We start from the raw sequence: 72,089 nt of genomic DNA on the forward strand, positions 1-72,089 counted from the left end.
TTTTTGTGTGTGATTGAATCGAGAGAAGGTGTGGTTTACGATGGCAATTTGGAAGGCAAACTAGAGGGGAATGAACTCTCTGACTTCGGAACTTTCGGCGACTGAGCAATAATCGATTGCGGGCGCATACAATATTGGATACGGAAATATCCTACTGATGGGGAAGAATAATCTTCTGAAGCTATCCTGTTAATTGCGATTGATTGAAAAACCACAAAACCAAATGTATTTGGTCACAGTGTTACATGGATAGAAAACATTCAATTAAACTCTGTCACATGAATATATTTTGAAAATTCCTAGAGGAACTGGCAGATTAATTTCAGTAACGATTAGATATTTCCACATTTTCCTCGATACTGGAAGCCCACCAGTGGTTAATGCCAACTCGATAACCACCTGTTAATAGCACTTGGTTGAAACATATTTGGTCACAGTGTAACCTGGATAGAAAACATTCAATTAAACTCTTTCACATGAATATATTTTGAAAATTCCCAGAGGAACTGGCAGATTATTTTCAGTAACGATTAGTTATTTCCACATTTTCCTCGATACTGGAAGCCCACCAGTGGTTAATACCAACTCGATAACCACCTGTTAATAGCACTTGATTGAAACATATTTGGTCACAGTGTTACATGGATAGAAAACATTCAATTAAACTCTTTCACATGAATATATTTTGAAAATTCCCAAAGGAACTGGCAGATTATTTTCCAGCAATGATTAGATCTTTCCGGAACTTTCTCGATGCTGAATGGCATCCTAACGGAAAGAGTTCTGCGCGTGTATGTGTCGATCCTTCGCCGTCCACCTCCTCCAGCACGTTAGGCAACGATGTTGTCTTGTCGATGTCCTCACGAAAAATGAATGTGTCTCACCACCAGAATATCGCTTAAGTATGCTTTTTGTGTGTGATTGAATCGAGAGAAGGTGTGGTTTACGATGGCAATTTGGAAGGCAAACTAGAGGGGAATGAACTCTCTTACTTCGGAACTTTCGGCGACTGAGCAATAATCGATTGCGGGCGCATACAATATTGGATACGGAAATATCCTACTGATGGGGAAGAATAATCTTCTGAAGCTATCCTGTTAATTGCGATTGATTGAAAAACCACAAAACCAAATGTATTTGGTCACAGTGTTACATGGATAGAAAACATTCAATTAAACTCTTTCACATGAATATATTTTGAAAATTCCCAGAGGAACTAGCAGATTATTTTCAGTAACGATTAGATATTTCCACATTTTCCTCGATACTGGAAGCCCACCAGTGGTTAATGCCAACTCGATAACCACCTGTTAATAGCACTTGATTGAAACATATTTGGTCACAGTGTTACATGGATAGAAAACATTCAATTAAACTCTTTCACATGAATATATTTTGAAAATTCCCAGAGGAACTGGCAGATTATTTTCAGTAACGATTAGATATTTCCACATTTTCCTCGATACTGGAAGCCCACCAGTGGTTAATGCCAACTCGATAACCACCTGTTAATAGCACTTGATTGAAACATATTTGGTCACAGTGTAACATGGATAGAAAACATTCAATTAAACTCTTTCACATGAATATATTTTGAAAATTCCCAGAGGAACTGGCAGATTATTTTCAGTAACGATTAGTTATTTCCACATTTTCCTCGATACTGGAAGCCCACCAGTGGTTAATGCCAACTCGATAACCACCTGTTAATAGCACTTGATTGAAACATATTTGGTCACAGTGTTACATGGATAGAAAACATTCAATTAAACTCTTTCACATGAATATATTTTGAAAATTCCCAAAGGAACTGGCAGATTATTTTCCAGCAATGATTAGATCTTTCCGGAACTTTCTCGATGCTGAATGGCATCCTAACGGAAAGAGTTCTGCGCGTGTATGTGTCGATCCTTCGCCGTCCACCTCCTCCAGCACGTTAGGCAACGATGTTGTATTGTCGATGTCCTCACGAAAAATGAATGTGTCTCACCACCAGAATATCGCTTAAGTATGCTTTTTGTGTGTGATTGAATCGAGAGAAGGTGTGGTTTACGATGGCAATTTGGAAGGCAAACTAGAGGGGAATGAACTCTCTGACTTCGGAACTTTCGGCGACTGAGCAATAATCGATTGCGGGCGCATACAATATTGGATACGGAAATATCCTACTGATGGGGAAGAATAATCTTCTGAAGCTATCCTGTTAATTGCGATTGATTGAAAAACCACAAAACCAAATGTATTTGGTCACAGTGTTACATGGATAGAAAACATTCAATTAAACTCTGTCACATGAATATATTTTGAAAATTCCTAGAGGAACTAGCAGATTATTTTCAGTAACGATTAGATATTTCCACATTTTCCTCGATACTGGAAGCCCACCATTGGTTAATGCCAACTCGATAACCACCTGTTAATAACACTTGATTGAAACATATTTGGTCACAGTGTAACATGGATAGAAAACATTCAATTAAACTCTTTCACATGAATATATTTTGAAAATTCCCAGAGGAACTGGCAGATTATTTTCAGTAACGATTAGATATTTCCACATTTTTCTCGATACTGGAAGCCCACCAGTGGTTAATGCCAACTCGATAACCACCTGTTAATAGCCGCGCGTGTATGTGTGTGTAGCGATGTCTTCCCAGGGAACCGTTTGTGGCATCACTCTCCTCCTGATAGATTCCCTTCTGGCCTAGGGTGCACAAACAGGCTCTTGGTGACACCTTTCATCCGCGCTTTCATGATAAATAAAGAGCTTCACCGCAACAGCGACAACATGCTCCAATCGCTGTTCAATTAGAACTGAGTGGATTTCCGAGCGCCGCTCGCTTATATACCGATTGGTGATTTCAATAGCCTGTTTTGAAAGCAATTTTAAGACTATTGAAACAAGTTTTTGGATTAAAAAGTAACAAGTATATAACGCGTAGACATTTTATCTTTCGAATGAAGTGTTTATCATACCATTTCGTTCAGTTGTTTAGGAGCTATTAACGCTCAAAATCTCGGTCTCCGGCGTAACGCTTTCGTTTTCGAAACTTTGATTTTACACTCCGGTATAGAAATGAAAGACGTAGTCCTACGTCAAAAAATATATTTGTACATTAATCAAATTATAAAGAAACTACGCCGTTGGTGCAATTGTATGCGAGGGGCTCATGGCTAGCCTCGATTCAATTAATCAAACGAGCGCGCTTGAATTTTTGTTTATTCTACATTATGGTATATATTTTGCGCAAGCGCGAAGCGCACGCTGTTGATTATTTAATTTTTATTTTGTTTTGCTGGCCTTAACCATCGCTGAAGGTCGCGATTTTGTTGGCCCTCATAAAAAAGATATTACGTTTCGTCTTCGGACGATAGGTCTATACAGGTAAACTTCGATATAACGTACATTTCACTTTCAAAATTGTACGTTGTATCGAATTGTACGTTATATCGAAGCATAATAAAGTACCCACAAACGTAGTCTATAATACATTATTGTGTTGCTGTTTTAGTAAAGCTAATGAATAACTTCAATCAGAAGACGAAGCCAGCCTTTCTCATGATGTTTCCCTTCGTACTGTTGATTAAAGTTTGATTCATTTAGAATCCGGAATCACAAAACCATCTGTATTTCGAGATTGATTGGAGGTACAAAACTTGTTTTAGCATCACAATACAGATAATTTATTGTTCTATTAGAAAAAAAATTGTTTTTTTTTCCTTAACACTTTGGAAATGTGTACGTTATATCGAGGTAAAATGTACGTTATATCGAGTGACGTTATATCGAGGGTACGTTATAACGAGGGTAGGTTGTATCGAAGTTTCCCTGTATTGCAATTTCCTACATGATAGCTATTTTTTTTTTCAGTGTTTAGGTGTTTTGGTTGTGTGATTTTTGCATTCCATCGTGTTTAAACTACTGACATGAGTTTGGAAACGTTGAAGTGAACTTTACACAATTTTGTTTTGTTTGGGGGGGGTTTTGTTGACTAAACCGCCCCATCAGTGAAATCTCTTTATTTTTGTTGCGAATCTGTTTATATTCCTAATCTGTTTTATTTTATTTTTTTCAGTGTTCGGGTGACTCACTTCTTGTTGTCCTTCTGTTGACTTCTGGCTGCTCGTTGTTCCGTACCTCTCCGGATCCGCTACCGTGCTGGCGTTCTCCGGCCTCCGGTTTCCTCCGCGACTCATCTCGGGAGTGGAGGGGGGATCTGCTTTCACCAGATCCTTCTTGGAGTGTCCAGTTGGGTCCAAATCGATGACCATTTTTGCAGAATACTGCTTGACTTGTAAATGCTATTTATTCTGGTTGGTCAGGTGGCTACTGTCGGCTTCACGATTTCACTGTGTCTGCGATTCTAATTTTACGTAAACGGCTTCAATAGTTTCCGCTGGGGTCCAATTTCTTCCCCATCTTGGTGATTTCCACTTTCACCATCTTTTCACTGAATGTTTCGTTACTCAATTTATTCACACTCGCACTGCGTCCGGTCGGTTCAAAAGTTCATTTAGCGAATTTTTCTTTGCTTAAATGATTCATATTCACACCGTACCGGGTTGGTTGGGACCTAACACACACAACACAACACCACAGTAGGCTCTAAACTCTGCGTTTAAATTCACTTTAACACGCGATAACAGCATCGGATCTGTCCGTTCACTCGTGACTCGGTGTCACTGGTCGCCAAGTAGCATCTAAAGGAAACTCTGGGTCTGACTGACTGTCAATTGATTCTGTTTATTTCCATGTCTCTGCTTAAATACTAGTTTACACTTATTTTCTTAACTCTACACAAAACGTAACGTAATTTACTGGGCGGAGAAAAGACGACAGCAACAGAAGGAATTAATGGAAAAAGAGTTGGCTCAGGAAAAGGAAATGTTGGAAAAGCGTTTGGCTGATGAACAGGAATTCCAACAGCGACGTCAACAACTTCGTGACCAGTTCAAAGATACGAAATTACCACTACAGTACGAGAGCGATGAAGATGCTGCAAATGGAGCAGAAGGCAATAACGGAGGAGATAATGTAAACAAAGTATATCAATGGATGCAATCTTCTATACCACAAGATCCTCGCGGTGCGTATCCCAAGGTACTGGCGCCTAAAGCGCACAATAAGCTACACGTATCCGATGTAGTAGCAGAAAATGTGGAAAAGGAAAGGAAAATCAATGTTGCATTACCTAAACAGCATTCGTTCGACACACAACTAAAAACCAATCTCTCGTTACTGAAAGAGCATTCGTTCGATAAACAACCGGAAACTATTGCTAGAGCACCGTCTGATCCAACGCTTAATATGAATCACAGAAACCAAACTGTAGAAAATCAAAATCAAGTGAAGTCAGTACCACCAACAGCATCCACGAGAATACTTCGTGAGCTCATAGAGGACCCGGAATACGAAGACGTTAATTTGGATGAAGCGATACGTGAACGAGAATTAACAGAGCAGGAAGCCGCTGTAATCCGAAATGTATTGAGCCGTAGGAGACAATACGGGTCGGGGTTGCCTCGAGATGTTGTATGCCGGGGTCCGACCAGGGAACAGCTAGCTGCGCGACAGGCCGTGTCTAAGAATTTACCCGTATTCAGGGGCGAGCCAGAGGTGTGGCCTCTATTCATCAGTTGTTATGAATATACAACAGCAGCTTGTGGTTTTACTAACACCGATAACCTGAAACGACTTCAAGACAGCTTGCAAGGATTGGCGAAAGAAGCAGTGCAGAGCAGATTACTACTACCCGATTCGGTTCCAGATGTGATCGAGGATCTTCGGAAACTATTCGGCAGTCCGGAGAAACTTCTCAAATCGCTGATAGCGAAAGTACGCAGAACACAATCTCCTCGTTTAGACAGACTGGAAACATTCCTTTATTTTGGGATCACCGTGAAACAGTTGTGTGATCATCTTGAAGCGGCAGGTTTACATGATCACTTAAACAACCCAATGCTAGTCCAGGAGTTAGTTAGAAAGCTTCCTTCAGAATACAAATTAGATTGGGTACGCTTCAAGCGTGGCAAAGTAGGAGCTCCACTAAGAATATTTACAGATTTCATTAGCGAGATAGTGTCTGAAGTATCTGAAGTAGCTGATTTTGAAACTGGTGATAAGATCATTATAGAACGGGGAAATCCCAAAGGAAAAAGGAAAGAGTTTGTCCATACTCACAACACACGTAGCTCTGAAACTAAAAGCGATTATAATCAAAGTCATAAAAGTAAACGACCATGCATTGTCTGTAAAAGAACGGACCATAAGGTGAGATTCTGTGACGATTTCGCCAAGTTGAATCTGCAGGAAAGGTTTAAAATTGATGAAACTAACAAGCTTTGCCAATTGTGCTTGTGTGAGCACGGTAAAAGCAAATGCACTTATAACGTCCGCTGCAATGTGAGGAACTGCAAAGGAGGGCATCATTCATTACTCCATAGAGTAGACGAAGTGGGGCAAGTCACTCGAGTTCAGTTCAACACGCATGTTTGCGCAGGTCGTTCCGTAATTTTTCGAACCATTCCAATCACACTTTATTATGGCAAAACTGCAGTTGATTCCGTTGTATTTTTGGATGAAGGGGCATCCACAACCCTGACCGAGAGTGCTGTCGCAGCTCAGCTTAGTGCAAAAGGTATTCCCGAGCCACTGATAGTCATGTGGACAGCAAATATAAAGCGATATGAAAACGATTCCAGAAGGCTGAATCTTTCTATTTCTGCCAGGAATTCGACAGTTAAATATTCGCTATGCGCAGTTCGGACGGTGAAAGAATTGGTATTACCACAACAATGTCCACGTTTCCAGGAAATCGTTGAGCGCTACGAGCATTTGCATGGCATTCCTGTAGTTGATCACAATAGTGATGTACCGAGAGTTCTTATAGGTCTAGACAATTTACACCTATTCGCGCCTCTTGAATCTCGTATAGGAGCGCCAGGCGAGCCAATCGCTGTACGTTCTTTACTCGGTTGGACGATCTATGGTCCGGAGGATAAACGAATATCATCAAAAGCGTATATTAATCATCATGTTATCCAGGCGATCAGTAATCAAGATATACATGACTTGTTCCAAATACAATATAAACTAGATGAAGGTGGCATTTCTGGCGTAACGCAACCGGAGTCGGGCGAGATAATTCGAGCCCGAGAAATTTTAGAACGTACAACCAAACGCATAGGAGATCGCTTCGAGACGGGATTGATCTGGAAGCATGACAATCCAACCTTCCCAGATAGCTACTTTATGGCATTTAAACGAATGAAGGCGCTAGAGAATAGATTGTCAAAAAACCCTGAATTACAGCAAAATATTTTTGATCAAATCAGGAACTATCAAAAGAAAGGTTACTGTCATAAAGCCTCCAACGATGAGCTGAAAAATACAGACCCTTCCAAAGTATGGTATTTACCACTAAATGTGGTCCTCAATCCCAAAAAGCCTAGTAAGGTGCGCTTAGTTTGGGACGCAGCGGCGGTAGTCGATGGAATGTCGTTAAATACGAATCTATTAAAAGGTCCTGATTTACTCACATCACTTCCTGCCGTTATCAGCAAATTTAGAGAACGTCGAATTGCCGTGGGAGGTGACATAAAGGAAATGTACCATCAAATACGAATCATAGAATCTGATAAACAAGCGCAGCGATTTTTGTTTCGATTCGATACCACGACCATGCCAGATGTTTACATAATGGATGTGGCAACGTTTGGGTCACCTAGCTCCCCCTGTTCAGCACAATTTATAAAAAATAAAAACGCTAAGGAATATGTTTCTCAGTACCCAGACGCAGTGATGGCGATCATCGATCGCCACTACGTCGATGACTATTACGACAGTGTCGACACGGAGGAAGATGCCGTGCAGCGCGCATCTGATGTTCGTTTCATCCTTTCCATGGCGGGTTTCCAAATTAGAAATTGGACGTCGAATTCACGGAAAGTGCTCCGTGCTCTAGGTGAGAACAAAACTGAACACCTGGTTCATTTCCACCTGGATAAAACGGCCGAAAATGAACGAGTACTTGGTATCGCTTGGGATCCAATCAATGATGTTTTGTCGTTTCTGGCTCCCTCCAAGGAGCACTGCAGTTCAAATGCCCATGAAGTAAAGCGTTCTACGAAACGCATTGTGCTTAGCACGGTAATGTCTCTCTTCGATCCGAGGGGTTTGTTGGCACCTGGGAAAAATGTTGTCCTGGGAAAAATGTTGATCCAGGATCTCTGGCGTACAGGGTGTGAATGGGATCAGCCTATAGCCGGGAAAAATTACGAAAAGTGGATCCAGTGGATGTATCTGATCATGGACATAGGCGAAATAAAGATTCCGAGAAGTTATTTCGGTAACGTTCATTCAAACGACTTTGGATCGATCCAACTACATGTTTTTACCGATGCCGGAGAGAGTGCCTACGGATGCGTAGGTTTTTTGAGGATAATAGTTGAGGGAATCGTTAAGTGCTCGCTGATAGTGGCGCGTTCCAAAGTTGCGCCCTTGAAGCAACTTTCAATCCCACGCTTGGAACTGCAAGCCGCAGTATTGGGAGCTAGAATGGCGACGACAATTCGGCAAAATCATTCTCTAAATATTCAACAAATGTTCTACTGGACTGATTCGCAGACAGTATTGTCTTGGATCAAATCCGACCAACGACAATACAAACAATTCGTCGGATTTAGAATTGGAGAGATACTCAGCCGTACAAAAATATCGGAGTGGAACTGGGTACCTACGAAGCAAAACATTGCAGATTTGCTAACGAAGTGGTCTCGATCTCCTGATTTATCACCGGGAAGTTCGTGGTTCCGGGGGCCCAACTTTCTCTATTCGGTCCAGGACAGTTGGCCAAAACAGCGTGAAACGTCTGCTAACGTCAAAACAGAAATGAAGGCGATTCATTTGTTCCACGAAATAATTCTACAAAAAAATTTAATTAATTTCGATAACATATCCAAATGGATCGTCTTAGTACGGACCGTAGCATGTGTATTAAGGTTCATTTCCAATTGCAGAAGAAAATCTCGAAATGAACCGATCGAAAGTTTCAAAGCAACCAAGCAACAAGAGAAAATAATAATCTGCGACTGTCTGCGAGTAAACAACAACAAACCCAACAGTACATCCCTGGCTCTTACTTTGCTATAAAGCGCTGAGTTCCCAGTTGTGAAACAATAACGCGAGAGAAGTACTTGTGAGAGTCAGTTAGAATTTGTTTTGTTTTTTGCTTTGTTTTTTTTTGTCATGTCTGTAAATAGAGAGAGAGGAGAATAAAAAAAAACATTGTTGTTCAGTTTTTGTGCAGTATAAGTAATTGTTGAGACATGTTCCTGAATGTAAAATAAAAAATGTAGTTTGATATTTGTAAGAATAAATGTATTTTGTGCTGTGAAATCTGTGAAGTTTATTCAACCACCAAGTGGAAGCAATCAGGGAACCCCAGAGGAATAGTTGGAATTGCTGTACAATTGCCACCATCAGTGTTGTACCACCCACCACCCGCTGGAATACGGGTTTATAAGGAGGATATTGGTTGGAATACAACATTTTGGTCCTTCGAACCGGATCCAACGAATCAGAACCAAGGATTTGACCATTATAACGTCACCAACAAGTACTCGGACTGGCAATTGAGGACAACCTATTTATCGCAAAAAGAATAATTGATCGGCAGCCATCACTACACAGCACAAATCACAAAAAGGAACAATTGCAATCGTTTGGACACCCACCGGCAGTTATTTTTGTTCAGGTTAGTTAGAGCAAATAATACCTATATGTCCAGCGAAGCTCGCACCATAGTTCGGTACTAACACTGGTTCATTTCCGGAATTCACGTTTTCGAGAACGGGATCGTTAACGAGGATTGAAAATCAACAATCGCAATTGTTGGATTGAGCGCTACATGAACATCCACTTATACATATCTGGAACGCCACGTGAACCAACATTTTGATTGATCCACCACCCACTAAGTTCACCATAAGGAGGCCAGCCACCCTGCATCGCTGTTTTATTGAGTGCTGCATACGAAGAGGAAGTTCATCTGAAATTTTGCCTGGGTGAGTGCATTAGAATAGTATATGCGCCGAAGCTAGGCAAGATTAATACACGTTTTAAAATAAATTTGTATCCTCTTCGATTCATTCATACAACCCACTTCCCTGCACATCAATGAGTGTATTGGTCTACAAGTAAACATATACTGGTTCATTGGTTAATTGTTGCAATTGGGCAATTTCTACTGGTTCATTGATTGGCGCGACGATTAGTTCTCCGGGTGAGTTGGAACTGTATATGTCCACCGAAGTTATTTTACGGAATATTACATAAAATACCCCACCTCTTCGCTAAAACACCTGCCCCATCGGAGTACAAAGTAAAAATTGCTTGGCGATTACAATCTCATCGCTAGACTGTTCGCACATCACATTGGGTGCATCGGTTTACGTTGTAAGGTAAACTACACTAGTATATGCCTAGCGGAGCTAGGACTTCGATAGATATCTACCAACACGTTCAATCCTTTTCAACAACGGTGCCGATAACGTTCCATCAACATGCCGCCAGTAATATCCGCTGCTAAGAAGGCTCCTTCGCTGAAGCTGCTCATAGCGAGGTTGAACGATGTCCAGGCTTCTTTCAACGACATCTGGCGTTTCGTGGAATACTACGAAGAAAATGCAACTGTTACAGATGTTGACATTCGGTTAGAGAAGGTAGATGAGCTATGGGAGAAGTTTTGTGATACATTGGTAGAGATTAGGGCACATGAAGATTATCTCGCGGATGAGGAATCGTACGATAAGGACCGACAGGAATTTAGTGATAGGTATTATCGAGCCAAATCATTCCTCGTAGATAAATCTAAGAAGCTGCAGGGTCCAATGGGGCTGGAACAGTCTGTTCGAATGAACGATTCAGTGGTTTATGGTGTTGATCGCGTGCGTCTCCCTCAAATAAGTTTACCTTCATTCAATGGGGACATAGATGAGTGGCTGAGTTTCCGAGATCTATTCACTTCACTCATCCACCATAAAACGGAGTTACCAGAGGTGGAGAAGTTCCACTACCTCAAGGGTTGTCTTCAGGGGGAACCGAAAAGCCTGATAGATCCGCTGAAAATTACAAGGGCCAATTATCAAATTGCCTGGGATATGTTGTTGAAGCGTTTTGATAACAGTAAACAGTTGAGGAAACGTCAAGTACAATCGCTATTTAAGCTTCCAACATTAACCAAGGAATCAGTCAGCGAACTTCACATCTTGTTAGAGGGATTCGAGAGGGTCGTGAAAAATTTAGATCAAGTCATAGAACCGGAGGACTATAAGGATCTACTGCTTGTCCACATACTTACAGCACGACTTGACCCGGTAACACGCAGAGGCTGGGAGGAATTCTCTACGTCGAAGGAGCAAGATACATTGTCCGACTTAACGGACTTCATTCGGCGACGTGTTCAAATGCTTGAATCTCTTCCCAGCAAATCCGTTGATGTTAAAGGACCAAACCCACTCCAACAGTTTTCGAAACCGAGAACAGCGTTTACGAAAACCAATTATAGCAGCATGCAGAGTTTCGAAGGGCGTTGTGTGGCCTGTAAGGGCGAGCATCTATTGTACCAATGTCAAGTGTTTCATCGGCTAGAGGTAGCGGAAAGAGACGCACTTTTAAGGACCCATTCGCTTTGCCGCAATTGTTTTCGGGTAGGACATCAGGCGAAGGATTGTAAATCCAAGTTTTCCTGTCGAAAATGCCAGGGTCGACACCATACATTGGTATGCTTCAAGACAGAAAGGGAAGGCTTCATGAAGGGTACGGTGGTTGCAAAGGGCAAGGAATCTGGATCAAAGGCATCAACTTCAACCCAAACAGCAAATGTGTCAACCAAAACCGTTTGCACAACGCAGCAGTTCTCTTCTCAGGTGTTACTGGCTACTGCTGTTGTCTTGATGGTGGATGATAGTGGTCAGGTGTTCCCCGCTCGTGCTTTATTGGATTCAGGTTCCGAGAGTAATTTTATATCAGAACGGCTGAGTCAGCGGATGTGTGTCAGCCGAGAAAGAGTGGATATATCGGTTCTAGGAATAGGTGAAGCAGCTACAGAAGTCAAATACCGAATTCGGGCGATGGTACGGTCGCGAGTGTCCGAATACTCGAGGGACATGGATTTTTTAATACTGTCGAAGGTCACAGTGAATCTTCCGACTTTAACGGTTAATACGGAAGGGTGGTCGATTCCAAACGGTGTTGAGCTGGCTGATCCTGCATTCTTCCAATCGAAAGGAGTGGACGTTGTCTTGGGCATCGAAGCATTCTTCGAGTTTTTCGGAACTGGTAGAAAAATTACGTTAGGTGAGAGACTACCAGCGTTGAATGAATCAGTCTTCGGCTGGGTAGTGTGTGGAGGTTTGTTAGTACCGAGTCAATCAATTCAAGTCAACTGCAACATATCTGCATCAGGAAACTTGGAGTCATTGGTCGCAAGATTCTGGGAATATGAAGAGATTGGAGTATCAAACTATTATTCGCCGGAAGAAACTCGCTGTGCAGAACATTTTGAACGAACGGTACAGCGTGGAATAGATGGCCGATTCACGGTGACATTGCCCAAGGATGAGGGTGTCCTTCGTAGATTAGGAAAATCGAAAGAAATCGCACTAAGACGTTTGCAGGGAACCGAACGAAGACTGTTGCGTGATACTCTACTACGTGATCAGTATTTGGCGGTCACATGAGAAGGGTTGATAAGGTTTCTGATGAGGTTCAACGATGTTATCTACCTCATCACCCGGTAGTCAAGGAGACTAGCACTACCACAAAACTACGTGTTGTTTTTGATGCATCTTGTAAAACTTCGACAGGAGTATCATTAAATGACGGATTGCTGGTGGGGCCAGTGATTCAGGAAGATCTACGATCAATAATTCTTCGGTGTCGCACGAAGCAGATCATGCTCGTTGCCGATGTAGAGAAGATGTTCAGGCAAATAAACATCTGTCAAAAGGATAAACCACTGCAATCGATTCTCTGGCGATCTTCTCCCGACGACGAGCCAGAGACCTACGAGCTGGGCACGGTCACGTACGGCACTAAACCTGCACCATTTCTTGCTACTCGTACACTTAAGCAGCTTGCCATGGAAGAAGTCAGTCGTTTTCCTCTGGCAGCCAAGGCAGTTTGTGAGGATACCTACATGGACGATATCATTACCGGAGCGGATGCAGCGGATTTGGCCATCGAGTTGAGGATGCAGCTCGATAAAATGATGAGTGCTGGTGGGTTTCACCTCCGGAAGTGGGCGTCGAGTTCTCAATTAGTTTTAGAAGGAATCAAAGAGGAAAATTTAGCGATTCGAGACTTGTAGGGTATTAATTTGTACCCAGATCCGTCAGTGAAGACACTGGGCCTGACTTGGCTGCCGAAAACAGACACTTTAAAGTTTCAATTCAATATTCCGTTACCGATTACAACCACAGCACTATCTAAGCGACAAATCCTTTCGGTAATAGCTACGCTGTTCGACCCTTTGGGACTCCTGGGAGTTACTATTACAAGAGCCAAGATATTTATGCAAATGTTGTGGACGTTGAAAGATGAAAAGGATGAAAGGATGAATTGGGATACCCCGGTACCTTCGACGGTGGGTGAGATCTGGCGCAGTTATCACCGACAGCTTTCACTACTAAATGAAATCCGGATTGAACGCTGTGTTATAATACCAGATCCAATTCTGGTCGAGATACATTGCTTCTCTGATGCGTCTGAGAAAGCATATGGAGCATGTGTATACATCAAGAGCATGGATTCGAGTGGAAGTATAAGAGTTAGGTTGCTATCGTCCAAATCAAGGGTTGCTCCATTAAAATCGCAGTCTATTCCGAGATTAGAGCTTTGTGGGGCACTTCTTGCGGTATTGTTATTCGAGAAGATTCATGATTCTACGAGGATATCAGCTCAAACATATTTTTGGACGGATTCGACGTGTGTTCTACATTGGATTGCATCTTCACCATCTAATTGGAATGTTTTCGTCGCCAATAGAGTCGCGAAAATTCAAACATTGTCCGAAGGTTGTCATTGGAGACACGTAGCAGGAGTTGACAATCCAGCAGATTTGATTTCTAGGGGGATATCCCCAGAAGACGTCATCGGCAATACAATTTGGTGGCAAGGTCCAGCATGGTTAGAGAAGGGTCCCGATTATTGGCCGACATTCCCGGAAAATTTAGTAGCTGACGAAGGTGATGAGGAAAGGCGCCGAGTCATATCAACCAACGTGGCTTCAGAAAAGTGGACTCAAATGATTGGTATTTCGCGAAGTTTGGAGCTTTCGTCGATTTGATACGACGTACAGCTTATTGGCTACGATTGATAAAATTGCTTCGCGAACCCAAAAACACTCGTAAGGACACTACATTCCTATCCACAAGCGAGCTGAAAGAGGCAGAAAGATTTCTGATTTCGAAGGTTCAACAAGAATGTTTTTATCCGGAATGGAGAACCCTCTCTAAAGGTGAAACGATTCCACGCAAATCTCCGCTGCGCTGGTATAACCCATATATATCTACGGATGGATTGATAAGAGTTGGAGGACGATTAAAGCATTCTAAAGAATCCGAAGATAAGAAGCATCCAATTGTTTTGCCCGCTAGGCACCATTTTACGAGATTGATTATAAGACACTATCATGAGAAGTTGCTTCACGCAGGACCTCAACTGCTACTAGGAGCAATAAGACTCCGATATTGGCCATTAGGTGGAAGGAATCTCGCTCGCTACACTGTGCATCACTGCCAAAAGTGTTATCGATCAAAACCGTCTGCAATCCAGCAGTTCATGGGAGAGCTGCCATCGGCACGGGTCACCGTATCTCGTCCGTTCTCACGAACGGGCGTTGACTACTTCGGACCACTTTATCTAAGATTAGCCCCGCGACGACCAGCAGTGAAGGCCTATGTAGCGATCTTCGTTTGTATGTGTACCAAGGCAGTACACTTAGAGCTGGTGAGTGATTTATCTACCGACCGGTTTCTGCAAGCGCTGCGGAGATTTATCTCAAGGAGAGGGATGTGTACGGATATTTACTCCGACAATGGCACCAACTTCATCGGAGCTCGCAATAAACTTCGGGAAGTATTGAAATTGCTGAGAGATAGCAGCCACCGAAATCAAGTGTACAAGGAGTGTTCCAATCAAGGGATTCAATGGCACTTTAATCCACCTAGCGCGCCACACTTCGGAGGATTGTGGGAGGCAGCCGTACGATCAGCAAAAAACCATTTATTGAAGGTTCTTGGTGAGAGTGTGGCGACTCCCGAGGATATGAGCACATTGCTCGTTCAAGTGGAAGGATGCCTTAATTCAAGACCGTTAACACAAATGTTTGAGGACCCGAATGACTTGGAACCGTTGACACCGGCCCATTTCCTCATAGGAACTTCTTTACAGGCGATTCCGGAAGAAAATGTGGAAACAATGCCCACTAATCGTTTGAATTATTGGCAGTTAATCCAGAAACGGCTACAAGACTTCTGGAAGAGATGGCGTAGAGATTATTTGGCCCAGCTGCAAGGAAGGATGAAGCGATGGAAACCACCTGTTGACATCGTAGTTGGTAGGTTGGTAATCATTCAAGACGACAATCAGCCCCCTATGCGGTGGAAAATGGGAAGAATTATGGAGGTACATCCTGGGGATGATGGAATTGTGCGGGTGGTGACACTTAAAACATCTGCAGGAATATTGAAACGACCGGTGGAAAAATTATGCGTTTTGCCAATCGAAGAACCCAGCAATTAAGCCTTTGGACGTAAATTTGTTGCTCCCAGATTCCTTTCCCGTCGAAGAGGTTTTTTGTGTCATTTCAGAAATATGGTATTTCAGGGTGGGTGAGGATGTCTGCGAGTAAACAACAACAAACCCAACAGTACATCCCTGGCTCTTACTTTGCTATAAAGCGCTGAGTTCCCAGTTGTGAAACAATAACGCGAGAGAAGTACTTGTGAGAGTCAGTTAGAATTTGTTTTGTTTTTTGCTTTGTTTTTTTTGTCATGTCTGTAAATAGAGAGAGAGGAGAGTAAAAAAAAACATTGTTGTTCAGTTTTTGTGCAGTATAAGTAATTGTTGAGACATGTTCCTGAATGTAAAATAAAAAATGTAGTTTGATATTTGTAAGAATAAATGTATTTTGTGCTGTGAAATCTGTGAAGTTTATTCAACCACCAAGTGGAAGCAATCAGGGAACCCCAGAGGAATAGTTGGAATTGCTGTACAATTGCCACCATCAGTGTTGTACCACCCACCACCCGCTGGAATACGGGTTTATAAGGAGGATATTGGTTGGAATACAACAGCGACGTTCCAGCGTTGGTAGTACCGCTGAGGCAACACGAATATCAAGAAGCTGAAAATATATTGTTCAAGAGCGCCCAGAGTGAAGCATTTGGAGATGAAATTAAGGTATTCCTGAGGAATCAACAACGACCTTCAAATGAGTGGGTTAGTATCGATAAATCGAGCCAGCTTTTCAAGCTAACGCCACTCATTGACACGGCTGGTGTACTTCGCATGGAAGGACGAGTTGAAAGAGCAGAATTCTTGCCATTCGACATGAGATTTCCGGTCATACTCCCGAAAGATCACGCTATCACTGAGAAGTTGGTCCGCGGATATCATGAGAAATATGGTCATGCGTTTCGAGGAACGGTTAAGAATGAAATCAGACAACGGTTTTTAATTCCGAAAATCAACTCAGTCCTGTCGAAGGTTGAGAAAACATGCATGTGGTGCAAAATAAGAAAAAATAATCCGCAATTGCCAAGGATGGCGGCTCTTCCAATCGAGAGACTTATTCCTAATCAACGGCCGTTCACATTTGTCGGTGTGGACTATTTGGGGCCAGTCGAAGTGACAATAGGGCGACGTTCAGAGAAACGCTGGATAGTGGTTTTTACTTGCCTCGTAGTGAGAGCAATCCATCTAGAGGTGGCGTATGATTTAAGTGCACAGTCTTGCATCATGGCAATTCGGCGATTTATATGTCGTCGTGGCCCAGCATCGGTATATTTTTTTTAGGTAATGCACCGAACGAGCCTCACGAATTTGTACCGCCAACAAATGCTGCACAATCGCTCCGAGACGCATATAAGCGTTCACAGCAGTTAGCCAACGAAATGTGGAGAAAATGGGTCAAGGAATACGTACCAACAATCAACCAACGTTCCAAGTGGTTCGCAGAATGCAAACCACTAAAAAAGGGTGATCTAGTGTACATCGTTGAAGGTGATCGTCGCAAAGCCTGGATACGCGCAGTCGTCGAAGAACCGATTACATCATGCGACGGAAGGGTTCGTCAGGCACTTGTTAGGACTAACAGAGGTGTGTTCCGAAGACCAACGGCGAAACTTGCGGTTTTGGAAATTGAAGGAGGTAATACTGCTTCTGAAGATACACCTGAACCAGAATTACGGGTCGGGGATATGTTGGACGCAAAACCGCAGGGTAGTGATAATGCCCCTCGTTAGAATCCTATCCTAGTCCTCGTCCTAATTTTGATTGGTCGATTGATGGTCGATAAAGCAGGAGATATAAACCAATGAATAGAAAAAAAGAACAAAGGTGAAATTATAAGATATTAGAAGTTCAAAAGCAAAAGTTATATATTGAAAGTGAGAATAAAACCAGAAATTAAAGAGGCGAAAAGACGAGAAATTATAAAGAAAAGTAAGGTCTATAGGATGTAAAATGTGATTTACAACTAAAATTTGAATTTCGCCAGGATTTGATGCAAAACGATCAGCAAATCAATTGAATAATTTGTCTGCCATAGAATTTGTTAAGGGAAACTACAGTTTGTATGAATTTATAAAGAACTATATTATAGAATTATTGAAAATAAAATTTATTTACAGCTTTAAGCTGCCGCTAAAAAAGGGCTGATATAAAGAGTTTCCATCATTCAGTTATTCCGAACAGTGCGTATGAAATGATCGTTTTCGCACGTTCCCCATCAAGTAATATTAACCAAACTCTAATCGATTACTCACCAGATATTAAATTTTCATCTGCCGTTGCAATGTATAATGAGGAACGTCGGAAAATTCGAGCTAGTGCTCTGAAAGTTAAATTTTCATTTTTCAATTTTCCGTAATGGTTTTGTTTGTATTGGTGAGAACATCATTTTTTCGACACTGATGTCAGACAACATCATCGAAACAGCTATAAAAACTACTCAATAAACTGTTATTGCTGAATCATAGCGTTTCATGTCATGAAAATCAATTAAATAAAATTGTGTTCATATCGATACAATTTTAATTATAGTAATTATTATGTAAGTTTTAGCAACTTTAACATTAAGAAAATTGTATTGCAGAGCTCGGAACACTGCCATGGCTGCCTCTGCTGTCGAAAATAGTAAACGGAAAAGTATTACATTCAATCAAAATGCTTCGGCCAACGAAGAGAAGGGTGAAGGCTCTCCAATGCGAATATGTGAATAAAACACGATCAACGGAGGAAAATATTAAGGAATTATCAACTATAATCAACTGTTAGATGGTCTGATTTGGTCTCCTCAAACACCTTGGTTTTGAATTTACTGATCACAATAAGTAACTTACCGTAACTTCCCGTGGCGTTGCTACAAGGTTAGATCGCAGTTCTTTCCTTGCTATTTTTATGCCCTGGAACATTCTTTTAGTCTCAATGGCCAAAGTATAACTGTAAATACACTTCCAAGAGAGCCTCAATTCGCATGTGTTATAAATTTGCTGATGTTTCGCTCGCGTATAATCAGGATTTTACTTCATATGCAAATACACCTTCTATATATATTTATATTTGCAATTGTTCATCGGAACACATCGTTCATACATTTTACTTCAGTATTGAATTGTAATTTTTTCAAATATATTCTAATACTGTTGTCAGTGAAGCGCCACACAGTCTGATAAGAGAATTAATCTAGTTGTGGAAATGCCTAAAAAAGGACAAGTGAAAGTTTGCTCAAGTACAGGGTTTTCCATTTCGGGCTTCCGAAAGTATACAGCCCTGCGCTGACAACCGTTTGACATAGCTGTCAACCAAAGCGTCATATCGTTAGTTGAATGTCTGCTATTTTACAATATGGATCGTTTTAGCATCGCACAACGTGTTAATTTTGTTAAATTATACTATAAAAATGATGAAAAACCGGCAAATGTTTTTCGAGCATTACGGACGGATTTTGGGTGTCATGGACGGCCTACAGAGCACACAATCGCTAATGTAGTGCATAAATTCGAACAAACTGGATCCGTAGCGGATATTGTGAAACATGTGCATCATCGTAATGTGCGTTCGGCCGAAAATATTGCTGCTGTTGCTGCCAGTGTGGAGGATGGACCCGAATGTTTCGATTCCACTGCGTGCTCAGCAATTGGGCTTGTCAAACACATCATTGTGGCGAATTTTGCATTTGGACTTGCACCTACATCCATATAAAGTCCAACTGGTACAAAAATTAGAGCGTGGTGACCATGGAATGCGTCGAGCATACGTCGATTGGGTGAACGAACAACAGCAGCAAAATGCTGAATTTTCGCATCAAATTTTCTTCAGCGATGAGGCACATTTCGAGCTCGGTGGCTATGTGAACACCCAAAATTTGCGTATATGGGGCTCAGAAAATCCCCACGTAATTTTTGGCATCCGCCAAAAGTCACTGTTTGGTGCGCCTTATGGTCTGGTGGAGTCATCGGACCGTATTTCTTTGAAAATGAGGACGGCGAGACTTTTTTTGTGGGGTTATGCGAAAGACCGTGTCTATGCCAACTCTCCGCAAACTCTTGAACATTTGAAAGACAACATTCGTGAAGTTATGACCGAGATACCGCCCCATATGTGCCGAAAAGTCATCGAAAATTACCTGTTCCGGATCAAGGTGTGCGAGGAAGCCCTAGGTGGACATTTGAATGATGTTGTGTTTCACACATAATGGCATAAACCAAATATTAATTTGAAATAAAAGTTTCATCGAAATTCGAATTCTAAGTGTATTCTATTTCAATTTACTTTCGGAATTTAAAGTTGCAAAACCCTGTATAAGACAAAGTAATAAAAATAATGAAACAAAGATTATTAATAGACTGGGTACGAAAATAAAGGAAAGAATATTAGTTACTAAGAATTATGTCTTTAACTGAAGATAAATATTCCCTTATATTTTCGCAGCAAATTCTTTCCGCCATTGATGATAAATAAATCGAGACGTTGGTCAAGAGTAATGCTCAGTATACTACAAATGAATTAACAAATTCAATACAGATATCAAAATCCACCGTTGAGGAGCATCTGCTTGCTTACGTATTTCGAGACGATATATGGGTTTCACACAATTTGAATGAAATACCTTCAATGGATTGCATTTCAATCTGCCGCTCGCTTTATAAATGTAACGAAAATTCCGTATTGAAGCGAATCGTCTACGTGATAGACGTCAGACCAACTGCATGTCTCGATAAATTACACAATAAATTATTTTGGAGTCATGGTAGGAGATCCTATATCACCAGCTCTCAAACTAACCGGTTATTACACCCTCAGATTATCACAGGTTCAGGTCTTTACAAAATTCATTCAAGAGCAAGAACTTCGATTCAATGGACAGCATAAAATATACCTAGAACAGCTTTCAACAAGAAAGCGAACATGATCTGGTAGGATAGAATTTTAAACCTGTATGAAACATGGCGACAGATTGTGGAACAAAACTGTGCACATAAAATTGAATAAATGTATGTCCGGCCCGTGGTTTATTCTCCGTCTTGATATACGTCGTTAAACCGAGTGTTCGCTCGCTAGATGGAAGAATTCCATCACCTTTCGTTAAATATAGTACATCTTTATGTTAGCAGAGTAAAAGCGCTAGGGACAGGCGGGACGGGCAGCTAAATGAAGACACGACTGTACGGTAGCTAACACAAGAAAGAATGATTTTTATTTTCTCTTTTATTACACAGCGGAAGTAATGATAACTGTCAAAACGGGCAGTGTTGCCTACACGAGACAGACTGAAATAAATGCTGTCAGTCGAACTGGGGGGTTCAACACTCCTCCTCAACAATGGCTGGTTTGACTCCTGTCGCCTCTCTTAACTTCTTCAACTTCAACGCTTGCAACGGTTTAGTCAGTAGATCGGCCTCCATCTGATCAGTAGGACTGTATTGCAGCTACACGACTTGTTCACGATCCAGGTCCTTCACGAAGCTGTACTTCGTGTCGATATGCTTCGACTTCTTCTCGTTTCGATCTGCTTTCGTTAATGCTATGCAGCTTTGGTTGTCTTCCTTTACGACTATAGGTAAACCAAACTTTTCTCCTACATTCTCCATCAGCTTTCGTACCCATTCCAGTTCCTGAAGACACTCCGCTAATGCTACATATTCGGCTTCAGTGCTAGACAATGCAACGCACTTTTGTTTGACAGCCCCGTCCAATTGTTCCGCCACGAAATTTGAACCGATATCCGGAGCTTGATTTGCGATCGGACACATCACCGGCCCAATCCGCGTCCACAAAGCACTCCAGCTGCGCATCGGTACACCAGACAGAGCTCAAGGTCAATAGTTGACTTGGGGTAACGCAATACTCGTTTGGCCTCGTTCCAATCAGCTTCAGTTGGTATCTGGACACGTCGACCCAGGATAGAGATTGCGATTGAAATGTCAGGTCTAGTACTCACGGCAACGTACAACAAAGCGCCAATGAGACTCTGGTACTGTTCCACAGATTCCAGGTTCTTGCTCCTCTCCTCCATTTGTTGAAAGAAGCCGGGATCCATTGGCACTTTCGATGGTTTAACCTCACTCATGCCAAATTTCTCCAGAAGACGACACAAATAAGCCTTCTGGTTGAGCCGACACTGTCTTGCTTCTAAATGGACTTGGATTTCCAAAAAAAAAATCAGGTCTCTAATTACCGTTATTCTGAATTTTCCGGTCAAAACTTTGACGATATCATCAAATTCGCTTCTTGTTGCACAAATGACGATAATGTCGTCAACATAAATTAATAGAAAACAGTACGAACCTGCTGTCTCTCTTATGTACAGACACGGGTCAGCTTTCAAAGGATGGAAACTCACGCCCTTGAGGACCTCGTCAATTCGCTTGTTCCATACACGAGCGGCCTGTTTAAGTCCGTACAAGCCTGCAAACCTCATCCTGATTTCCACTTTGGTAACCAGGAGGCTATCGCATGTAGATTTCCTCCTGAATATGCCCGTAAAGATACGCTGTTTTTATGTCGATGTGTTTGGTTAACATTTTTCTCAAACTGGCCACTGTCAGCAACATCCGGAACGTTATCTGCTTGACGACGGGTGCGAACACTAAATCGTAGTCTGACCCGAATTTTTGGCAAAAACCTTGTGCCAACAAACGAGCCTTATAGCGCACAAGTTTACCATTTTCGTCCACCTTGCATTTATAGATCCACTTGCATCCGATAGTCTTGCGATGCGGTGGAAGTTCTGTAAGCTCCCAGGTTTCGTTCTCTCAATGCGACTGTATCTCCTCGTCCATCGCCGATTTCCATTCGGCACATTGCGGGCTAGACATGGCTTCACGATACGACCGTGGTTCGGATATGTTCTCCTTCACCAGACGCGCTCCATTCTGATAACGAACCGCTAAAACACCAGCTGTGGATCTCTCTGAACGACGCAATGGTTGTCCCTGCGTTTCTTCTACCACTGTAGCGTTTTCCTCATCATAATTTTTTCTGAGAATATGCAGTAAATCGCCTTCACCAGAATCATCGTCAGACCATCCCTCTTCCGCATCGTCCCATCCGTGGAACTCGTCTTCCTCCGATTTAACATCGTCAGAGTCTTCAGTCGGCCTCGGGAATTCCTCCAGCTTCCACTCAATATTTTCCGCAACAGATGAACTTGACGACTTTATCGACCGCTGTTGGCTTTCGGGTGGATTCTCCTCCTGAAGATGGTCCTCTATTGATTTGTCATCAAAATCCAAAAATCGAACGTCGCGACTAATTTTGATTTCTCCGGTACGTATATCCAACATCCGGAACGCTTTATGCTGTGACGAGTAGCCCACAAACTTCATTTTGACTGCTTTTACATCCGACTTCTTGCGTTTCACGGAAGCAATTAAAACGTAACCACTGCAACCAAATACCCGCAAGTGATTCAGATCTGGCATTCGCACATGCCAGATTTCGTACGGCGTTCGTGCTACAGCTGCCGATGGTAAGCGATTTTGCAGATAGCATGCAGTATTTACCACCTCCGCCCAGAACCGGGTATGCATACCTGCGTCCAATAGCATACATCGTCCCATCTCGCACAGTGACCTATTCTTCCTCTCCGACACACCGTTTTGTTGTGGAGAATACGCCGCTGTATATTCCGCCTTGATGCCTTTGTCTGCATAGAATCGTCGGAGAGCCTTGCTGGAATATTCACCACCTTGGTCGGAACGAATAATCCACGGCTTTCGACCGAATTGATTTTCAACCATCCTCACATACTCCCGAATCCGATCTTCTACCTCCTTCAAAAAATAGACGTACGTGAATCGACTATGGTCGTCTATCATTGTCACGTAATAGCGAGAACCACCAGGCGTCACCGTATCCATTGGACTGCAGACGTCCGTGTGAATAATATCCAGTACATCTTTCGAAGTTTTCTCCGCTACTTTCGGAAACGACGGGCGAGACATTTTTCCCTGAATACAACACTCGCATGTTACACGGATACCGCAATCACTGCTGACTATCCTTTGTGTACTGCTTGGTTTCAACCAAGATGATGAACTATAGGTGTTTCGTTCTTGACACTTTCAGGACATGACGTGAGACGAGTAACGAGACGTAACTTTCAGAATTATTTACTTTTTTTATGGGTGTGTGGTTATGATTTCAATGTCAACTCGCTAAGGAAAATAACTGAAGGAAAAAATAAGCAAATATATATTTGTGAAAGATAGTGCACAACCTCCTTTTGCTCTAGCCAATTACTTGTAACGGCCCTTTCTGGATCTCCTTCCCGGTATATGCACAGCATTCTCCTCCTCCCTGAGCGAAATCAGTGGAGCCATAATCAGCGTTATTTTTTGTCACCATCGCCGTAAGCTGATAGTACTCTTTTCCCCGCCGATGGGAGCCAAACAGAAGTACATTTTGCTTGGAAAGAAAGGCGAAAAGATATACTAGAAACATCCTTCTGCATTGTTATGATTCGACAATAAAGCGCGAGCAGCTTTTTTGCCAACGAATGCATTTGTCACCAAAAGATACGATTTGTTTTGTAAACAAATTTGTTTTTTCACGAGCAATGGCCGAACAGCAATTTTGACATTGCGGTCCACCTATAGTACAACGCCTTGGTTTCAACTTTCATCACTTTTTCACTAGCCACACGCAACCAATATATGTCCCCGATCTTATCACCGACCGCGACGATACCCACTCTACATTGTTGTGTCGAATTGGTCCCAACAAACGGTGTCGACAACGATACCGATATCGTGCCATATTGCAACGATTTTGTCGACCTACCCTTCGTATTCGACAACCAATTTCGAGCCAAACCTGTGCCAATCTGGCACCGCGTCGACTGATTGCAGTAATGCTCAACCGTTTTTATGGCTGTGTGTTTTCAAAAAGTTTAATGTTAAGCAAAAAAAAACAAAAAAATTGCGTTGTTTACAAATATTTATTTATAATAAATTCATACAATTGTGCACTGTTGATGTATACTATTAGCAGCGATTATACCGTCATCAGTAAACTCCCGACAGCTACAAATTTCTTCATCGGAATCGCAGTCGGCTCAATTATTTTTGTCCTTTTCGTTCCCTCTAGCAGACACACCTAACTTCGTGGGCAATCATGACTGTTGAGATGGATGAGTTTTTTACTCTGAAATGAAATCAAGAGATCAAAATTCATATCATAAGTAAAAATTAAAACCAGTCATACTTACGGGTATTCAAATTGGTTACGCCCGTGTTAAAGTTGTTGTTGGTGATTATGGTGAGATGAGCGCTTTGGTCTGATCCCAAAAACAATACTTTACCGAAGCTGCAAACTCCGTTTTCATTCCATTCAGATCACCGCTATTCTTTCATTTTCATTTATACATTTCTGCTGTTGCTGCTGCTTTCCTTCCTTTGACGCGATACATCAACAATGACTAGCTGCGTTCACCACAAATTTGTTTGTATGTTGTGTTGTTGATTTTGTTACTGAAATTAATCAAGGAAACATCATTTATATTTTATAATTAAATATCAAAATTAACCTTACTTACAAAATTTAGTTCTCGAGTCATTCTCTGTTATGTTTTGAATGACAATTTAGAGAGAAAGAGAAAAAGCAATCTCTACAGTGATGCCGTTTCGCTCAGTACCAAAAAATTGCATACAATTATAGTTCAACTATAGACAGTGGTGCCTGCGGGGGGTAAGGCGGAGGTAGATTCCAGCACTTTTGTAGCATGTTACTTCGTTTCGGTCGACATCGGGCCAATGACTGCTCGATTATGTTTGGAACTGGGTAGTGTGAACATACACCAATTTGCAAACGAATTCCTCGAACACTGCTCGAACACCTTTCGACGTAAGTTTGCTAACCGAAATCATATTACCCTCCAAAGTGGGAACGTACAAAACACCATGTAACGTAAGCTTAATCAATTCCCCTACGTCATTCACGCACTCGATAAGGCAATCACCTGTGCCTTCAACGCGAGCCTCGTTGCCATTCGCGACGGTAACACTCGAACGTGAACATTCCAAACGAATAAACGCCGATTTATCACTGCACATGTGTGACGTGGCACCCGAATCGATCAGCCACGGATGCGCACTGTTATTTACATTTTCCCGTACCATGAACGCAAACGAATTTTCATCGTTTTCCCGCACTTTACGCACTTTCTGCTCGGGCTTCGGCTTATTTTTCTTCTTTCCGCCATCTTCACCACTGCTTTTCTGCGACAGAAACTCCTTGCAGCTCCGCTTTTTGTGACCAGGTTTCCCACAAAAGTAACACACAGCAGCCGCCATTTTATTTTCGTTGCTAGCTTTCAGCACACGCTCTTCTGAAACTTTTTCGCCGTACAATTTTTCACTCTCATCGATGAACTTCGATTTGACCAGCTCCATCGTGAGTTCCTCGTCCGACCGGCTCTCCAACGCTGTGGTGAGAGCGTCAAAAGCTTTCGGAAGACTACGCAAGATTATCGCCACTTGCATATACTGCGATAGTTTTTCTCCGGAATTCTCTAAACGGGAGTAAAACTCCTCCATTCCGTATAGAAACATCTCCATATTTTCGCCTTATGTATAATATGCACTACAAACCTTCTTCAGCAACGAAACTTTTCCTGTTAATGTCGCTTTCTAATGGTGGACTTTTAACGCATCCCACGTGCTTTTCGCCGTCGTTTTCGCCATGATGAGATTGTGCTGGTTATCCTCCACCAGCAACGTGATCGTTGCTCCCGCCTTCGAATCACTCTCTCGCCAAGCGTCGGTGACCGGATCCGGCGCAACTTCCGGGTCAACGTAATTCCATGTTCCCTCGCGCATCATCAGCATCTGCACTTTAAACGACCACGACCGATAATTCCTATTGTTCAATCGAATTACGTTCACTTTCGAAAAATCCATAGTTTTTCCTCGATGTAAAAAGTCTAATGACGCACTTTTACCCGAAAAACTTTATTTTCTACTAGGAACGGACACTTTCTTGAATATAATACTGAGTACATAACCTGTTAGCAGAGTAAAAGCGCTAGGACAGGCGGGACGGACAGCTAAATGAAAACACGACTGTACGGTAGCTAACACAATAAAGAAAGATTTTTATTTTCTCTTTTATTACACAGCGGAAGTAATGATAACTGTCAAAACGGGCAGTGTTGCCTATACGAGACAGACTGAAATAAATGCTGTCAGTCGAACCGGGGAGGTTCAACACTTTATTATTCACAGCACCAACGTTATCGTTTCCCTCGTTATCTTGGGCATTTGCCTGTACGCCATTCACGTGTTCGTCAAAGTGCTGCGTACTATTGTGAAGTTTCGGACCGATTAAGAACCGCGATTAAGAACAAAAGGACAGGTTTATTGACGAAAGAAGTGTTCCTCACCCACGATAATGCGCGACCCCATTCTGCTCGCGTAACTCAAGAGCAATTGAAAAAGTTCAAATAAACTGTGTTCGAGCATCCTCCTTACTCCCCAGACCTCGCCCCTAGTGACTATCACTTATTCCCGGTGATGAGACAGGCGTTCGGCGGTCAACGATTCGATAACACTGAAGAAATTCGTGAAACAGTTACATCGTACTTCAAAAAGTTCGACACTACGCACTTCGCGCTCGGAATAGGAAAACTCGTGCCACGCTACGTGCCTCGAACGTTACGTCGATTATGTAGAAAAATAGAAAATAAAACGCAGATGACGAAAAACACAATTTTTTTTTCGATGCCAAATGACTTCAAAATGCATAAAACGTCAAGATCTGGTGTTATCTCGAAAAAAAAATTTTTGATCTAAACTCGACTTCAGGACTTAGCCTGAATGTCCAAAAAATCAAAACTTTGAGTGCCTTGAGGCACCCCTAAATCATGTCCGATTGAGATCATTTGCACAGATCATTTTTTTGGGCCAATAAACAAAATGTACATGGTCGGTTTTGTGCATCCTTGGCCGAGTGGTTAGCGTCTCACATTATCATGCCGGGTGTTTGGGTTAGATTCCCGTTCTGACCGGAGGATTTTTTCGTCAGAGAAATTTCCTTCGACTTGCACTGAGGTCACGGGTATTCTAGAGCTTGCCCCTAGGAATACATTCAAGGCGTGTTATTTGGCTTAATAAATCTCAAATAAGTATTAATAAATGACGCTAGGTAATGCATACGTTAAGACGGCAAAAGTTCCACAGGGAACGTTAACGCCATTCAAGAACAAAAAGAAGAATATGGTCGGATTTTGAAATTCGATGATGATTTTTTGCCATACATCCATTGCCACCCTAACGCCCTCACTTCTCCTACTCTTGGAAACAGTACCTTCAGTACTATGACGCTACACGTCATTGTGCACGTTTATATCAAAATACACATCTTCAAAACGTACTTTCGACGTAATGTGATGTATATTCAGCATTCTGAGACCAGGGGTGACATTGCGCATTTCGAAACGAGTGATTTTTGTTCGTTTCGACCATTTTGACATGCCTTTGACCAGCTTTGTTTACGAACCCAAAAATTTTACTTTTCTCAACGAGACCAATTTTGCTCTAAATCTAGTACACCGAAAATATGAACTTGAAAAAGATACAAAATATTAGGCTGTCAAAAAAGTCCTGCGGTATTTCCGCGAGGTGTCGTTGTAAGCGCGTAGTTCTAGTTGTATTCATTGTATCGAGTCATACTATAGCTTGTTGGAAAGGTATTTTTTTTTATAGTCCTTGACAGTGTTTTGTTTGGTTAAGTCGTTCATGAGTTATAGTGTCGCAAATATGGAGCAAAATAAAGAGAAAATCCGACATATTTTACAGTACTACTATGACAAAGGCAAAAATGCATCTCAAGCCGCCAATAAAATTTGTGCAGTTTATGATAGAGACGGGCAAACCGTTCACGAACGGTACGAACGAACTAGTTCGCCGAAAAGAGTGAACGAATGGTCGTTCTTTTTCAAAGAACGGTAGTTCTCCCAACGAACTGAATGCGAGCGAACGGTTTGTGAACGAACTGAATCCGAAAGAACGGTTTGCGAGTGAACTGTTTGAGAGTGAACTGTTGGAGAGTGAACTGCTTGTGAACGAAATGGTTCAGAACGAACTGTTTGCGAGTGTATGGGAAAGAACTGATTGAGAGTGAACTGTTTGGGAACGTACTGTTTGAGGTCGAAGTGTTTGCGGGCGAACTGTTTGCGAACGAACTAGTGCAGCTGAACTGATTTGCGCTGGACGGAATGGACAAATATAACGAGAACGTTTGTAAGGAAAATAAAACGATATTGTCATGATGAGCAAAATGCATCTAATGCAGGGTTTATTTTGTTAATGTATACTCAATTTTGTGTTACAAATTAAATTAGATCTTCGTAGTTTTAAAAGCAAAACTATATATTTTCAATTACATGTATTTTTTCTACTGACGGTTCATACATAAACGGGTCCACTGGCTTCGGCATCTTCAATGAAAATTCCAGTGCCTCTTTCAAACTCAAAGATCCTTGTTCCGTGTATGTCACTGAAATGGGTGCGATATACTACGCACTAGGGATCATTGAAACATTGCCCATCGACCATTATTTTATTTTTTCAGACAGTCTCAGTTCAATAGAGGCAATCCGCTCAATGAAAGTTGATAAACGCTCATCTTATTTCCTAACAAGAATAAGACATCTATTGAGTGTTTTGGTCGAAAAATTATTCAAGATTACCTTAGCATGGGTTCCCTCTCATTGCTCGATTCCGGAGAATGAGAAAGCGGACTCGCTAGCTAAGGTGGGCGCTTCAGAAGGCACACTTTTTGAAAGGCAAATTGCTTATAACGAATTTTTTCACATTCCTCGTCAGGAGACACTCGTTAGTTGACAGCGCATGTGGAGTGAAGATGAGTTCGGTCGCTGGTTACACACGATTATCCCTAAGGTTTCGACGAAAGCTTGGTTTAATAGATTAAATGTAGGTCGTGATTTCATTCGCGTGATATCACGGCTTATGTCCAATCACTACAACCTAAACGCGCATCTCTATCGCATTGGGCCCGCAGCAAACAATCTTTGTGATTGTGGCGATGGCTACCACGACATCGAGCATATTGTCTGGTCGTGTATCCGGTTCCATGCTGCTCGCTCTCAGCTCTCTAGAGCACTGAGAGCAAAAGGCAGACAGTCGGATATCCCCGTCTGGGATATCTTAGGTAGCCGTGATCCTGATCTTCTGCTTCATCTATACCTGTTCCTCAGAAACGCCGATGTCAACGTTTAATGATATTTCCTTCGTTGTGTCCCTGTTTCATATCCCTCCTATCCGATCTATAAACTTTTACTTAGTCGCGGCAATACATACACACACTCTTTACAGATACACGGGCCAAAGGTTGTGCAGTCCACTGATCATTCAACAAGAGCCAAAGGTTGTACCGCTCATGACAACTCTACACGAGCTGATGTTTGCGCCGGCTAGTGACCATTCTATCCTGGATTCCTCGAGTCGAGAAGACGCACCACGCTAGATATGGGGTACAGACTAGGGGGGCGTTGCTGATTAATGGTCAGCTGCATCTCAATAGGAAGTAACCCGTGTCGGGCACAGGTACAGAGCATTGAAGACAGCAACATCACAATTACGAAAACACTTGCAATACTAACCTCGAGCCAACCGCGAGTAATCGGTTACATATTACTAACATAGTTATAAGGCAAACATTGTCGAAATATTGAACTCCCGGCCCCGTCAGGTAGACGCCATATGAGCCTTAATAAAAATATATATTTTGGATAACAAAAAAATGTATTCTTTCAATTCCGTGTAGCATTCATATATTTCCTGATTATCAGAAAAAAAAATCTGGGGGAAGCTGGGGCGATTCATGAATTAGGTAAACATAAAATCTTATAGTGAGGGCAAAGTTTTTTCGTTGCTTTCAATTCATTGTTTGGTCTATTGCGTATACGTGTTATCGTGATTGTTTGTATGATTGATTGTTAGTGAAAATCGCAGCTGATTTCCATTTCCACCGCACAACGATGGTTTCAACGTTTTCGTTCTGGTGTAGAGGTCGTCGAAGATGCGCCACGCTCTGGAAGGCCTGTCGTCGAAAATTGCGACAAAATCGCTGAATAGCCGAGAAAGACCGGCATAGTAGCATCGGCCGAAAGCTGGGGATAAGTCATCAAACCGTTATTAACCATTTGAAGAAGCTTGGATTCACAAAGAAGATCGATGTATGGGTGCCACACACGTTGACGCAAAAAAAACATCTTTGACCGTATCGACGCATGTGAATCGCTGCTGAATCGCAACAAAATCGACCCGTTTCTGAAGCGGATGATGACTGGCGATGAAAAGTGGGTCACTTACGACAACGTGAAGCGCCAACGGTCGTGGTCGAAGCCCGATGAAGCGGCTCAGACGGTGACCAAGCCCTCATTAACGGCCAGGAAGGTTCTGCTGTGTGTTTGGTGGGATTGTCAAGGAATAATCTATTATGAGCTGCTTCCCTATGGCCAAACGCTCAATTCGGATCTGAACTGCCAACAACTGGACCGCTTGAAGGTAGCACTCATGAAGAAGAGGCCATCTTTGATAAACAGAGGCCGCATTCATCAGGACAACGCCAGGCCACACACTTCTTTGGTGACGCGCCAGAAGCTCCGGGAGCTCGGATGAGAGGTTCTTTTGCATCCGCCGTATAGTCCGGACCTTGCACCAAGTGACTACCACCTGTTTTTGTCCATGGCGAACGAGCTAGGTAGTCAGAAGTTAGCCACAAAAGAGGCTTGTGAAAATTGGCTATCAGAGTTTTTTGTCAATAAGGAAGCGAGCTTCTATAACAGTGGTATTATGAAGTTGGAATCACGTTGGGAACAAGTCATCGAACAAAACGGTGCATATTTGACTTAAAACAGATGATTGTAACTAATTTTATGAACAAATGAAAATTCAAAAAAAATACCGCAGGACTATTTTGGCAGCCTAATACTAAAACCAATTCGATTAGAGTTCGAATTTTCTCGAAACGAGTTACTCGTTTCGAAATGCGCAATGCCACCCCAGATATAATAATTTACCTGCTAGTTAAAGATTCCGATATAAATGACGTCATTGCGCAAATGTTATTTTCGGAATGTATCATCTTATACTTATTAATATCTTGGTCCCATTTTCCCCCTGATGAGGCGCGAAAAATGATAAACAATTATCGGTTTGTTCGTATCTGAGACGTTCTTATAATTTTTTCATTTTTCTTGCATTCTAATCTAATCCGACATAAACTGTAGACCGTAATGATTTTTAGCCAAGAGTAAGTGTATCTTTCAATTCAGTGACCATTAGGATATTGAATTTCATCTCATATATGTGTAAATTTTCGTAGCTATCACCGTTCCGTTGAGGATGTCCAAACGATCATCAAATATGCTAAACTCGATCACAACAATCTTACTGAAACAGCTCAGGTATATGTGCTCGTAATGCATTTAAAATGCCACTGACGATGTAACCATGGTTTTTAATAATATTTCATGTGCAGGTGATCTACTATCCAAATGCCGAATCTATTGCAAACATGGGCAACCTTAAACTTCTCGAGGTAGACGATCACATTCTGCAGCAAATCAAAGAACATAAATCAGTTTCTTTCAAAGGTGCCCTGAACGAGAAAGTTGTTATATGCACTGAATCTCGAACGTATGAAGTGAAGGAGGCAGAGATTTCAAACAGTTTATTACTGGTTCCACAGCTGAAACTAGCCCAAGCCACAAGTCGTTCACCAATCAAAAGTCCCAAGGGAGGGGTGAATACTTCGTTGGATAGCAGCACTGAAGAAATTGAAGGGACCGAGGAAAGTATTAACGAAGTTGAGCGGAAATATGTGGTAAAGATATGTCACGACTACTACGAATGCCGACAAGTGAAGCCGAAATACAGAAAAATTATAGATTTGTTGCGATTGACAAGATATGCTGGGCCTGAGAATGAACATTTGGTAGATCGTTCACTCCTTTTTCGTTTCAAGCAGCTGTTGGATACAGTTCAGTGTAGCAAAGATGAATTTCATGAGGGATTAAGAAAGTATAGGGCGATTGAAATCGAAGATCGCATTCGAATGTTGTCTAATGAGTACGAATATCGTGCTATGTGTCTGATGCTTGCGCTCATGGCGGAGAATTCTTGGCAACTGGATGAGATTGATAAAGCTGTAACGATTGAGGCCCTTGACGGCATCATCCCGTACGAAATAGTCGATCGCATCTTCGACGTGTACACAACAAAAAGCGAACGGTTGGAAGACCGTTTTCGCTATCGTGAGGATCTTGTATGCTCTCTATATGCAGAGAGACTACTCCAGCAAGGTTTAAAATTTCAAATTGGTGAATTTCTCACCACGTGGCAGTCATCATTACCCGACGGGTTCAAAGTAGATGAAAAGTATCTGCGAGGGATCGGAATCATCGATCGAGAGGGAGCAGTGCCTTGTGTGCGAGAGTTAAAGGAAGTAGATCTCCCAAACAATTTGCTGATACGCTTAACTAAACTGTTTCAGGTGAAAGCCCAGTGGAATTTGGAGCAGATTGAACCATATATCGAGTAAGTTCCAGTATCAAATTCAAATGGAGTAATAATAATGTTCATTTTTCAGATGCTTCACAACGCCAACCTTAGGTGTCACCGCCATCTTAGCTAAATATACCCGTTCGCTGGTTGTTGACGGAGTCCGGGTCTACGTCTCTAAACATTAGTTCCGTTCAATTATTTGTCAATCTAATAAATTTTGTGATCCCTATACATTGTTTGTTTTTCATGCACGGTTTCTGACGAACCGGCCAAATGAGCGGCTCATGAGCGCTAGCCCATCTCTAGTCTAATATACTCTAATATACCTTGCCGCTCCGCTGTCTCCCGGGCAAGCGAGGTACACCCAAAACATGCTTAGATCACGAAGAATTATAAGAATGCAATCACCCGAGGAGGGTCCCCGAACTGGAGCTGGTCCAGCGGCTGGAGGGCGATGTGCAAGAGCGGGTCAACAACCGGGTTTAACCCGCAGAGCTTCCGCCACACGAAAACAGCGGCCATCAACACCACGGAAGAAACGCTGCACATACGAGGCGTGTTGCGACTGCCAGACGACAGTCGTCCACATTTGTGGGTACCACTAGGCCCGCAAAACTTCAGGGGGACCTCTGCCGATCCAGTAATTAAAGTGCACTCCACACGTCTTATCGGAACGTTGTTGAACAGGCTGTACAAGCACTGAAGGAATTCATCATCAACTTTGTCCCCATTTCTTTGACATCAGAACTAAATTTCGAAAAACGGAAACGAGGGAATAAATTTATAATAGAAATGTGAGGCATTTATACACATGATGTTTTTCCCGCGCCACAATATTTCTAGCCTATTACACTTTTTATAAGTGGCTGTTTCTGTTGCAGTTGTTTAATGCGACGATTTATTCCGGTCACAGATACTCTCAAACCCTTGAATTATCATTTGTTACCATATGTAAAAAAATCAGTGACCTTCTATACATTTTCGTGTATATAACACTGTTTTGAACTGTTTTGAAATTTTCCGTTAAAATTTTTCCAAACTAAAGGTTTTGAATGGAAATTCCTGGATATTTCCTGGTTTTCCCCGATAAAACGAATTCTAGCTATTTCCTGGTTTCCCCGATTTTCCTTGTTGAATTGCCACCCTGAATCTGTGGCTAATGCGTGGTGAAACTATCTTCAGTAGTAGAAGCCGGCATGATAGTCATCCAGGACAGGACAATGCCGACGAGAAACTGTTAAGGTGAAGGTGGAAGCTAGCCACAAATGGCTGCCACAATGGCGCTCATTTATTTCATCTCCGTCCCTCACCCCTCGCCCGAAAATCAATAATTGCGCGAAACTATGTGAAGAAAATGATCGTTTTCGCACACTTCCCATGAAGTAATAACAACCAAAATCTAATCGATTACTCACAAGATATTAAATTTTCATCTGCTGTCGCACTGTATAGTGAAAAACGTCGGAAAACTCGAGCAAGTGCTCTGAAAATTAAATTTTCATTTTTCAATCTTCGGCAATGGTTTTGTTTGTATTGGTGAAAGCATCGTTATTTTTTCGACAATGATGCCAGACAACATCATCGAAAAAGCTATCAAAACCACTCAATAAAATGTTATTCCTGAGTCATAGCCTTTCATGTCATGAAAATCAATAGAATAAAATAGTGTTGACATCAATACAATCATTATTTTAACGTTTAAGGCGGCTCGCACACCGGAGCAATAAACAACTAGCAAACTGCAATACGCAATATGCAACAGGAAACATATTTTGTTGTTCTTCGCATACCAGAGCAATAAAAACCCCCGACATTATGCAAACAATCGGCTTAATGTACGAAACTTGTCAAAATATGGGCGATAAGTTGCTCTTCAACCGACACGCCGTGTTGCTAGCGACATGTGTTGCTCTGTAAAGGCGACAGCGATATCGTATTGCGTCGGTATGCGAGATCAACAAAGATTAAATGGAAAAATCCATTGGCGATAATATTGCTTATTGCATGTTGATAGTTGCTAGTTGCTTATTGCTCCGGTGTGCGAGGCGCCTAATGGGTCTATAATGTAAGTTTTAGCAACTTTAATATTGGGTAAGAAAATTGTATTACAGAGCTCGGAACACTGCCAAGGCTGCCTATGCTTTCAAAAACAATAAACGGAAAAGTATTACATTCAATCAAAATGTCTCAGCCAACGAAGAGAAGGGTTAAGGTTCTCCAACGTGAGGAATTATCAGCATCGAGTTACTATGCGGTAGAACTTGTTAATATCAAAAGAGCCCCAATTCGCATGTGTTATAAATTTGCACATGTTACGCTCGCGTATAATCAGAATTTTACTTCATATGCAAAAATACCCCTTCTATATATTTATGTTTGCAATTGGCATGGTTCATCGGAACATATCGTTCATACATTTAACTTCAGTATTGAATTGTTATTTTTTTTTCAAATGTATTCAAAGACTCGTGTCAATGAAGCGCCACACAGTCTGATAAGTGAATTGATCTATTTACATGTGCTTTGCTCTTCTCTCACAAACACTATTACCCCATTTTTACACGTGGTTTTACCTATACTACTACAATGGCTAGCTTCCACCTTCACCTTAAGAATAACAATATAAATACAGTAAAACCTGTTTTTGTGCGGTGTATGAAAAGAAGCATATTTGACGAAGTTATCGTCGAGTTTTTTTTCAATGGTTTATATGCATTTCAGTGCGAAAAAAGCATATTTTCGTCTCAATTATCCACTTCTGAAATCATTCTCCTCCTCTCATCAAATACTCTAAGTTTTTCTAAGTTTTTGCATGACATGATTTCTAACAGCAACACGTTTCGACATGCAACTAAAAGCACAAAACAGCCACGCGCAACCGAAAAGACAAAGTGTCCCATCGCAAAGCAGGGAAACAAAAATAAATTGAACGGTGAATGGCGTGGATTTGAGTTATTTTCTTGGGGGAATCTTTTTTTATGCGGTCCCTATCTACCGCACAAAAAAAGTTTTTTTTTAAATGTGTACCGAACACGATGTTTTAAAGCTGCTGGTGAAATTTTGCACGATATTTTTATGCGACTTTTTTTGTGCGGTCCCTATCCCCCGCACAAAAAAAGGTTTGCCTATACGTGTGGACGCTAGTACGCTACAGACAAGAAGAGAGTTTTATTAACGTTTGTGTTACAAACAATATGACGTTACGCAGTGTTGCCAGAAGGGCTCTTGTTTCGTCGATGCAAGTCGAACCGGGAGTTCAACAGAAACTGCAGGCGGTACGTCTGGTATCAAGACATTGATGACATTTGCCGGATGTATCATCAACCAGATAAGAACATACAGCACTGTCTGTCCCATTTTGGCCTACGCAGCCTACACCGAGCGCCAAAACAACGTGGCCCGCATTGTTCATCGACAACGTACACAACTACTGGCACCTGCCTGCACCAGTCCTGGAAAATGAACGTTTCAAGCTGCACTGGGATCGTACTGTTCTGACCGACCGTTCGATCCACCACAAACGTCCAGATATATGATGTATGACAAAAGCGACCGACACTTCACCATCATTGATGCAGCTATTCCACTGAACCAAAATCTGGAGAAGACCCACTGTCGCAAAATTTGTAATTACCGACCATTGGTCATAGAGCTCAAAGAATTGTGGGGCTAAGGGAGATCCAAAGAATTGTTTCAGTCGATTATCCGGAAATTCCTCGTCCAGAACTAAAAACAGGAAGTTTGTTATATCTGTGGTATAACCGCAAGGTTGACGAAGGACTTTCGTTGGTTTATAGATCATTTGTTTGAAGTTGCATCTGAATCCATTCTGAATGAATGAATGAAAGAATATTTCATTTTATACATCCAATATTGAATACGAAAATGTTTTACTGAAGGGGAAGAATAATCTTCAGAAGCTTTCCTGTTCATTGCACTTGATTGAAAAATCACAAAACAAAATGTATTTGTTCGCAGTATTATATGGATAGAAAACAAATAATCGCTGGAAAATTATATGATTTTTGCGATGCGAAAAAAATTTCGTTTTTCATTTTATACAACGAATATTGGATACGCAAATATTCCACTGATGCGGAGGAATAATCTTCAGAAGCTTCCCTGTTAATTACAAAACTTTGAATTTACACCCCGGTATAGAAATGTACGTGCATTCCGCAGAGCCTAGTCCCCCTTTGACATTCAGAAGCCCGGGGACAAGCGAATATTCATCGGTCATTTATTTCTCTTGTTTATCTTTGATGTGTATTTCATCGCTCTACATAAAGACTGTGTCAGCTAATTCCACCTGGGTGACGTCTTTAGAGAACCCCAACATATCGAGTATCCCACTGACATTTTGCCTTTGTTTTCATATGAATTGGGTATCCCACTGACAGTTCTGCTTGAGATTTTGCTAACGATCCTAGCACCAATCATAAAGTGACCAGATGGTCAGAGGTCTAACGCGGGATACAAAAAACAAAACGTTATGTATATACGTTATGTGAACATAAACCATAGTTTAGCGAATCTAATCTGATCGGTATTATTTATTTGTAAGTATCGGCACCCAGTTGTGATTTTTTGGTGGTTTAGATTTTGTTTACGCCTGAAAACCACACGCTCAATCAGATCATTTACGCCTGGCAAGCAAGATTCAAGTTCTACAATTTTCTTCAAATTACCGAATGGAATGCTCGAAAATTCCAATTCATTTTTCATCGTTTTTAGTCTTAACGTATGCATTCAAAAAATGGACTAATTTCGGACGGTGATGAAATATAATTTTATGAAACAAATTTTCCTTGAATCTTACGTTTATTAAGCCTACAACATAAATGATTCAAGGCTGTTGATTCGCAGCAGCAGCACTGTCAAGCAACTTAATGATTTTTTCATACTGCAAACTCCACCCTACAGCGAAAAAGTTGGACATCCTGAGGCACTTTGTGTCCACCACATATAGCCGATCTGGTATTTACAACATCATTTCCCTGCCGCTCCTTAAGCCGGTAGATCGAAGCAACCGGCCAAACGGTGAAGGAGAATCTGTCCAAAATGGACATTTTAATGCTGAAGCGCCAAACGAGACCAGCCGTATCTGAGCAGCATGCAATCACCCAGAAGGAGTAGCATGAGGTGCTGGTGAAAAACTTCTTTCCTTGTTCATAATGAAAGATGAGACGTACTTGATGCTAGAATTCAACGAATGGCAGGGGACCGGGTATTTTACGTCCTCCAGGTAACGATGACGTCGAATATATCATCCACATCAAGTTCTCGAAGAAGGTTCTTCTCTGATAGATGTGAAGGGAATGGTCAAACCGCTCTTCTTTCGAGTCATATGATGTGCTTGCCGGAAGTGGCGAAGGTGATGTGGTCTTTATGCCTAACCTAGGATCAGCCCATTATGCCAAAAGATCACTGGAGGATGGATCGTCTGGAGATAAACATTGTCGTGAAGACGGCCAACCTTCCCAACATTCCCCAGCTGCGACCGATAGAAAACTTTTAGGCGAATGGCTAAACAGTCGACCACCAAAGCCACGAAAAGGTAAAAGAACACGTCGACTTACATATTTTTATCGGCCATGGTTGAGGTTCCGGCCAACTTCCGTAAGACCACCCAGCGCTTCATTTAAGGGAGTATTCTAGTCTAGAAATTTGAAAAAAATTAAATTTATTTCCTTCATATTTCTGTAGTTTAGACATTCAAGAATATACTCTAGAAAGGACATATCGAAAATCATATTATTTACCGAGTTAGAGCCATTTTTGTGATGCGGTATCTAACCTGGTACGGCCATAACAATGAACTTCAAACGCGTTTTTCTCGAAACTAGTTTTTTCAAACTGGCGTACACGATATCTCAAGTTCTACTGAACCGATTTATGTCAAATTTATATGAAAATAATCTGCATACATCTCTCTATCGCATGAACCAATAAAAAATTATAACTTTTTAATTTTACTATTTTTAAAAAATCGGTAAACGCAAAAAAAAACGTTTTAAACAGCATTTTTGTTTTCAAACGGCCGCCATTTTGTTAAAACCCATGTTTTTGACTTGTCCGAGGTTCATGCCATAGCGACATCTTTACTGATTCAGAATCTGTTCGATTTTTTTTGTTTCAGATAACCAGAAGGACTGGAATCGTGTACGCCATGGCACAACTTTTTTTTGAACACCCTCACACCCTCACAGCATGTAACTATTCTAATTATGAATATTTTTTTTCCGTCCTATTTTTGTTTTATTGTTGAAAGATAGATAAACGAATAATGATATAATGGATAGTAAAAATATTCTTTGTTTTATTTTTACGGAGTTCGAAAAAACGTCCGAAATTCGTGTCTCTACACTAGAATACCCCCTTAAGATACTTCATCAAACAACCCTGCATCTTCCTGTCGAGTATACACCAAGGCGCCTAGAAGTATATACTAAGGTGGGCCAACTTGCTAAAACCACTCTTCAGCCATCTTGGAAGTCTACTGTGTTTTGTTTGTAAACAAAACACAATATGCTATTGCTGAAGCTCGCTGGTGATCAGTCTGTCTCTTTCACGCTACAAGCAAATAATTCCCCTTCTACTTTCTTCCGTGCTGTTTTCATATACCGCTCCCCTAACCAACTTAGTGACGAAACGGCCTCACTTAGTACCATAGACCCGTCTTGGTTTTGTTTTGTTTGTTTAAAGGTGTCTTATTGAAAGGAGCAAAGAATTGATTTTATGATCTGCGCAAGTGAGTAGGCCTCTTATACTTATGACAGACATACAGCTGTACTTGCGTTGTACTTCGAAAATTGTATGTCTGTCACCATGTACAGCGCTAGAACCATGCAAGCAACTCGGTACAATCGCTGTACCTGTACCGACCTATTTTTCCGCTGTACATGGCTACAGTTGTACTGTGCGCAGCGCCATAGACGGTTAGTGGTGGATAGCATGAACAAAACGAATCAAAACATTTGGTATACATTCTTTTCATTGACTTTCTCTTGAGTTAATAACTCAGATTGAAACATATTTGTTGTGTTCGATAGTTTAGACGCTAAATAAAAACCTTTTTCATTGAAATATTGGTGAAAATACAATGCAATAAATTCAAACTTCTGATTGTCAGTCTGACATGCGGTACAATGTACAACCAAAGTATGTGTGTCATGCTATCGTGGTACCTGTACAACGCTGTACACGTACAGCGCTAGTACAGTTGTATGTCTGTCCATGGTATTATTAAATTGAAAAAAGGAAATCGAATGTTGATCACGCATGGAATCATTAGGATTTGTTTTTTTTTCTCTAGAAATGCGGAATGCGCTCCCTATCCACAGCATACAATTTTTTTTCAAATTATGTAGCGAACACTATTTTTTAAAGCTACTTGTGAAGTTTAGTACGATTTTTTTGTTCCTCGTTCCTCGCACAAAAAAAAACAGGTTTGCCTGTATACAATAAATATCGAAAGGGGGTGTTTTGAGATATAAAAGTTTTTTATATTGAATTCATTTTTTGAGTAAAATTTTTTTGAAACATTTAACATTTAAAACATTTTTTTCTAATTTAATTAATTTTCTAACAACTTTGTCAAACATCATATTTTTATGAGAGATCTGGATTTTACGCTACGATGATTTTTTAAAAGAAAGATCAATAATTTTGAACACACCCTTTTGAAAAATCAGTCGTAATTAAAATTGGTCTTGTGATAATGAAAATGGTGAAATCGGAGAGTAGGGTCAGCAGCCGACTTATTTCGGGGGGAATTGACCTATAGCTCAAGCTTGCTAATGTGCCCTGCTGAAAATAAAAACTTTTATTTCTGGCTAGTGTAATGTACAGGTTACTTAAAATAAATATTGATTGAATGATTAATTATTTCTCTTTTTCTTGTTTCGTTCTTTCTTGAACTGAACATTTTGCTCGGCGACTTGTTGGACTAATTTTATCGCCGAGTTTTCCTTCTCCGCAGGAACACTGATGGCAACAGCAGACGTAGGGAACCTAGAATCGTATTATTAGCTACCACAGTGAAAAATAAATGAGATTGCACCTACTTCAATTCCACGCGATCAGCCATCAATGGCGTGGCCAACAGTTTACTCAACTGCAAGCGTCTCGCTTTCATCTGTCGTTTTTCTCTACCCTTCTTCAACTGGCGCTCCTCCTCCTGTTCGCTATCTATATCCGAGTCGCTCTGAAATTCCTTTGCAACTTTTTCTTCCCAATTTTGACTCTCATTATTTCTCCTCTGGTGCAAGTCCATCCTCTCAATATCTCTTGCCAAGTTAACCCTATCCTTCACTTGTTTCATCATTCGTTCCGACGTTGGATACAACGGCAAATCCTCCTTCCTCCCCAGCGACTGGTTCAACTTAACGTAATCTTTCACCTCACTTGCGCCAATTAGCAAAACGGTGATACCTTCCTTGCTTGCCCGAGCCGTTCTTCCCGATCTGTGAACATAATTTTCGGTCGCCTTCGGGACTTGGTAGTGAATAACGTGATCCACGTTGGGAATATCCAATCCGCGGGCAGCAACATCCGTTGCGATCAACAGTGCGGCCGGATTGTGTGTGAATTTCTCCAGATTTTTCAGCCGTTGTCTTTGTTGCATACTTCCGAACAAACTTAGTGGATCACAGTTCAGATAGCCGAAAAGTGAAACCAGTCGTTTAACGCAGTCTATCGAATTGCAGAAAACCAGTGTCCGTCCCGGGTGCCTTTGGAGGAAGTAATATAGATAGTAATCTTTGTGTTCAGCCTTGCATAAAATTCGTGATTCAGTAAGGCTTTGTGCGGTTCCATGCTGTTGGGTTATATCCACCACTTTTGGATCGGTCATTCCGATTGTTTCGATTAAATTATTAAGCCGCTGACCAGTTGTGGGTTTAACGATTTTGAGGTTTTTATTTTTCTTAGATTTGGCGACCAAATGCTCGGGCAAATCGTGATCCAAAGTTAGTGTCGCTGAAAATATGTAGTTTCGTCTGAGCTTCGCGGCTTCCTTGTTTTGATTGATCATTTCGAGTAGTTGCTTAAGCTCCTCGAAGTGACCCGTTTCCAGCATTCGATCCGTTTCATCAATAACCAGAAAACTGCAAGAGGCAAATAATTGTATTATCCAACTATTTCATACATAGAATAAAAACCATACCGTATATCACAAACTTTACAGAGATGTGGATTTCTGGCCTGAATAAGCTCCCAAAGTCTGCCCGGGGTGGCAATTACAATGTCTGGGCATTTACGGAGCATCCTTTCTTGCTTAACCGTAGCCAGTCCCCCGAATACGGTAGCTATTTGAATATCAGTATATTTACATACGGCCCTTAGATGATCATTGATCTGAACCGCCAGTTCACGCGTCGGAGTCAAAATTAAGGCATATAATGGCTTGTTGAGTTGTCCTTCTGTGCTCTCGGTGTGTTCACCAACTGGCAAGGACACATCGTTTTCTATCTCTGGATAGTATTCCAACTCTTCTGGAGGTGGTGTTAATTCATGACCTTGACGGTCATCAGATTCGACCTGATTAGCATGATTGTCCCTTGATTTAGAGGTGATTTGAAAAGTGCCTTTTTCTTTAAGTTTCATAATTCCTTCCAAAACAGGTATCCCGAACGCCAGTGTTTTGCCACTTCCGGTTTCGGCTGCACCAAGCAAATCACGTTTTCCAAGAATTGCCACCGGCAAGGATAGTGTTTGTATTTCGGTGGGAATGCGAAAACCCTTATCAGCTAAAGCATGAACAATAGGTTCCGACACTCCCAATTCAATCCATCTCTGAAAATAAGGTATATATTTGAACAACTGGAACAAACTACATCGAAAACATCATACAAAATACTCAGTACTAGAGCAACTCGTTTTGCTGCTTTGGGGAATTGTTGGTTTTTCTTTGCGCTTTCTTTTCTTCCTTTTCTTGTCGTTGCTGCCTTTTTCATCTATAGGAGTTTTAAGCATGACAAACCTTCCCGGCGTGGATTGTTCCTCCATCTCAAAATCATCATCGTCGTCAGTGATATGAATTGATTTATTTTTTGACTTAGTCCCTGGTTTACCATTCTTCGAAAAATGATCGGAATCACTATCGCTTTCATCTTCTGCAACCCGTTTATTACATTTCTTCTGTTTGTCTGATTTTTTCTGTCTCTTCGTTTTAGGTGGCTCGTCATTACTGTCGTCACTGTCGAATGAATCGCGATTGGGATTCTGCTCCTCGGAAGATTCATATTCGCTATCCTGTAGCGTGGAATCTTTTTTGACCTTCTACAATGGAACATTTCAATAACATCCCACAAACAAATTCAACCACTGTTACCTTTTTCTTGTCTTTCGTGACCAGTTTTCGGTCATAATTCTCCAAAACTTCCAAACCAATGAGACCCTCCAAATCCGCACCATCATCAGAAATCACCGGGCCACTTAGCTTCACATGTTTCCATGATGCCTCCGCTAGAGTTTTCGGCCCTGTTGAAGCAGGCTGCTTGTAGAACCGCTTTTTAAACTTTGCGGCTTTCTGCACCATATCTGATCGAGCTAATAACTAATGTGAGTAGACTTCGGATGTCCAAATTCCGTCGTCTAAATTGCACGTGTTTACGTCACTTCAACCAAAACAAATCTAACCGTGAACTTATCCGCTGTTGCACAGTTGCCAGATCAATCCGATTGATTAACAATACACACAGAGAAACAATGAGTAAATATGGTTAACCATTAATGATTAAGGCAAGGCGGTATAATAAGGTGGAACGTTATGTCAGAATTGCTGTTCAGCCATTACTTGAGTTCGAATTGACAGCGGCCAAATGAACGGCTAGCGTTTCCGAGAAAGAGGATAACAAATGGCATGCAATGAAGAATGCATACCGCTATGTGTTTGTTTGTTTACGCTGTTGGCATCATTGTTGTGTTTCGGTGACTGCTGCAAGTTATTGTCTTCATTGCTGTTTTACGGGACGTGAGGGTTGTTGCCGTTGCTGCTGGGATTGGCAATTCAGCGATTGTGGGAGCTGTGCTAGTGGGTATATGAAAGAGCCACTACAGGCGGGCTTGTACCGTACTGCTCCTAGTTACATTCGCTTTGATCACATTAGTCGTTGACGACCCGTTACGATTGAGTGCGCGCAACGGTACAGTTTGGATATCCAGGCATAACGTTTCCCGACGACTGCTGCTTCAGCTGGAGACTCACCTGATCGTGCGGGACACAACAGCTAGTTCGATTGAAACCGGTCCAGCGTAGGTAATTGTTGGTGTGCAGAAAACGCTATGTAGCATAAAAAATGGACCTGGTTTGTTTATAAACAAAAATAGTCGCTGTCATTTTTTATCCCCTCTCGCATCTTCCATGCCTTATCCTCATACTGTCGAAAACGAACCACCTGTCAATTCCAGCTCCTTGGATTAAGGCACGATTTTTTACTTTCCCTCCCCCTCCGTGGACAAGTATGAACCAAGGCGCCTAGAAGTATATCCTAAGGTGGGCCAACTTGCTAAAACCACTCTTCAGCCATCTTGGAAGTCTACTGTGCTTTGTTTGTAAACAAAACACAATACGCTAGTGCTGAAGCTCACTCGTGATCAGTCTGTCTCTTTCACGCTACAAGCAAATAATTCCCCTTCTGCTTTCTTCCGTACTGTTTTCATATACCGCTCCCCTAACCAACTTAGTGACGAAACGGTCTCACCTAGTACCATAGACCCGTCTTGGTATGAACATTGGCTATACCCCTTCCTGTTGTACATGTTGACATTTTTGATATTTTGTATAATTACATTGCGCCCAAAGTTCGTTTTAAGTATGTTCCATGTTGTATTTTATGTTTCTTTATAAATAAAAAGGGGGTGGGTTATATCTTTGATACAACCGCAAAGTTGACGTGGAACTATCTTAGCTTAGCAATCATTTGTTTGTATTGATTAAATTTTTGATTGAATGAAACAATTTACAAATTCAATTGAATTTAATATATTTGCTTTGTGAGTAAAAAGATAGAGAAATGCCATGTAAGGTCAATTCATGCATTGTGATAGATTATGTTCTTCGTTACAAGTAAATTTAATGACAGTCCTTTTACGTTTTGTTGTACGGTCACAAACGAATCAATAAATTTGTTAATTTATTCTCACAACCGTGCAGTATATTTTCGAGTAATAAATTACAACTTTCCTGAGAATAACATATATATAACATATAATAAGAATATGTTCTGTATAATTAATAAAGGGAACTCACTTTTGGTGATTGGTTATCGCACTAGTTTGTTTAGCCAGTTTTAACTCGCGGTGAGATTATCGATCTTAATCAATATTAATCAAACGAATATATTAGTTCAGTGTTTTAATTAATAGTAATTTAAAACTACCTGGAAAGTAATTTAAAACTACCTTATCAGTAAATCATTGGTTTTATGTTCTACTGTTATTGAACTTCAATGATGTACAATGAAAACTAGATATTGGAATTTTCAATTTGATCCCTTCATCACTTTTCTACACCCATCTAATGTTTTTATAATTGTTTATATTTATAACCGTTGACAACCCCATGTTCGAAACTTGGGCGGGATCGTGTTCACGCATTTTTGTCAACCGTAATAGAGACGTTGGGGGTCGTCGGGTCACGTGGCGGGCTCATCACTCCCTCCGGAATGCGCCGATGGTGATCTTTAGGCGTATACTTACAAACGTTCACGTCTGACACGACGAGCTTTACGGCTAAACCCTTGTAGATGCCATTGATGGTTAGAATGGTGGCCCACTTCACTTGATCGTAGGTTCTTGTCTTCGTAGCTAAAATCCATCGGCCAACTGTTACGTGTAGGTTCTTTACCTTCTTTACTCTTTGTCGACAAATTGGAGACGACACTGTGTTCATAATCAAATTCTCGAATCCCAAGAATATAGTCGTAATTGTCGCTGAGTGAGGCGTTCCTATCGACACAAATTTCACCAACATCAGCGGTTTTTGTACGTAATACTTCTGTAAATACTTCGTCCTTCTCAATCTTCTCGAGGGCTATCGCCTTGCTATCAGGAAACTTGTCAGGTTTGGAGATATTCAAACCATCCGAATCTTCATTGTACTCGTACGCTGACACAGCGCAACTACCACTTGACTCTCGCTATGTTTATCGGGTGAGCAGTTTCCGTACACAATCCATCCTAAACGGGTTTTGACGGCTATCGGTTCGGAAGGCCGACTCTTGAAAGCACGTCCCAACTGCGCGTTATCTAATCCAATAAGGATACGCGGACATACTTTCGTGTAAGATTCAACAGGAATTCCTGCAAGATGAGAATATCGACTTCGCACATAACTTCGCTGCCATAGTTTGTGGTCGTAACCTCAGCTCCTGTATAGTTCGAACATTCCCAAGTTGATATTTCTGGGATATGTTTCTCGCGGGAGAGATGGCTAGCTTCACTTTGTGAGATTCATTCTCCTTTCTTCCGATGCCACCTGTCCACTTTAAACAGAGTGGCTCCTGAGATCCTTGCAGCCCAAGCTCCTGCGCAAGAGACTGTTCTATGAGCGTGGTTTGAACCACTTACAGCATAATTTCGCTTCACGTATTACTGCCCACTTCGACTCATTGCTAAGGTCTACGAACCGTTCGCATCTCGTGAGCGACGGACACGATCCTTTACACACAAAGCACTCCTTTGGCGATTCTCGCGCATAGGTCTTTGTTTCTTTGACTGGAACTTCAGCGGATTCGGACTGGATGTCACCGCTTTCGGCATGGACGCTAATAAACGCGTCTTTTGTGTTACTTCGGTTTCGTGAAGCATTGTTAGCTGTATGCATGACCGTACTTGCATCCTCCGCGATGGAATATAGCCAGGTGCTGAAGTCCGGAAGATTTGGGGCAAGATTGCCTCGGGAATACTTCGCCCAGTCTAACCGCAATATTGGCGGAAGTCTTTCCACCAGCTCAAACTTGAGGGACGCGTTGTACACGAAGTCCTGCACTCCACATGCTTCTATAGCTGCTACCAAATTTTCAACCGTGAGTGCAAAGCTTACCAGTGTGTCTAGACGATCGATCTCCGGAGATGGTAGGGAGCGAATTTTTCTTATCGCTGCTTGGACGATAGTTTCTGGTCTGCCATAAAGCATTTTCAATGTGGAAAGAACTCCAGATACGTTGGAAGGATGCAGCAATCGGCATCTGACAGCCTCCAAAGCCTTTCCCTTTAGGCACTTACGTAGTCGCAACATGTTTTCCTCGTTGGAGAAACCGCACATCTGGGTTGATGACGTGTACAGCGAGAAAAACAACGGCCAGTCCTCGGGGTTTCCATCGAACTCAGGCCGGTCTTTAGAAATAGCTTGTCTCGCGGCCAACTGGCTTCGATTGAGGATACATATAGTTTCCTCTGCATGTGCAGTTGCTGATTGTATGGGGCCAGCCATCGATGGTCGTGAGAAAATCTGTGGTTTTAACATGGATGCAAGAGGCACCGGAACACTTTCTGACATAGGATTCGGTATACGAAATATCTGTGGCGTGGAACGTTGTCCGGGAGCAAAATCTGATATTGCATTACTCCGTCTTTCTTGCGAATGACGCTGCTGAACAACACGTCGATCATCGACCATTGATCTATTTTCTGTTATTTCACATTGATCGTGAAATTCCTCCGGAAGTTCAACAACTCCGGGGCCCTGTACCGCTCCATCTTGTTCCGTTTCTCTGACCCATTGTGAGACATGAGACATCATTTCAGGATCCTCATCGTCTAAATTTGACGCACTATCACCTTCCATCTCTTCCAAAATTTTGTATTTTTCTTCCAGATATCTCTGCTCTAGCTTCTTTTGTTCCTCTAGTTTCTGCAACCTTAAATTCATCTTCCGTTGTTTCGTTTCACTGGATTCTTTTGGGAGTGGATTATCGTCCTGGGCCCCTTTATGGGTGTCTTTCGTTGAAGTTAGCTATTGCACATCGCTCTGAGGGGTTGGGCACAGTGGACAGTCCCAACTGATTTCTGCTACTCCTCCAGTAACTTTCACGCAGGAGAAGTGGAACCATCACATTCCTCATCGATCAATTGTAAGAGCCGGACGTCTATTGTTCGTGCTCTGTTAGCAATAAATCGAAGCTGTTTTTTTCCTTTTTCTGAAGTGGTTTTTAGTTGTTTTTTTTTCTGCTTTCGTCGCAAGTGAAGTGCACCAAAAGCAACAGGAAGCACCTCTCTGGCAAGCCCGGATCGGTGGCCGGTTCATTCGTTCCACTGAACGCCGTCAACAAAACAGAGAAGTACAACAATAGATTTTGCCGTCGCGCTATAATGTTTACCTTGTAGCGCGCGGCTTTGTATCGCTCGCTGAATAGGGATGTTCAAGGTTGTTCGGACACTTAAAATAATTTTTTTTTTTGGAAAATAATTTTAGTTTTGAAATATTTTTTTAGTTTACGTTAATTTTAAGTCTAAGTTAGTTTTAAGTTGAGTTTAAGCGCGCGCGCGTGTGTGTGAGAAAGTTTGTTTTTGTTTTTCATAGACGGTTGCGCACCGTTTGCGCAACCGTTATGGCGTCTGCTGATGCTATTGTTGCGTGGACGCGCTATTACCAACAGTCCTCAAAGGCACCATGGGTTGTTTTCTTTCGGCCCAAGGAGAAATCGTTGAGAACTCTTGACATTTCAAGAGATTTGCAGCGTATCCGGATGTCTTGATACGTAAAGAGAGGCCGGACAAACTGCGTGTAGAAGCACCGACTTTTGATGTGGCGAACAAGATTGTTGACCACGAGATTTTCAACAGGGAGTACCACATTTACATCCCTTTTCGAGATGTGGAGATAGAAGGCGTAGTCTCCGATGCGAGTCTGAGTGTTGAAGAAATGAAAAAAGCATCGGGTTGTTTTAAAAACTCCCTAATTGGTGAGCTTGTGAAGATTCTGGATGTTAGGCAACTACATGCAGCATCTTTGGAAGACAACCAAAAAGTCTATAAGCCTTCACACTCGTTTCGGGTGACTTTCGCTGGTTGTATTCTCCCGAACTATGTGAAAGTAGATAGTGTTTTTTTCCGGTGCGCTTGTTTGTACCGCGGGTCTATAATTGCACCATCTGTAAAAATTTGGGACATTCTTTCAGCCATTGCGGCAACAAGTTCTGCTGCGGTAAATGTGGTGAAAAACACAGTGATGATTCTTGTACACAAACAGTGGAAAAATGTATCCACTGTGGCGAGAATCCTCACGCACTACAGGAGTGCCCAAGGTACAAACAGCACTCCGATAAAGTGAAGCGTTTTATTACAGGACGCTCCAAAAGGACTTATGCTGAAATACTCAAAGCCGCATCAGCCGCTCATGATGAAAACCAATTTTCGGTTTTGTCAACTCAAGAATTGGACTCTGATTCTGATGAGGATCACACTACGGCTGCACCAGAATCTTCGACAAAGGATGATTCTCAAAAAAGAAAATTCTCTTCACCAATGATGCACCGTAAGAAAGCTAAAATGATCCTCAGAAGATTGTCTAATTCCAAGGATAATGGTAAAAAAACTAATCCGAAGACTCCTTCTCAGCCAGTTCCTGGTTGCAGTAAGGATTATACGCCGTTACCCAGAAGAGAGAGAAACAAAAACGCTGCCCCTCGATCTTCTCATAGAAAATTAGCGTCCAATCGAGGATTGATAGCTTTTTCGGACATTGTGGACTTTATATTAAATACCCTCAATATTCAAGACCCCCTTAGAAGCCTTATTTCTGCCTTGCTTCCATCTCTGAAGTCTTATCTTAAGCAATTGACTGTTTCATGGCCCCTCCTTGCATCGATCATATCTTTCGATGGGTAATTCATCTAACGTAGTAGAAGATATGATCAATGTGCTACAATGGAACTGCCGTAGTCTAGTGCCTAAACTAGACTCGTTCAAATTTTTACTTCAAAATTATGACTGTGATATATTCGCCCTTTCTGAAACATGGCTTTCTTCTGACACAGAACTCAACTTCCACGATTTTAACATTATTCGCCTGGATAGAAATGATTTTTATGGAGGAGTACTTCTGGGGATCAAAAAGTGCTACTCTTTTCATAAAATTCCTCTCCCAGCTCTATCAGACATCGAAATTGTCGCGTGTCAAATAACGGCAAAGAATAAAGAACTTTGCATAGCTTCAGTATACGTTCCTCCAAATACTAACATTAGCCGTAGTCAACTTTGGAATCTAGTCTCGATTCTCTCATCCCCAGTTCTAATACTGGGTGACATGAACTCCCATGGTACTGGATGGGGTGATCCTTATGATGATTTCAATTTGACTATCTTGAACACTGGTGAAGCGACACGAATTCCAAAACCTCCGGCTCGAGAAAGTCGACTCGACCTATCTTTTTGCGCAAGCTCGCTATCATTAGATTATCAGTGGATCAAGGTCATTGTCAGGTCATCAATGATCCCCATGGTAGCGATCACTTGCCAATCAATATATCAATCAACTGTAGCCCGCAATCCACTGAACCATCTCGAGTTCCATTTGATCTAACAAGGAACATCGACTGGCAAAAATTTGCAACGGCGGTAACAATTGGTGTCGAATCAATACTTCCATTATTGGAAGAATATCGATTCTTCGTAGATTTGATGTATAAAAGCTCATTGGAAGCACAAAAAAGAAAAGTTCCTAGTGCTCCGTTTAAAAGAAAACCAGCCACTCCTGGCTGGGACGACGAATGCACAAATTTGTATTTGAAAAATCTAATGCTTTCAAAGCTTTTCGTAGACATGGAACATCCACACACTTCGAGGAATATCTTCGAGGTCCGCCTCCGATTTGACAACTTTTGGGTTCTTCCGGAGGGCCTGCTTCATAATCGCCCAATATTTCTCTATTGGGCGAAGCTCCGGCGTGTTGGGTGGGTTCATTTCCTTTGGCACGAAGGTGACCCCGTTGGCTTCGTACCACTCCAACACGTCCTTTGAATAGTGGCACGAAGCGAGATCCGGCCAGAAGATGGTCGGGCCCTCGTGCTGCTTCAATAGTGGTAGTAAGCGCTTTTGTAGGCACTCCTTAAGGTAAACCTGCCCGTTTACCGTGCCGGTCATCACGAAGGGGGCGCTCCGCTTTCCGCAAGAGCAGATCCCTTGCCACACCATGTACTTTTTGGCAAACTTGGATAGTTTCTGCTTGCGAATCTCCTCCGGAACGGTGAATTTGTCCTCTGCGGAGAAGAACAACAGGCCCGGCAGCTGACGAAAGACCGCTTTGACGTAGGTTTCGTCGTCCATTACCAGGCAATGCGGCTTCGTCAGCATTTCGGTGTACAGCTTCCGGGCTCGCGTCTTTCCCACCATGTTTTGCCTTTCGTCGCGGTTAGGAGCCTTCTGAACCTTGTATGTACGCAGGCCCTCCCGCTGCTTGGTCCGCTGGACGAATGAACTTGACAAATTCAGCTTATTGGCGATATCCCGGACCGAACTTCTCGGATCACGTCTAAACTGCTTAACTACGCGCTTGTGATCTTTTTCACTGACGGAGCATCCATTTTTGCCGTTCTTCACCTTCCGGTCGATGGTTAGGTTCTCGAAGTATCGTTTTAGTACTCTGCTGACCGTGGATTGGACGATTCCCAGCATCTTACCGATGTCCCGATGTGACAACTCCGGATTCTCGAAATGAGTGCGCAGGATTAATTCACGACGCTTTTTTTTCGTTCGACGACATTTTTCCAAATTTACGAAAAATTGACAGTGAAGCATGGCCAACGTGATCTATACACTCTTATCTGATTATAAGCGAAAGCTGAAGATATAATTCCTAAAAATTAAATTTCTACAGCGTTTTTTCCGTGATGCAATTTGATGTGACACACCCTTTACCAACGAGAGTGAAGAATACTCCAATCGATGGATATTCGATTTCGCTAAAAAGGTCTGTCCAGACTCAGTTCCAGCCCAACATATTCTTCGAGAAACGTCTCCAAGCGGTGGACCTCTGGACAGACCATTCTCAATGCTGGAATTTTTTATGGCTCTTCTTTCATCGAACAACTCTTCACCCGGAAGCGATATGATTAAATTCGTTCTTCTAAAAAATCTTCCCGATATCGCGAAAAGACGCATGCTAGACTTATTCAATACCCTACTAGAAAACAATATTGTGCCACCCGAATGGAGACAGGTCAAAGTAATAGCAATTCAAAAGCCTGGAAAACCAGCGTCTGACCATAACTCATACCGTCCGATTGCTATGCTCTCGTGCATTAGAAAATTGTTGGAAAAACAGGAAGGGGGTTATATCTATGGTATAACCGCAAGGGTGACGTAGGACTATCGTTGATTTAGAGATCATTTGTTTGAAGTTGAATCTAAATTCATCCTGAATGAATGAATAAATAAATATTTGGGTGACTTCAAAAACGAGAGCATTACGTTGGAGGCTCAAGGTTTTATGCATCCAATATTGGATACAAAAAACCTTGTTCTGAAGAATAATCTTCAGAAGCTTTCCTGCTAACTGCACTTGATTAACAAACCACAAAACCAAATGTATGTGGTCGCAGTATTATATGAATAGAAAACATTAAAATAAACTCGCTTGAATGTAATTTTCAATTCCAAGGGGAACTGGCAGATTATTTTTCAGCAACGATCATTTCTTTCCAGGTTTCTTCTCGATAACCAGCAAACGAAAAGAGTTGCGCGCGTGTATGTGTGTGTATGTGGCGGCTGTTTCGATGTCTTCCCGAGGAACCGTATTTCGATGCTGATACTCTCTTGGTCACCTTCTCTTCTCCTTCTGATCGATCGGCTTTTCTGCGCTCCCTCACAGTTAAAGCAATCTGATTGCATTTCAGGTCAGGTCAGGCCAGGTAATGAATCCCTCGATCCTTCGCCGTTCAGCTCGTTCAGTAACGATGTTGTCTTGTCGATGTCCTCAGGCGTCGTGCACGAATTACGTAACGCTAAAAATCCGGATCCCCTCCCCACCCCCTTACGTAAAACAATTTCCTATCTAGAGGTGTGCAAATCAGCTCATCATGATGAACAGCTCTGATCATATCAGCTCATCTAAATGAGCTGTTCTTTATGAACAGCTCTTCAGCTCAGTTGTCAGTGCCGACTTTCAATTTGGGTCCCAAACTCGATAGCCACGAAGCCAGTTTGAAAATGTTAAAATTCAAATGAAATTTTTCACACCATATTATTAATTACTTGAAACACGTATTCCAGACTATTATTTACAACAGACTCGGCGAGTACAACATTTTTACTGAGGCTTTACATTACAATAGAAAGTTTTCTTCAAAAAAAAAAAAAATCTTATGAGATTTTTGCACCGCCTGCAAACAAAGTGTTTTTCATTGAAATAGAATACTCATTTGATACACAGAAGTTAATTTTCATTATTAATTTGAATTTTAAAAACGTGTTCATTCTGCCTGAGAGCCAATTATTATTTTTGGCGCCCCCTAAACTGGTAAACAAAGCTCAATGCCGTCAACGCGAATATAACAGTTGAAAAGACGAGGGACAAATGAAACTAAACTGATGTCTTAACACGAAGAGCGAGAGACGGTCAGTTCATTTGAATCTTACAGCTCACACACTCTCTTCAATTCTACAGCTCTTTTCTCTCCTTCATCATCATCAAAGTGAGCTGAAGAGCTGTTTGATTTTTTTTGCGAGCTGTTCCGCGTCAACTCACTTCAAAGAGTCGATTCTTCGGAACAGCTCATGAGCGGATGGCACATCTCTAGTTATGATTGAACAGCGATTGGAGCATGTTGTCGCTGTGTTGTGAAGCTATTTTCGTTTATCATGAAAGCGCTAATGAACGGTGTCACCAAGAGCCTGTATGTGCACCTAAGGCCAGAAGGGAATCCATCAGGAGGAGAGTGATGCCACGGTTCCGCTTGAAACATCGGCCGCCACACACACATATACACGCGCGGAATTCTCGTTGCTGAACAATAATCTGCCAGTTCCCCTGGGAATTGAAAAATACATTCATGCGAAAGAGTTTATTTTAATGTTTTCTATCCATATAACACTGCAACCAAATACATTTGGTTTTGTGATTTTTCAATCAATCGCAATTAATAGGAAAGATTCTGAATATTTTTTTTCCCATCAGTGGAAAACTTTCGTATCTAATATTGGATGCATAACATGAAAAACGTGAAACATCATCGCTAAAATCAAGTCATTTTCGAGCGATTATTTGCTTTCTACTCATATAATGCTGCGACCAAATACATTTCGTTTTGGATTTTTTCAATCAAGTGCGATCAACCTAAGACCACGTCTTTCGGCAATTTATTAGAGGTGCAATGAATCTTTAGGAATTCCCGCTCTACGCGCACTGGCAAACAATGTTTACTCAACAATTTCTCAAACGAGAAATGGGTGTTGTGAGAAAGGATTAGCGAACGCGAAAACGACAAACGGGAGAAAGATATGTTTGGAGGTTGGAGGTTGAGGTTTGGAGGTTTCTAAATGCTCAAAGGAGGAATTGAGTCCTCCGAGGAAATTACCTAGCGCAAATTAGAGTCGACTATCGATTGCGGCATTCGTACACAAATAATTTTATAACGCAGTTTCACCAAAGTGATTTCTTCGGATATATTCACTACATCATGTCATATATTTCATATTCTTCATTATGAAATCCATATCCATGGCACCTATCGGTATCGAATTATCATCGACACCACGATTTTCGCTAAATGCTCCTTTCAGTTCGGCCTGTAAAAAACTTTTCTGAACTCTAATCCATCAAATTGGGAGCCCTGAAAAGGGCCGTTGATTATATGCTAAGCTAATATAGCACGCTTTCCTCGGATACGATGGGCCAGCTGGATGTCCTTGGGCATGATGTGACGCGTTTTGCATGGATAACACACAAATTGGTATCTTCGAATAAGCATCCTGCAGCGTCATAACTGCGGAACTTTGGAAGCGCAAGTCGGTTTTGAAGTCTTGAGCAATTCCACGATCCAAATGCTGCAAAGATAGCTGCGGATCACCAATTCGGTCGACTTCTGATAGCGACGAATTTCACGCAAAGTTCCCGGTCGATAGCGATGTGGCTTCTTCACCTATCCTGCTGCTGGTGCGCTTATCCGAGCTGCTTTCGTGTGCCTTACCACCGAAAGACTAACGAGCTGTCTGCGAAAGACTAACGAGCTCGAGTGCTCACGGTGCGAGAGTAGAGTAAGAAATGAACGAAAGTTTTTTTTTTCACTTAAATTCATTTTATTTCTCAATTTGGTTTACATTATAATATAATACTACATTTTAAGTGATCAACCTAGGGTGCTACATCTTTAAATTGTAATGTCAAGTTCTGTAAAGATTTTCATCATACACATTATCCGTTTGTTTCATATTCCTATTGTAAAATCATGCCTAAACTTTTCTAGTTTTTTGTTACCTTTTTTTTTTTGACGTAGGCCTACGTCTAACCGGAAGATATAGGGGGTGAAATGGAAATCTAGGCACTGAACAAGTAGGGAAAAATGCAAGATTTGGAACGATTATAACTCGAGCATTTCTCAATAGATCGCAAAGGTTTTTGCATCAATTGATAGGAAATATATCTACGCATCTATCATAACGAATAACATTTCATTTTTCATGAGATAAATAATTGAATAATTGTGAAATATCAAGCATTGTCAAAATGCCCTATGTGCCCATTTTTGATTGGTCCATTTTGTGCTCCTCAAATCGTACCGACCAAAACGAGCAACCAGAGCAGCAGCGAAATAGAATGAAGCACGATTGGAAAGGAAGAAGAAAAAAATGAACGAAACATTGGTCGCAGTCTCACACATGCGTAATTCTCGAGCCAGCCAGTCAGCTTAAAAATCCCCGCTCCGCTGCCGTAACGATCATTCTCATTCAAACCGTACACCACATCGGTTCCCATCACAACACATCAACAAACCAACCCAAGCAGCCATGTCTGGACATGGTAAAGGAGGAAAAGTGAAGGGAAAGGCAAAATCCCGCTCGAACCGTGTTGATCTGGAGTTCCCCGCAAGGGTAGCTAGGCCGAGCACGTTAGTACCAGTGCAGCAGTCCACCTAGCCGCGGTTATATAGTTTCGGCCGCCGAAGTGATCGAGTTAGCTGGCAAAGCTACTCGCGACGATAAGAAAACCCGCATTCGGAACAGAACACATTCGGTTCGGTGGACATCAAAACAACAGGCAGTTGCAGCGAGTGGCGAGTGGCAAACGCAATCGCAAAACGGCATCAGGTAGCAGAAGAAAAAAGACGGGTGGGTAATGTCGGGGACATAACCGGAGTGACGTAGGACTATACAAAGGGGACAGCTTTTGTTAAATATATATTTTAAATATATTGTTTTATTTTCTTCTCCTACGTGAATACCTACCTATCTACCTGGAAAATGGATTAGTTTACTGTTTACTCTTTATGAATATGTTGATGGTTCTGAAAAGAACCTTTGGTGTTGTGTTTTTGTTATCACTCGATATTCCCATCCTGTTCGGTTAAACCTTCCTGTTTAGCTATTGCGTTTGCCACTCGCCACAGCTTTCACAGTTGGAAAATTTCTTTCCATCCAGCTTATGACATGTTGTTCAGTAAATTACATTTAATGCGACGTGCCGGAGAAACACTTTGCCACTCACTGTAACTAATTGTTGCCTTGATGAGCGCCGAACCGAAGCTGCTCTGTTCTTGATGCGGGTTTCCTGATTGTCGTGAGCAGCTTTGCAAGCCAACTCGAGCACTCCGACGGCCGAAACTCTATAATCGCTGTTAGGTATACTGGTGCTCCGGCACCAATCCGTTCGGCCTAGTTACCCTTGCGGAGCAAACAGTGAATGCGACCAACAGGGAACTGGAGACCTGTACGGTTCGAGTGAGACTTTGCCTTTCCCTTAACTTGTCCTCCTTTGTTACGTCCACGATGCCGATGCCGTACAACCACACGGGTTTACGGTTTGAAAGAAAATAAGATATTTTTTTGGGGTCCGCGTGTTTTATACTCTAGCGGTACACACTCACAGGATAGAGACAAATCGGCAGACTCAGCCAGAGGGGCGAGTCCAACGAGACGAACGAATGAGCGTTAAAATGGAGCGATGGCAAAAAAAATACATTCATTACGATTTGTTCGCTCGTTGGATTCACATGCAGGCTAAAAAGGGTCTTTTTCAGGATCACAAAATTATCTTCAATCTAAAGAGTTTATTGTTTTGTTATCACTCGATATCCCCATCTAGTTCGGCTAAACCTTTCTGTTTAGCGATTGCATTTGCCACTCGCCACAGCTTTCACAGTTGGAAAATTTCTTCCCATCCAGCTTGTGACATATTTTACAGTAAATCACATTCAATGACACGTCGCATTACCACCACTCAGTATCGGATTGGAGGTAATTTTAACCTGTAATTGAACATTTGCGATGACAGTGGTACAGTGTCGACTTTCAATGTGGGGTCATAATTTGGACCCCGAACTCTATGTTTACAAAAATGTCCAACTAAATATGTCGCATTACAGGTCCGTTCAATTAGCTAAATGCCGAGATAAGTGTAAATTACTGTACTTTCAATCTAGAAGCAATTTAAGAATTGGTGAAAATCAATAAGCTCAGAACAACTGCCAAATTCACATACTCATCATATCCTGGCAAACAAATTATGAAAAAATCAATTTGTGTTTTATTTTTATTTTGGATATTATTTTAGAAAGCATTGAACTGTATTTCCTAAACTCTTTTTTGGAAGTTTTAATGGCCCTGAAAAGCGCCTTGTTTTATTTAAATTTAAAAAACTTAGTTCTCGTGGTTTTGAAAAAAACCATTTCGAACGCCCTCGATGCCGCCTTGTTCTGGATTTGCCACCAAAGCAGATTGTAAAAAGAACAAACTTTTTTCTTCTGCTACCTGATGCCGTTTTGCGATTGCGTTTGCCACTCGCCACTCGCTGCAACTGCCTGTTGTCTTGATGTCCACCGAACCGAATGTGTTCTGTTCCGAATGCGGGTTTTCCTATCGTCGCGAGTAGCTTTGCCAGCTAACTCGATCACTTCGGCGGCCGAAACTATATAACGGCGGCTAGGTGGACTGCTGCACTGGTACTAATGCGCTCGGCATAGCTACCTTTGCGGGGAACTCCAGATCAACACGGTTCGAGCGGGATTTTGCGGGATTTTTGGGAAAGTGAAGACTTTTCCTCCTTTACCATGTTCAGACATGGCTGCTTGGGTTGGTTTGTTGATGTGTTGTGATTTTCAAGCTGACTGGCTGGCTCGAGAATTACGCATGTGTGAGACTGCGACCAATGTTTCGTTCATTTTTTTCTTCTTCCTTTCCAATCGTGCTTCATTCTATTTCGCTGCTGCTCTGGTTGCTCGTTTTGGTCGGTACGATTTGAGGAGCACAAAATGGACCAATCAAAAATGGGCACATAGGGCATTTTGACAATGCTTGATATTTCACAATTATTCAATTATTTATCTCATGAAAAATGAAATGTTATTCGTTATGATAGATGCGTAGATATATTTCCTATCAATTGATGCAAAAACCTTTGCGATCTATTGAGAAATGCTCGAGTTATAATCGTTCCAAATCTTGCATTTTTCCCTAATTGTTCAGTGCCTAGATTTCCATTTCACCCCCTATATCTTCCGGTTAGACGTAGGCCTACGTCAAAAGTTTGTTCTTTTTACAATCTGCTTTGGTGGCAAATCCAGAACAAGGCGGCATCGAGGGCGTTCGAAATGGTTTTTTTCAAAACCACGAGAACTAAGTTTTCTAAATTGGAACCATTCCATAAAACAAGGCGCTTTTCAGGGCCATTAAAACTTCCAAAAAAGAGTTTAGGAAATACAGTTCAATGCTTTCTAAAATAATATCCAAAATAATAATAAAACACAAATTGATTTTTTCATAATTTGTTTGCCAGGATATGATGAGTATGTGAATTTGGCAGTTGTTCTGAACTTATTGATTTTCACCAATTCTTAAATTGCTTCTAGATTGAAAGTACAGTAATTTACACTTATCTCGACATTTAGCTAATTGAACGGACCTGTAATGCGACATATTTAGTTGGACATTTTTGTAAACATAGAGTTCGGGGTCCAAATTATGACCCCACATTGAAAGTCGACACTGTACCACTGTCATCGCAAATGTTCAATTACAGGTTAAAATCACCTCCAATCCGATACTGAGTGGTGGTAATGCGACGTGTCATTGAATGTGATTTACTGTAAAATATGTCACAAGCTGGATGGGAAGAAATTTTCCAACTGTGAAAGCTGTGGCGAGTGGCAAATGCAATCGCTAAACAGAAAGGTTTAGCGGAACTAGATGGGGATATCGAGTGATAACAAAACAATAAACTCTTTAGATTGAAGATAATTTTGTGATCCTGAAAAAGACCCTTTTTAGCCTGCATGTGAATCCAACGAGCGAACAAATCGTAATGAATGTATTTTTTTGCCATCGCTCCATTTTAACGCTCATTCGTTCGTCTCGTTGGACTCGCCCCTCTGGCTGAGTCTGCCGATTTGTCTCTATCCTGTGAGTGTGTACCGCTAGAGTATAAAACACGCGGACCCCAAAAAAATATCTTATTTTCTTTCAAACCGTAAACCCGTGTGGTTGTACGGCATCGGCATCGTGGACGTAACAAAGGAGGACAAGTTAAGGGAAAGGCAAAGTCTCACTCGAACCGTGCAGGTCTCCAGTTCCCTGTTGGTCGCATTCACTGTTTGCTCCGCAAGGGTAACTAGGCCGAACGGATTGGTGCCGGAGCACCAGTATACCTAACAGCGATTATAGAGTTCCGGCCGTCGGAGTGCTCGAGTTGGCTTGCAAAGCTGCTCACGACAATCAGGAAACCCGCATCAAGAACAGAGCAGCTTCGGTTCGGCGCTCATCAAGGCAACAATTAGTTTCAGTGAGTGGCAAAGTGTTTCTCCGGCACGTCTCATTAAATGTTATTTACTGAACAACATGTCATAAGCTGGATGGGAAGAAATTTTCCAACTGTGAAAGCTGTGGCGAGTGGCAAACGCAATAGCTAAACAGGATGGTTTAACCGAACAGGATGGGAATATCGAGTGATAACAAAAACACAACACCAAAGGTTCTTTTCAGAACCATCAACATATTCATAAAGAGTAAACAGTAAACTAATCCATTTTCCAGGTAGATAGGTAGGTATTCACGTAGGAGAAGAAAATAAAACAATATATTTAAAATATATATTTAACAAAAGCTGTCCCCTTTGTATAGTCCTACGTCACTCCGGTTATGTCCCCGACATTACCCACCCGTCTTTTTTTTTATACCTAAATCTAACTTATAAGATACCCTCCCCAAATTATTTACATTGTCCCAACTTAAACTACTTATCTAACTGGAAATAAATATATCTACCCTAATCCCAAAGCCGTTACCTTGAAAGGTAACGACTAGAAAGTCGGTAGCATAATCATACAGATTTTGTTTTATTCCGTGTATTGAGAGAGCGCAACTCTGTTCAAATTTCATACAATTACTATTGATAATTTCATCCAAGGTTTTAATCCCGGCCAGCTGATGTATCTCCGAATTTCGCGTTCTGGGTGGAGAGTTTAGAATCATACGAAGAATTTTGTTTTGTATGCGTTGAAGTTTTAATTTGTGTGTTGGAGCACAGCACTCCCAAACGGGCATCGCATATGCGATAACTGGAAATATTATTTGTTTGTATACTGCAAGTTTATTCGTTAGAGATAATCGAGAGTATCTATTGATCAGAGGATACAATGACCTGATTAAAATGTTGCATCTTGTGTCTGTTTTGTCAATGTGTGCTCTGAAGGTAAGCTTTCGATCGAAAGTTAGACCCAGACACAACACCTTCTGAAGACCATTCAATGCTATTGCCATTAAGACTGAGGAGGAACAAGCTTTGGAGTGTTCTTGTGGGGAAACAATATGACTTGTGTCTTTGCTGCATTTATGCATGTTTTCCAATTATTGAAATATCCAGACAAAGAGTGTAACCCTCTTTGAAGTTTAGATCTTAGTTCTGTGATACTTCTGCCCTTGTAAATGATGGCAGTGTCATCTGCAAATAGTGACAGTTTCCCATCAGATGGGAGTGCGGGAATATCTGAAGTGTAGATATTGGAAAGAATTGGTCCCAAGATGGATCCTTGAGGAACACCTGCATTCACAATGAATTTCTCTGATGAAATATTGTTTATAGAAACATTGAACGCTCTATCAGAAAGATAATTTTTGATAATTTTTATCAAGTATGTAGGAAAACCAAAGTTCTGAAGCTTGTAAATGAGACCATTATGCCAAACATTATCAAATGCTTTTTCAACATCAAGAAGTGCCATGGCAGATGATTTTGAAACTGACTTGTTTCGTCTGATTATATTATATACTCTACGAAACTGGTGAATTGTAGAGTGACCTTTTCGGAATCCAAACTGCTCATCCAAATCATATTGTGCTCATCTGCAAAAGCAAGAATGCGCGTTAATATAATTTTTTCGAATACTTTCGAAAATGCTGGGAGAAGGCTAATTGGTCGATAGCTCTTTGAAGAAGAAGGATCTTTTCCGGGTTTTAGTATCGAGATCACTTTTGCCAACTTCCAACTCGAAGGGAAGTAGCCAAGTGATAGACATCTGTTGAAGACAGAAGTCATAATTTCATATAAGTTGTTACTAAGATGTTTCAACTCAATGTTAAATATACTGTCGAAGCCGGGGGCCTTCATATTCTTCAACGAGCGTATAACCGAAATAACCTCTGCAGTCGAGATGATTTCATTCTCTTGAGGTACAGAATGGATATTGTCAATAGCCCTTACAGTATCATTCGCCGAAGCTTCAAGTGGACTTGTAATGTTCTGGCCAAGATTGTGTGAACTAGCGAAATGGGTGCCAATTGCATTAGCCTTTTCGGCAGGTGTTATCAATCGTTCTGAATTGTCAGGTTAGAGAAGAGGAGGAATAGGATTAGATTTGGTCTTGAGAATTTTCGCGAGCCTCCAAAATGGCTTGGAGTTATTCGGAAGTTTATTAATATCTTTTGCAAATTTTTTGTTACGGAGATCAATCATTCTGGCCTGGATAACCCTGGTTAACTGATTATACTGTCGTTTCCTCTCTCGAATACCAGTACGTTGGTACTGCCTTCGATAGAGGTTCCGAAGCCTAATCAAATACTTACTAATGGAATCAATTTGAACAGAGTCACTCACCTGAATCGTTTCTGGGATGTGGTTTTGGCGAGCCTGAATAGCTGCAGTTTGAATAGTGCTGACTGTTGCTTCGATATCTTCGGGAGATTCAAGAGGCTGATCGAGATCAATGTTGTTGTCAATAAGCTGCTGGAATTCCACCCAATTCGCACGATGATAGTCCCGTCTACATTGTGGCCTCCTGACTACGACATTCACTCCCAATTCAACCATCACTGGGAAGTGATTCGAACTCAACTCGTTAAGGGCAATAGGATCACCGATGTGGCGATCCATGTTGGTAATGAAGAAATCAATTATGGAATGTACTCCAGCAGTTTGGATTCCGAAAAGGCCACTCTACCATTCACCAGCTTCGTAGAGTATACAACATAATCAGACGAAACAAGTCAGTTTCAAAATCATCTGCCATGGCACTTCTTGATGTTGAAAAAGCATTTGATAATGTTTGGCATAATGGTCTCATTTACAAGCTTCAGAACTTTGGTTTTCCTGCATACTTGATAAAAATTATCAAAAATTATCTTTCTGATAGAGCGTTCAATGTTTCTATAAACAATATTTCATCAGAGAAATTCATTGTGAATGCAGGTGTTCCTCAAGGATCCATCTTGGGACCAATTCTTTTCAATATCTACACTTCAGATATTCCCGCACTCCCATCTGATGGGAAACTGCCACTATTTGCAGATGACACTGCCATCATTTACAAGGGCAGAAGTATCACAGAACTAAGATCTAAACTTCAAAGAGGGATAGACGCTTTGTCTGGATATTTCAATAATTGGAAAATATGCATAAATGCCGCAAAGACACAAGTTATATTGTTTTCACACAAGAACACTCCAAAGCTTGTTCCTCCTCAAAATATGACAGTCAGTCTTAATGGCAATAGCATTGAATGGTCTTCAGAAGTAGTGTATCTGGGTCTAACTTTCGATCGAAAGCTTACCTTCAGAGCACACATTGACAAAACAGACACAAGATGCAACATTTTAATCAGGTCATTGTATCCCCTGATCAATAGATAAAGGGTGTGTCACATCAAATTGCATCACGGAAAAAACGCTGTAGAAATTCGCCCAGTAGACCGATCCTTTTGAAAATTTTAGACAGTAAAATAAAAACTATTAAACAACTTTTGGCATTTTCTTTTTATTCATACTTCGAGCCCAAGCCCGTATGCTCGCACCTTCCTCTTTACCCCGTCCATAAGGTTCTGTACAACGTCAGGTTGTAGTTTTTTTTAACAGAAATCCATTTTCTCTTGAAGTCCACCTCCGATTTGACAACTTTTGGGTTCTTCCGGAGGGCCTGCTTCATAATCGCCCAATATTTCTATATTGGGCGAGGCTCCGGCGCGTTGGGCGGGTTCATTTCCTTTGGCACGAAGGTGACCCCGTTGGCTTCGTACCACTCCAACACGTCCTTTGAATAGTGGCACGAAGCGAGATCCGGCCAGAAGATGGTCGGGCCCTCGTGCTGCTTCAATAGTGGTAGTAAGCGCTTCTGTAGGCACTCCTTAAGGTAAACCTGCCCGTTTACCGTGCCGGTCATCACGAAGGGGGCGCTCCGCTTTCCGCAAGAGCAGATCTCTTGCCACACCATGTACTTTTTGGCAAACTTGGATAGTTTCTGCTGGCGAATCTCCTCCGGAACGCTGAATTTGTCCTCTGCGGAGAAGAACAACAGGCCCGGCAGCTGACGAAAGTCCGCTTTGACGTAGGTTTCGTCGTCCATTACCAGGCAATGCGGCTTCGTCAGCATTTCGGTGTACAGCTTCCGGGCTCGCGTCTTCCCCTGTTTTGCCTTTCGTCGCGGTTAGGAGCCTTCTGAACCTTGTATGTACGCAGGCCCTCCCGCTGCTTGGTCCGCTGGACGAATGAACTTGACAAATTCAGCTTATTGGCGACATCCCGGACCGAACTTCTCGGATCACGTCTAAACTGCTTAACTACGCGCTTGTGATCTTTTTCACTGACGGAGCATCCATTTTTGCCGTTCTTCACCTTCCGGTCGATGGTTAGGTTCTCGAAGTATCGTTTTAGTACTCTGCTGACCGTGGATTGGACGATTCCCAGCATCTTACCGATGTCCCGATGTGACAACTCCGAATTCTCGAAATGAGTGCGCAGGATTAATTCACGACGCTCTTTTTCGTTCGACGACATTTTTCCAAATTTACGAAAAATTGACAGTGAAGCATGGCCAACGTGATCTATACACTCTTATCTGATTATAAGCGAAAGCTGAAGATATAATTCCTAAAAATTAAATTTCTACAGCGTTTTTTCCGTGATGCAATTTGATGTGACACACCCTTTACTCTCGATTATCTCTAACGAATAAACTTGCAGTATACAAACAAATAATATTTCCAGTTATCGCATATGCGATGCCCATTTGGGAGTGCTGTGCTCCAACTCATAAATTAAAACTTCAACGCATACAAAACAAAATTCTTCGTATGATTCTAAACTCTCCACCCAGAACGCGAAATTCGGAGATACATCAGCTGGCCGGGATTAAAACCTTGGATGAAATTATCAATAACAATTGTATGAAATTTGAACAGAGTTGCGCTCTCTCAACACACGGAATAATACAAAATCTGTATGATTATGCTACCTGACTTCATAGTCGTTACCTTTCAAGGTAACGGCTTTGGGTTTGGGTAGATATATTTATTTCCAGTTAGATAAATAGTGTAAGTTGGGGTAATGTAAATAATTTGGGGAGGGTATCTTATAAGTTAGATTTAGGTAAAAAAAAAGGTAACAAAAAACTAGAAAAGTTTAGGCATGATTTTACAATAGGAATATGAAACAATCGAATAATGTGTATGATACAAATCATTACAAAACTTTGCAACTTAAAGATGTAGAACCCTAGGTTGATCACTTGATATGTAATACTTTATTATAATGTAAACCAAATTAAGAAATAAAAAGAATTTAAGTGAAAAAAAAAGTGCTTTCGTTCATTTCTTACTCTACTCTCGCACCGTGAAGACTCGTTTGTGTGGGACCAAGCACACAGCTCGTTAGTCTTTCGGTGGTAAAGCACCACGAAAGCAGCTCGGATAAGTGCACCAGCCGCGGGGAGTGTGACCACATCGCTATCGACCGGGAACTTTGGGTGAAATTCGTCGCTATCAGAAGTCGACCGAATTGCTGATCCGCAGCTACCTTTGCAGCATTTGGATCGTGGAATTGCTCAGGACTTCAAAACCGACTTGCGCTTCCAAAGTTCCGCAGTTATGACGCTGCAGGATGCTTATTCGAAGATACCAATTTGTGTGCTATCCATGCAAAACGCGTCACATCATGCCCAAGGACATCCAGCTGGCCCATCGTATCCGAGGAGAGCGTGTTATATTAGCTTAACATATAATCAACGGCCCTTTTCAGGGCTCCTAATTTGATGGATTAGAGTTCAGAAAAGTTTTTTACAGGCCGAACTGAAAGGAGCATTTAGCGAAAATCGTGGTGTCGATGATAATTCGATACCGATAGGTGCCATGGATATGGATATCATAATGAAGAATATGAAATATATGACATCATGTAGTGAATATATCCATCCCCATATCGAAGAAATCATTTTGATGAAACTGTTTACCGTTTGTCGTTTTTAATTGTTGGGAAAGGGCATTATTTTTGCTGGGTAAATTCCAAGAAAAAATCCATTCCTTCTTGAAGCGTGATTCATTCTGCTTCGGATCAACGGAACAGTATGATAATAATTTCATACAAAAGATAAAATGTCCAAGAGTTATATGATTGCTATTTATTGAGTCGAAAAATTGTTTCAATAGCTTAATGATAGCTTCGAAAACAGGTTATTGAAATCATTCGTATCCGTATGTAGCGCGCCCACTTGGAAACCCATAAATCTTATTGGAATGTGAGATGGGGAAGTTCATACTTACGTCTATGCATTATGCTGTACACTTCAATTAGAGCCCGGAGTCGGATCGGCTACTGGTGCAAACACCGACCCAACGGAATCGGTGTAATGTGCGCACATGCATACCTCTCCGTACTGATTAAGAAGCCGACCGAACTATCGGTCGACAAGTCAGTCTGCAGTCTGCGGGGGCTCTTAATTTCGTTTTTGCAGGCCGAACCGAAAAATTTTCAGTCGAGTTAACTCTTTTTTACAGTAATGCTTTTGAATCCGGACACTTTGCATTACATTCAATATCATACCACAGCCATAACATTTTTTTCATGTTGGATTTATGCGAATAATAGCTTCTAATATAGTTACTGATAGCTTCTTGATAGTTACTAATCAATCGCATTAATTCAACATGCAGAAAATGTTGTGGCTGCGGTATGGTATTAAATGTAACGCAAAGTGTCCGGATTCAAATACATTACTGTATACTTACTTCGATGTTATTCGTTTCTCTCTCAGGGTAAGCAACGAATAAAATAAGGGTGGGGTTTAGATTCTATACTTTTATGGTTTATAAAATGACGCTTCCTTTGCTTTCGTTCATCTCTTAAGGCGCGTCCACATTATGCCGAATGATGACGATCGGCCTGTACCAGGCGGCATATTCGGTTCGTTATGTAATGTGGACGCCACATCGGATGCACGAAGCCGAAGTCCCATCGGATGCACGAAGCCATCACGAACACACGAAGCACTATGTCGTCAACGCTAATTTACCTCGTTTTGTTTTGGTTCGACCTTCTCGAACCGGACCCACTTGTTTCGGGTTGGGTTCGGTTTGATTCGAGTCGGTTTTCGGCACGTCGGCAAGCCCGTGCGGTACGTCCACATTTAGCCGGCTTTACCGGGCAGCCAAGGCCGATTGGCGTAATGTGGACGCGTCTTTATACTTATGACAGACATACAACTGTACTTGCGCTGTACTTCGAAAATTGTATGTCTGTCACTATGTACAGCGCTAGAACCATGCAAGCAACTCGGTACAATCGCTGTATCTGTACCGAGATGTTTTACCACTGTACATGGCTACAGTTGTACTGTGCGCAGCGCCATAGACGGTTAGTGGTGGGTAGCATGAACAAATCGAATCAAAACACTTGGTAAACGTCCTTTTTATTGACTTTCTCGTGAGCTAATACACGCGCGCAACTCTTTTCGTTTGCTGGTTATCGAGAAGAAACCTGGAAAGAAATGATCGTTGCTGAAAAATAATCTGCCAGTTCCCCTTGGAATTGAAAATTACATTCAAGCGAGTTTATTTTAATTTTTTCTATCCATATAATACTGCGACCACATACATTTGGTTTTGTGGTTTGTCAATCAAGTGCAGTTAACAGGAAAGCTTCTGAAGATTATTCTTCAGAACAAGGTTTTTTGTATCCAATATTGGATGCATATAACCTTGAGCCTCCAACGTAATGCTCTCGTTTTTGAATCCACCCAAATATATATTTATTCATTCATTCAGGATGGATTTAGATTCAACTTCAAACAAATGATCCCTAAATCAACGATAGTCCTACGTCACCCTTGCGGTTATACAATAGATATAACCCACTTCCTGTTTTTCTGCATGTTCTGTGTTTAGGTTTTCGTTTTACCCCCATATATTCTGGTTAGACGTAGTCCCACGTCAAAAACAAAACATGAGAAATTCTAGGAAATAAATTATCTGTTCAAAATGCAGTAGACCCTGCCCAGTAAACGTTAAATCGCCTAAGGGGCTGTCAGGATGTTAGACTCCCCTCACCCCTCCGTAGACAACCGTGGACATTTTCATACCCCTACCCCCTTTTGTCCACGTGGACATTTTTCCTTTTTTAATTAAAATAATTAAGGAAATAACTGGATTGCGCCTAAATTTAATCTTAATTCCATTTCAGATTATTTTATTTCAAATTTTACTAGCTGTACCTTCTTTGCTGTGCTGTGTGTCTTTTCTGTTGTATGGTAGAAAAATCAGTAGCAGGTACAAAGTACAAAACACATGGTTCATATGAGTTCAATTTTGAAATACTTGTGAGTATACACTATTTTTTGTCATCATCATCGAAGATATAAAGGTGATAACCTTTAATAGGTTTGCCAACTCGGAGACACGCAATGTACAGTTGACCAGGCGATGAACAATCCGTATCTGAATGTAAACTACACAACTTCAAAGATTGATCTTGAGTTTACTAATAATGATTGCAAACATCAATCGAATAAAAATAAATGGATTTAAAATCATTTTGAACACAATTTCAGTATACATTTTTTTTTCAGTACTCATTCCATCTGGAAATCCATTAACATATTCGCCAGTAATAATCCAAATAACCTGATTAATTTGCTTCCATTTGATTCATATGAAATTCCAATAGAACATTTTACTACAGAGATATTCTCGATCGAATGAAAAATAATCTTTTCATTTTGGATTAGGAATATTTCATCACATAACGATCGTGCAGCAAATCAATGGGCAGTTGTGAAAGCTTGTTCTATACAATATCCAGTTATTGCATTGACAAATGCATTGTTTTATGACAGAGTTATAGCGTTCCAAAAATCACCCAAATTTTCCAATATCGCATTCCGTTCTTCTATTTTTTGTTGAGTGCAGTTCTCTGCCTATTTCGGAATAAGAACGATCACTGCAAATGCCGATTTACCCCACTCTGTATTTCTGATTCACCATTAGTCGGTAGCGCCATACGAAACCTTTCCGCCATAGTTCGGAGAATTTTCAAAGAATATTAAAAGCGTATTCGAATATTTTATTATTTTTCAAATCCTTATCGAACATTCTGCATTGAGTGTCTAGATGACTTTCAAAGTGCTCATGGGAAAAATGGCGTTAGACAACTCACGATTTATTCATTCTATGAAATCAAGCTCAAATCTAAACTATGATAGAATTATTCAACATTTCGTGATTTTGCGAGAAAAAGCTTCAATTTTGTTGATAGAAAAAAACAAGTTTATCATGTGTTTTTGGAAAAAAAAAAATATAAAAACCCTTTAAAAAACGAAAAAATTTAACTAAAAATTTAATTAAATTTTTTTTTCACCTCTAAAAGGCACTTCAACCCACCTTATGAAAATGTAAATATGAATTCCTAGAGATCAACAAAATTCCAATGCTTTGAAAAATTGCAGCTTTTCGAAAAAAAATAATACAAAAAAAATTTTACACGTAATTCGGCATGAAAAATTATACAGACATTATTGTCGTAGTACCAACTGCTCTCGAGATAGAACGAAACCTATAGAAAATTCTATTTGATGAAAAAAGCCATATGCGTAATATCATGAAAACTCAACCATCATGGAATCGTTTAATTTTTATAGTTTTGGGCTATGAACGTCTATGCATAACCCGTAACTATAAAAGTCATTGGATCATAGGAAATAGCCCTGTCGTTCAGAGTTTACGTGAGTTATTTTCAGAATATGGATTTCAATGAAGAAGAATAATATTAGTAAAAATATATGGAGCACTCTCAGGCACATAAATCTGATTATTGATAAACTACAACAGATCGCGATCTGTACAATCTGCGACTAACGATTAATCCCATCATAACAAAATGATATTCACTTGGTAACTCTGTGTTGACCAAAGCATTGAACCTTGTTCGAATAGTTGAGTTACTCTCCTCACTCGTTTTGTGCACAACATTCCCTTTCAAATCACATGGCTGTTACAACGTCGAGCACGTTGTTTGGTCTTGCGAGATATTTTTTTCCGCCGGCTCAAATTTAGAACACTCCCTTCGGGCTCGAGAAAACTGGTGGCTAGAAAAGACGTTGATTACCTTGAATTACTCAAAAAATAAAAATTAGCGCAAATATGTACGCAACTATGCAAATATGTAACACCAATTGCGTTTTTTGTGTAAGCTCGTAATTATTTTCTTATAAAATTGTAGAATTGTGGAACTCTACATAATTTGTAAGCGAATAGACTATTCATGCGAGGATCGTTCAAAAAATAAGTTTCAGTGCCTCAGAAATCGCGGAAAAACAAAGTTAGGACAAAAAACAAGACGATTTTCGTAATCTACGTTTTATTTTCTATTTTTCTACATAATCGTTCGAGGCATTTTTCATACAACATCATATGCCCTAAATTTTGGTTGGCATATAATGCGCTTAAATGGCATATGCATGCAAAAGTGGAGGCCATATACATATATGGCAAATGCTTACCGAATTAGTTTGGATGAATATGCAACTTTGACCGGCTATAATAGCGATTATGTTGAAATTGAATTGCGATCTAATATGAAAATATTCATGAATTGTTAAAGCACCCAATACGACTTTTGCCATATTCATATACGATTTATTACAGACATAAAAAAAAACAAATGGCGCAAAATATTTTTGTGAAATGTTTATTATAACCTCACGAATCGCCATTTTTATATATGAGTATTTATGTTTGTAGAAATAATAATTGTTCGATTGACTTGTGTTGGGAGTGGAATATGAATGTTTAAAATGGCACAGATTGATGTTTGGTGAAAACTGCTCCGATGTGGGTTTGAACTCCGGTCGTCTGGATTATCATCCACCAGCTATCTCGCACGGTTATCTGAAATTCAATTCAACAGCGGTTAAAACTTTCGAGTGCATCTGCATTTCATTGACATTTCAATATGATGTAATATGTTCATTATTAGGATCTAATATGATTTACTGTTTCATGATTTTCTTTAGCATGCAACACGATTTACTACAGTACTGAATCGATTTAAATTATACGCTTATACGACACATAAACTGCATCAGCGTAATATACGCATATGATGCGGATTAAATATATTTTACGACAATGTACATCATAAAATTGATCTTTATTATACCGAATTTCGACTTAATTTGATAATGGTATATAAAATCGAGTTTTTACATTTTATGCGATTTCAAATATACACGATACATACTTTGATTGATATTATATACGATTATGATTTATTCGGATGCCTTGTAAGACTTGGCACGTGCAAAATTATACGATTTGATGTTTGCTGGGTAACCATCATAGAAATATTCGTTGCACCCTAAAACCTTCACATGCTAAATTTGATTTCATTTGCTGGATTAATTCTCGAGTAATGCAGAAATTTGTGTTTCATTCGTATGGTAGCCCCCCTTAGAGAGGGGGTTGAGCGTCTAACCACCATAGAAACATTTATTGCACCCTGTTAGGACGTAAGCCCTCGTTACAGCAGCACCGTAAACGAATAGATCGTTGTAATCGAATACGGTGTAACTTGACAGGAGGAATGAAATGATAAACAAAGAGAAAAACAATAGGGATAGTATATGAAGAGTTGTACGAAAATTAGATCAATAATATTTGAAATTTACGTGGAAACGGAAAGGAATATTAGATAGGAATTAGAAAGGAGAAAAGGTAATTGAATTTATTATAAGAAATTATAAAGTCTGTCTCTCACCAAAATTTATAAATTTATAACTTCAGAGTTCATCGAAGTAGCTGAACAGCAGGAAAGATTCTCCATTAAGGATTCACGAAATTTGTAAGACACGATGAATTATGTACTGAATC

At 41.1% G+C, this 72,089-nt stretch overlaps 5 protein-coding genes across 6 annotated transcripts; 4 read left to right on the plus strand and 1 right to left on the minus strand.

Annotated features, from left to right (window-relative positions):
* The first annotated feature begins 4,855 nt into the window (after positions 1–4,855).
* On the plus strand, positions 4,856–9,151 carry LOC129766252 (uncharacterized). Its single transcript, XM_055766768.1, has one exon. The coding sequence runs from the start codon at positions 4,856–4,858 to the stop codon at positions 9,149–9,151; it is 4,296 nt and encodes a 1,431-aa protein (XP_055622743.1).
* Positions 9,152–9,270: 119 nt separating this feature from the next.
* On the plus strand, positions 9,271–12,741 carry LOC129766253 (uncharacterized). The gene is made up of 2 exons (XM_055766769.1): positions 9,271–9,755; positions 9,850–12,741. The coding sequence occupies exon 2, from the start codon at positions 10,564–10,566 to the stop codon at positions 12,739–12,741; it is 2,178 nt and encodes a 725-aa protein (XP_055622744.1). The 5' UTR covers positions 9,271–9,755; positions 9,850–10,563.
* A 2,101-nt stretch (positions 12,742–14,842) lies between these two features.
* LOC129766254 (uncharacterized) lies at positions 14,843–15,805 on the plus strand. The gene has a single exon (XM_055766770.1). The coding sequence runs from the start codon at positions 14,843–14,845 to the stop codon at positions 15,803–15,805; it is 963 nt and encodes a 320-aa protein (XP_055622745.1).
* Positions 15,806–31,936: 16,131 nt separating this feature from the next.
* On the plus strand, positions 31,937–33,547 carry LOC129768957 (sister chromatid cohesion protein DCC1). Of its 2 annotated transcripts, XM_055770912.1 has the most exons (5): positions 31,937–32,065; positions 32,138–32,219; positions 32,294–33,241; positions 33,308–33,351; positions 33,404–33,547. In XM_055770912.1, exons 1-5 carry the CDS (start codon positions 32,049–32,051, stop codon positions 33,501–33,503), a joined length of 1,191 nt encoding a protein of 396 aa, XP_055626887.1. In that variant the 5' UTR covers positions 31,937–32,048; the 3' UTR covers positions 33,504–33,547. The 2 variants fall into 2 exon arrangements, with proteins under 2 accessions (XP_055626887.1, XP_055626886.1); XM_055770911.1 differs by having other exon boundaries at positions 32,294–33,351.
* Positions 33,548–41,115: 7,568 nt separating this feature from the next.
* On the minus strand, positions 41,116–43,968 carry LOC129767311 (ATP-dependent RNA helicase DDX24). The gene is made up of 5 exons (XM_055768037.1): positions 43,652–43,968; positions 43,171–43,599; positions 42,485–43,113; positions 41,385–42,425; positions 41,116–41,331 (listed from the first exon to the last, which is right to left on the minus strand). The coding sequence occupies exons 1-5, from the start codon at positions 43,856–43,858 to the stop codon at positions 41,199–41,201; spliced, it is 2,439 nt and encodes an 812-aa protein (XP_055624012.1). The 5' UTR covers positions 43,859–43,968; the 3' UTR covers positions 41,116–41,198.
* Between the last annotated feature and the right edge of the window lie 28,121 nt (positions 43,969–72,089).

This window comes from Toxorhynchites rutilus, chromosome 2, assembly GCF_029784135.1.
Source record: "Toxorhynchites rutilus septentrionalis strain SRP chromosome 2, ASM2978413v1, whole genome shotgun sequence".
Lineage (NCBI taxonomy): Eukaryota > Metazoa > Arthropoda > Insecta > Diptera > Culicidae > Toxorhynchites > Toxorhynchites rutilus.

What these genes read in the sequence shown, in the direction of transcription:
- LOC129766252 (XM_055766768.1), top strand. Translation starts at nt 4,856, where the DNA reads ATGGAAAAAGAGTTGGCTCAGGAAAAGGAAATGTTGGAAAAGCGTTTG.
- LOC129766253 (XM_055766769.1), top strand. Translation starts at nt 10,564, where the DNA reads ATGCCGCCAGTAATATCCGCTGCTAAGAAGGCTCCTTCGCTGAAGCTG.
- LOC129766254 (XM_055766770.1), top strand. Translation starts at nt 14,843, where the DNA reads ATGGGAGAGCTGCCATCGGCACGGGTCACCGTATCTCGTCCGTTCTCA.
- LOC129768957 (XM_055770911.1), top strand. An exon ending in ATCTTACTGAAACAGCTCAG is followed by an intron (nt 32,220 to 32,293) that starts GTATATGTGCTC and finishes TTTCATGTGCAG; the next exon opens with GTGATCTACTATCCAAATGC. An exon ending in CAGATTGAACCATATATCGA is followed by an intron (nt 33,352 to 33,403) that starts GTAAGTTCCAGT and finishes TTCATTTTTCAG; the next exon opens with ATGCTTCACAACGCCAACCT.
- LOC129767311 (XM_055768037.1), bottom strand. Translation starts at nt 43,858, where the DNA reads ATGGTGCAGAAAGCCGCAAAGTTTAAAAAGCGGTTCTACAAGCAGCCT. An exon ending in GCTCTAGTACTGAGTATTTT is followed by an intron (nt 43,114 to 43,170) that starts GTATGATGTTTT and finishes CCTTATTTTCAG; the next exon opens with AGATGGATTGAATTGGGAGT. An exon ending in GCTGATCGCGTGGAATTGAA is followed by an intron (nt 41,332 to 41,384) that starts GTAGGTGCAATC and finishes ATACGATTCTAG; the next exon opens with GTTCCCTACGTCTGCTGTTG.